We start from the raw sequence: 68,393 nt of genomic DNA, 5'->3' as shown, positions 1-68,393 counted from the left end.
AGTCCATAAACATTATTAGCATACCAACCTATCTGAGTAATGTCACAGGTCGGATGAATTGACCAGACTTGCTGATGAGCTTTTTCGGAATAATACTTCAATTCTACCTTCCAGTGTAGATTTTAATGACACCATTGTTGACTCATCAGGCCCATGGCGACACGCACACACACAAGTGGTCTTGTAAAATTCCCTTCAGCCATCTGTCGGGCCTCGGGAAGCAAAACTATAAAGCAGGTCACTGCAGGAAGCGCTTGCCCTTCTGCTTCCTGTTCAGCCTTAGTCGCAGTCTAGACGGGCAAGCGAATAATAAAACATTGTCGCTGAAGTGTGCAAAAAGTCAGGGAATTGCCGCTGAGCATTAAAGGTCATATGTGCAGTTTTCCAATGCCGGGAGCAGACATTACCTAAGCTGTTGTCCTCTCTGAGACGTCACAAGCGGAGAAAAAGAAGTGATGGCGATTCTGCAGTAGTCAGCAAAGTGCCTAATTATACATTTTGAGTCATTTGACACAGAAAGTTTTGTCATTCGTAGGAATGACAAAACTTGCTGTGAAATAGAGTCGGGGACACCGGAATGTGATTATGTGCGATTATCACAACAAATAGGCATTTTTTTTTCATTTGGGGTGACATTTGAGCACACATACTGTATGCTACTTTAGCTCACTTCTGATGACGCAATGCTAAGCTGCAATGAAGAGTGCTAAACGTTTAAACAGCACATAATAACCTTGCCATTTTTTTTTAATGAATTTACGCTGAGTTGACATTTGACTAAGCGTTTCATTCTGTGTAGGCGTGCTATTACTTTCCATATGACAAACACTTTTAGTTGAGCAATACAGTATTATGCTAGGCTCACACAGAAGGTGAAACGACTTATTTTTCATATGAATTTGACCGTGGAATACTATCAAGGTAGCTGCTTCATTCACGACACACCAAAACAGAAAGAACAATGTACGAATATCGCTAGTCAATCAGGCTACTGCTGTTTGTGCTAAAACCTTGGCTAATGCTAACTGCTATTGCTATCATGGTTCACAGTCCAACTCTATGAACACTTTCCGAAACATGCTGTCTGAGAAGTGTAGTATAACTCTACCTCTAACTCAGATTAATGTCCACAGATGAATCCATCCAGGCAGGTTAATATTTGTTTTTTTAAATTTCATCACTCACTACTTTTGGGGGGAAGAGTTTGTGAAGGTAATGTAACCACAGTCATTTACGTTGACTATTAGAGCCTTTAATTTTGTAGTGGTCGTTGGATCCATCAATAAACATGTCAATCCCACACATCTCGGCTCCAAACCCTCGGAAAAGACCGGCACCACATTGCTCCTGAGGGCTCATTGACGTGTTGAATCTGAAATTTGATGATCTCATAATCCACGTGTCCTAATTTTATTTCTAAGATCCTCCACTCAGGTCCAGTATCATCTTGGGCATGAGAAAAAATGTGTCTCTTTATATTACTACCTACGAAGTCTGACCAAGTAGGAGAACCGTGACACAAAGTTGGATGTGGCGGCGGGACGTTTGTGGTGCAGACGCTGGAATAAACTGGGAATAATCCAAAAGAAACAAACTGATTGACTGCTGAGCGCTGAGAAATCCAGATGTACACCATCAGGCCTAATGAGTAAAAAATACTACAGCGGCAACAGAACTGAACGTGGAATACCGGCAGAATACTGTTTTCACACACAAAAGTCTAACATGTGAAAAAGTGAACTCACTTGTGATGAAACTCGATTTACAGCCTTGTGGCGAGGCGCCGTCGACGACCAGTCCACATCCGTGTCGCAGCTTTAAATGGATCGGCGTACGGTGTCATTACTTTGATTGCAGTACACTAGAGGAGACAACAGAGCCGTCGAGACTGAATGCTATTGCACGTCTTTGTCACTTGCAAACTTAGAACAGCAGGAACAAGAACGCTTGGGAGCAAATGCTCATTTTAGCGTAGCTATACCTGACAGTCTTGTTGATTGAAGAGTCATGAGGTCGTGTCCAATCAGAAAGAGCCACTAAATAATCTGAATGATTCTTTTGAGTAGTGGAATTGCTATAAAACATAATTCCTGCTTGTATTTGTCAACATCCATCATGCAGCATGAACATCCTGTTCCAGAACAACACAACTGTGTCCAATCAAGATAAGACCCAGATTCCAATCCCGAGACAAATGCACTCTCGTGGGTGTGGACACTATAAAACCATCGAGTTTAGCGAACAAACCATTAGAAATATGTCATCACATCACATCCTGCGGCAATATCCTGTTCCAGAACAACCAGCCTACCACTGTGTTCAATAAAGATGAGCCCCAAAGACCAATCTAGAGACAAATTAGTTGACTTGGCTGTAAATGCAACAAAACTGCATGCCTTTGTCACACAGGTCAACACTGAAGCAATCAAAAAAAATGAAGAATTTGTAAGCTATTTGTACTGGAAGGAGATCCTGTTCCAGAGCAACCAGCATGACTGCAAGATTAGTTCCAGAGACCAATCCAGCCTATGTAGAAGACATTATGACACTGCATGGCTTTGTCTCACAGTCATTACTTGCACAAAAAACAAGACCACCACAAAATCAAGTTTGGCTTGACAGTGAAGCTCGTTTTTTGTGAAAATGTGTTCTGCCGGGGACACCCTGTTCCAGAATGGGTTCTGACCACAAGACTAAAGAAATAAAGAAAAACTAGACATTGACTGATCAATGCGGTCAGTGAAGGGGGACCGTTTGTCAGTTTCCGTCTGTCTCGTCCTGTCTAGTCAGAATCAAGAAGTTTCTTGTGTAGTGAGCGGAATAACCAGCATCATTGTGTTCAGTCAGGATGAGCCCCGGAGACCAATTGGGCCTGCCAAAGGGTGTGGATGATGATGGACTCAACCATCTGCACGCCAAATCCCTGATTTCTGCAATGGACAAGTCCAGACGGGAGCTTCCAGTAAAAGCAGCGGGAAAACGTTATAAGTTGTTTCATCAGGCGGAGTGCTGATGTCGGCTGATTTGTTCCTGCTCTGGGTACGGATACCAAACCCTTGAATACCGCCCAACCCCCTAACCCACCACCCCCCCGACCCACCACCACCATCCCCACCAACTCTACTGGCAACATTTTCCATGTTGTTGTCGAACGTTTCAAGATGTTTGGTAGGAAATTTCCATCAGATCCACAGCTACTTTTTGCCAAACATGGCCAAGATTTTTCCAAGAAGAATCAATGGAGCGGACGCTGCTGGTCTGCTTGCAATAAGCACACGCATGCATGCATGCACGCATGCCTGTGCGCACACACACACACACACACACACACACACACACACGCACACACACGCTCGCAAAACACACACACTCACAAAACACATACATATTCACACACATTTTATAGTCCAGATCAAATAAACTGAGGTCTCGACAACATTCCTGACGACTGGGAAACGGTCGTCGTTGTGGTTCTACGCTTCAGGGAGAAAGACAACACAAGGGATCCGGAATCAAAATGACATGAATGGATATTCTATTAAAATGAATAATATTAATAATAATAAAATCTGAAAAAAGACAAGTATATTATCCTAAAAATATTGAATAATAACATGGGACCTTGTAAAAGAATGGTTTATTAAATGTTATTGTATTTTTTATTTGTCATGGTATTTTTCTACTTGTTGATTTTATTAGTACAGGTAGAACTGTTTGATTTAAATCAAAATTCGGTGGTGTCAGTTGAAGAAATAATGTGAAAAAATAAACAAGATATGAATTAAATATCAAATATAATCACATGGGGATGGGTTAAATGCAGAGGACAAATTTCACCACACCCAGATGTATGTGTGACGATGATCATTGGGACTTTAACTTGGGACTTTAACTTTAAAATATATTTAAATTAGGCGGTTACTAAGTTTTATTGAAAATAATAAATATATTGATCCAAAATGACAAGACAGTAAAAATGAATGGACAATATTTAGAAATACATATCAATGCAAAAAACTTTTTAAAAAATGGATTGTTTCTTTTTATTTTCAACACAGAATTTAAACAACTCTCATATTAGAGCTAAATATAAGACCGAAGTACAAAACATTATTTATGAAAAAATACCTAAATATTCTGGAGATACACTTCATTCATATAATAATAATAATAATAATAATAATAATAATAATAACAACAACAGGAACACCTTATTCATATAATAATAATAATAATAATAATAATAAGTTATTAATGCATAAACCGTATTGCCCCTCAAAGTGCATGTGATTAAAACTTTACTCGAGCCTTTTTGAGTGACATACACGATCCTTGAAGGCAAATTAAAAGAAAGAAAAAAATCACTGACTGGCTCTGAATGTGTCCTGTCATGTTATTGTCCAGATTCCACGAATGCAACGTCTGAACACGCACAAGTTATGCATACAAAAATAATTATTGAACATACCAAAAGAAAACCAAGAAAGTCATGTCTAATTCCGCCGTGGGTGTCGTTTGGTGTAATTTCAAGGCAGGACATGCTAAACTAACAAACCTTTTGACACCACGATTATAATCAATCTCAATTAAATGTAATTTAAAAACACACAAAAGTAATCTTGAATGCCTAAACACGCAGACAGCACATATTATATCAACTCAGTATGCCCTGCCCCTTGGAAAATGTGAGTGGCAACGCTTTGCAGAAATCTGATTTGATGCAGATGCGATACACTGTCATTGCCTTCACATTGTCGATTTTCTTCCACATTATGAGAACTGTTTGCTTTGGGACTGAGAAAGCTATATTGTCTCGAACAAGATGTTCGCTTTTGCTATTAAAAGCTTTTGAATCGGTTGAGTTAGGGCAATGTTATAACAAGACGTTTGTTGAGGTCGTACGTGGTTTTACTCTCTCTGAGATTCATTTTGTTGGGAAGACATTTACCGAGAAGATGGAGGGGAAAAATGTCCATATGACTTTCAAAGCATTTTATTTTCATTTCAAATCTTGGCGCATGAAATACAAAAAGAATTCTGGGAGAGAGTTGCGCTTAGTTGGCAAAACCTCTTGGCCATTCAACTTGCTAGTGAGCCAATCAAAAGTGAAGTCCGTCACGATGGAAACATAGGAAAGCCCGGCCAATCAGAAAGATATGTGGGACCCATTACAGGTCCTTGGTAGCCATAAAACACTTGTTGCAAATGCAGATTTGTGGCAGACGATTCTGGAAAAGAGAAAGGAATGATGGATGGGATAAAAATGAGCTCGCACACAGTGATTTTGTTCAGTGTACTTTGGCATATTAAAAAATATGTATGGAGACATCCATCCATCTATCCATCCATCCATCCATCCATCCATCCATCCATCCATCCATCCATCCATCCATCCATCCATCCATCCATCCATCCATCCATTTCATCCGCTTATCCAGGGTCGGGTCGCGGGGGCAGCAGCTTTAGGTGGGACTCCCAGACTTCCCCTTCCCCAGCCACTTCACCCAGCTCATCCCGGGGGATCCCAAGGCATTCCCAGGCCATGTGAGAGATAGTCTCTCCAGTGTGTCCTGGGTCGTCCACGGGGTCTCCTACCGGTGGGACATGCCCGGAACACCTCCCCAGGGAGGCGTCCAGGAGGCATCCTGGTGAGATGCCCGAGCCATCTCATCTGGCTCCTCTCAACGTGGAGGAGCAGCGGCTCTACTCCGAGTCTCTCCCGGATGACCGAGCTTCTCACCTTATCTCTAAGGGAGAGCCCGGACACCCTGCGGAGGGAACTCATTTTAGCCGCCTGTATCCGGGATCTTGTTCTATACTCATTAAATATTAATCAAACACTCACATTAAATTAATGACTTATTCAATTGTAATCATAATTCATTTTAATAATTACGTAATCATAATTAATGATATGAATGATTTAATTAAGAAAGTGAAATATTTAAAAATATTAAATAGACATCATTGTGATGCTATATACTTGTTTCTCTGCATTCATTAAAGTGTATTTAAAAAAACAGTTTCCAAAATATTATATTGTTAAAGTAATGCATATTATTGCATTAATATTTTAGTTTTATTTTTGTTATGTTTTTAAATCAATAAAATACATGTTTATTTTATTCATAAATGTTATTATATAAACATTCCATGATAAAGAAACAAAAATCGATAACTACTAGGTTACCAAATATAGTATATTAAATTAGTATTGTTTATGTCATTAGAAATAAACGCAAACAATAATGTAATCTAAGAAATTATCTTAAATGAAATTGAATTCCTTAATTAAAAAAAACATTCATTCCTATTTTGGTGTAAGCATATAGAAGCTAGTTGTCTTTGGCACCTAGTTTAATCACTTCATGTGGTTGTGGTCACATATAGTAGACACATGTAAAGTAATTTGTGAGGCCTCTAATTCAAAATAAAACGTTTTTGAAGAAAAGCCACTGTTGTGACGTGGAGTTTATCCAATCACTTTACCACCACACGTCATTATTTCAATGCTTCCCTCTGGAAAGGATCGATGCATCTATCAAATCAACACGGATCTCGTTCACTGAAATAGCTACAAAATGGATTTCCAAAGGCTCCATTTTACCTGCCTTATTTCTAAACACAAAGTGCCGACTTCATTACGTATACTTGTTCCATCCACTCTGAATCGCCACCTTTCTTCTAATCAAGAGCTTGAACCCGCTTCCCAGTTGGAAAAAAATGCGTCGTTATAGTATTAAAATGGCACTGCAACGCTCGTAATATTAGCTTGTTTGGCCTGCGATTTGATTCTTCTATTATTCCGCTGAAGCTCTTTGGTGTATTAACTTGTAAATCCAGCAAATCACAATTAATTGAGTCGTCGGGCAAGCTGGCAGGCTGGCAGGCAGCTGTGTTTGCCAACATTAACATATTCCGGCTCTTGTGCCACGACGGAAATGTTCCTGAGGCCTGTTACCCAGGAGACGGCACAGACTTGGAAGCTAGAGTCCCCCACAGTGAGTGTAAACTGAAGCACAATGGAAACAAATACAAAATCTGATGAGAATATCTTGGTGAAGCAGCATATGGCTCAGCATCTATTTGCTCCAATTGAATGAAGTCAGCCAACTTCGAAACAAGCAACAGATAGCAAAACAAAAAACCACATAACTTACGAAAGCCCACTAGCTTAATGCTAACACTCAATGTCAAATGTCATTGGCTGGCTAACGAAACTAGCATTGTTGTGGAAAATAACACAAGACAGACACTATAAGAGTACTCACAGGAATGACTTTTTTTTTAATATATATTACTGCATCATACCGAGTCACTTAAATGTGAAATTCTTCTGTCATTTATGATTTTGTTATACTACCCCATAGTGGCCAATGAAGCATGAAGCTCGCCAGAAGAAGCATATCTACAGTTTTCTGTCATGACATTTTAAATAGAATCAGTAGTTCTACTTTTAACTCAAGTCAAGTATCTGTACGTCTACTCAAGTGCAGAGTAACAACTTTTTCTACCTTGTCTTAGTCAGAAATTCAAATGGGAGTAAAATGGCTTTAAATGAGCCACTAATTGCAGTGAATGGACGTTACTTTGCCCTAATGAGAGACCAGTGGGAGAGTGTTTGTGTGTGTTCTCACGCATGCGTGCGTGTGTTACGAAAGACATTGAAGCAAACTTCCTCCGGTGAAGCATCATTATCACATGAATACGCGTCAACGGCCAGATTCGTTTGCTCGGCCCACAGAGGTCATTTCCCACAGGGCCCCGTGCAAGTGTGTACACCCATGCATGTGTGTGTGTGTGTGTGTGTTTGACTGATCTGTTTATTCCATTAGCCAAGATACAGCCGGTCAGAAAATGGGGACAACTTTGTTCCCGCTCCTGCAAAAGAACTTAAGTCTGGGATTTACTTGCACACCCCCAACTCTAATTCTTGAAATATTTCCGCTAGTATGAATATAAAAAAAAATAGGCGGAGATCTGGCCTGTGGAGGAATAATGGTGGAAACAGTGACCAAAGTAAACAATTTAATTTTCAAACCGGCGGTTTATTGTCAATTCAGGTGCGATCCGCAATGTATTGAAGAGAAAATGCGTGAGTCAACACATCAATATGGCTTATGTGCTCGAATACAAGACAAAATCCGCTGTGATTTGTGGAAAAATTGAGCTTCTGGTGACCTTTCTCCTCAATCGAAAAACATTTCTGAGCAGATAAGCTCTCATAGCCTCCATTTCTTATTTCTTTCTAGCCTAAAATGGCCGCTTCAAAGCAAATTGGTAGGCTTACTGAGACTTTTTTGAGACGGGTCGAATATCATGTTATGTGAAATTTGCTTCCAAGGTTGAAATCCAAACTCTGGTCAAACTCTGACCTTATGAAGCAGACGTACTTTTATGGTGAGTCACAAAACTTTGACGCCACGCTCCACCCGCACTCGATGACAAAATCTGGAATGATTCAGAATTTTGTGACGCATGTCCATTTGATATAAGGTGGTTCAAATTTTGTAGCAATGGAACAAAAGAGGAATTTGTTTTAGCAGAAATCCCGGAAATGATTAAATTGATTGATTCTAACCCAAATGACAGACTTACTGTATTTTTGTGGGCGTGGCATTCTTCAGAATTTTGTGTTGGTCAAATGTCCACCAAATTTCAGGTTGCTCAGTGAAGCTGATTAGGAGATGAATTTAAAAATATAGTAATCCCTCGTTTATCGGTTCCAAAAAACACCCGCGATAAGAGAAATCCGCCAAGTACGGTCACCAACAAGTCAAGTCAAGTTTATTTGTATAGCCCTAAATCACAAGCAGTCTCAAAGGGCTTCACATAGACAAACAATTGACAATTATTCTCAAAGCATCCCCTGATCTTGAACTCCCAAAAGGGCAAGGAAAAACAAAAACAAAAAAACTACCAGGGGAAAAATGAGAAACCTTGAGAAGGGACCACAGATGGAAGGAACCCCCTTTCAGGATCACCAGGCTGCAATGGATGCAAAGAGGGGACATAAAATACATAATATGGAAATCAAAAAGTGGATGTCCAGGCCAAAGCAAGAAGTACAAGGCAGGCTACCGAGTTAGCGGAAAGATGCTAATTCGCGATCGCGCTAACACGCGAAAACGGACTTCTAAAGGAATGTAAACGAACATTTGGAGCAATACTACATTGTCCTAAAGGTTAGACACGTTTACTCAATTTAGAAGTTTTATTTTGACTTTTAAATGTTTTTTTTTTTATTTGGAACAAAAACCCGCGATGTAGTGAAGCCGCGATAAACGAAACGGGAAGTAGCGAGGGATCACTGTATTCTCAAGGGTACCCCTGAGTCAAAATGGCAACTGCAATCCAAAATGGAAGCCTTCCTTTGTCTTTTCAGGCCTTGGCTCTCTAGATTTTTTGTGGGGTGTTTACCAAAAGTCATGTCGCTAAGTGAAACTCGCTTTGTGGGTTAAATTTATCGTGAATTTGGCGAAAGCCTGGTTATGTCCTACATGTGGAAACAATCTCCCGTATACTTTATAGTCAGGGCAGTATGGCCAACAAAAGCACTCTAAACATATTAGACAGAAGAAAAAATAACAACGACAAAAAGCATTCCCTCATCATTGTCTGATCCACCTTCCGTTATGTGCCACGGATTGACAGATAAAAACAAAACCTTCCTTACTTGATATTATTATTTCTCAAACAATCTTGTTCCAATACTTCATTTCCTTCCACCAGTGGGCTCAAACTGAACTTTAAAGCTAAAAATTCAGCCCCAGGCGACGAACTGGGCTTTGATTCAGTTATTGTCTCGTGTCAAATGAACAAAGATGGATCCTTTCAACACATTTGGGACTACGATGTGTGTGTGGTCTGCCCTTTGCCTTGTGTCTGTGTGTCTGTGTGCACGCGTGTATATCTGATGCTGTTAAGCCTTGGAATCCACTTTTGAAGACTCCCAGAAATGACAAAAAGATCCTAAAATAGTCGCTGTAGCCAAAATGGGAGACTTCTTGTGTGTTTTCGCTTATGACTTATCGAGACCTTTTTATGATCAGTACAGTAATTTCACATTACTATGTGTTACTGGCTTTAAGGGCTGAATAAAAAAAAAGACTAGTATGTGCTGCTGAGCTGAAGTGGCTGTTTAAAAGACTTCTTGCGCCATTTCAAGCATTGCTACTTGTGGATTTTTTTTGTGGGTCTACTCATGATAGACACAGCTGCCAAATTTCAAATTATGTGAAACTGGCTTCGGGGGCTAAATTTTGAGTTCTAGAAGATGGTACCAACCCTGTTGAAAAAAAACCCCCACTAGCATAGTTTTGTTGGTTTTTTGTTCTAGTCTTGTGGGTGTCACTTGCAAAACTAGCAAAAAACAAGTCGCTCTTTGAACTAAGCCACAGCTACCCAGTAGGTCCAGCATGTTGGGGTCTTGACAGGATCTGGTGACACGAGTCTTACTGGTCTCACCAGCAACCAGGTTGGTGGTCTTGCTGTGGCTCAGGTTGCCTAGTAACCAAAACGTCTTTTTAAATCTCGGCTGCTTTTGTTGTTCTTTTGCTGGTAGTCTTGTTAGTGACACCAACAAAACTAGTATTTGATGAATCAAGTCATTGGAGATGGAGAACAGGACATCTCCTTCTTGATTTCTGTGGATCGTAACCCTGATGATGGTTGTTCTAAATAAGTTGTATAATGGGAATAAATTAGGCAGGAGTGTGTTAATGAGAATGAAGCAAAGGAGTTTTTCAAGTCCTCCCTATCATTACCAGATGTTTCAGTGGCTGCCAGCTGAATCACTGCTCAACTCTCCCTTTCTTCCCCTCCTTCCTCTCCTTCGTCTTCCCTTTCCAGCTGTTTTCACTGCCCGGCCTCCACCAATTGTTTCGGGTCTTTGCCCTCCCCTCTTCTTGCTTTCTCCTCTCTCTCTCTCTCTCCGTGTCTCTCTCCCCTCCCCTTGTTGTGACAGAGCACACCTGCTTGATCTCCACTGTCGAGCGCTCCCGAGTCCAATTACCCCAAAGGCCCGAGCAGCCGCTTTTTCGCTGTCTCATCCCCCCCCACCCCCGAAAAAACAAACTCGCCTGGATTTTTTTTTTTTTTGGGGAGTTCCAGCCTCTGCTCTTTGCCTTCTGCTTCTCCCGGTAACAGGTTGGTTGTGGCATCCTTTTTACTTTTTAAGGAGAATGATGGGGATCGTATGACGGGTGGGGGGGAAAAGTGTTGAAAAGTAATCGGGAAGTTTTATTGGATTATGTTATTTTATGTCGAGTTTTCGTCTATGTCTTTGCAAGCTTTTCTGAATCCCACTTGAAATTCCACTCAGGCACGCTTTTGACGGGTAAAGGGGGTGTGGTAGGTGCCTGTTGATGCTGGCCCCTCACTCTCCCCCCTTTTGGCCTATTATTCCATCCAATTCATCCTTTCTCATAGCCAAGTGGACTGTTTTGACACTTGGCCGATTGATTGTTTAGATGGAGCCCGTGTGGAACCTCCTGCATTCCTGGGTGGCGACGACTTGAAAATCCAATTTTTCTGTGTTTACACAGAAAGAACTGGACTCCGGGGGAAGGGCGCCTGTTGTCATTAGTGTTGGAAAAATGTTTGGATTTGCTGCATAAATGAGGAAAAGCATTTCTCACTGATGATTCACTCCATTAATATTAATAATGGCTTGTTTTTCCACCAGCAAACCTTTTATCTGTCCAAAAAAAAAAAAAAAAAATGCTCCTCCAACCCACTGCTTCTCTGTAGAAGCCAAATTGCTCCAGGGCCAGTTTAAAGGCTTTGATGAGAAAAAATAAATAAATTGTACCTGCCATTAATTCTGTAATTGTACAGCTTCCATCCTCTATCATTGCGAGGGCTCAGCGAACTCATTACATCTTCTTTGCCAGCAGCAAAAGAACTAATAGGACTCAGCTGCAATGGAGGAAAAAAAAAAAACAGACAAAAGTGATGAAAATCTGGGCTTGGAAGACAATCAGCATGGAGCCAAACAGATGTTTAACATTAAAAGCAGACGAGTGAATGGAAGGTTTTTTTGCAGACGAGATCTTGCGCTCTTCTTTTCCATCTGGAATCCAAAAGTTAAAGAACAATGTGAGTGGCACATGTCTTTCTGCTTAGGAGGATCAAAGAGAGAAGAGGAACATACCAAAAGCGACGGGTGGATGGAATTGGGTGGGGGCAGAAACCTGGTCGAAAAAAAATCCTAATAATGGTTCGATCTATTGTCCTATAAGCGGAGTCTTGTTTCACCATTCTTGAGTGTTTGCACATGTTCTCTCTTGTCAAATCCCCCCGATAAGTCAGAAATCCGTCGTCGAGAACATTTCCAGAAACTTTCATCACAACCATGTGGGAGGAGAATGAGGAGGCTTGGGGCTTGAAAGTGGGGGATAAAAGGGACAGAATGGCAGGGACAGCAGGGACAGAATGGCCTCCTTCAGTCTAGTCAAAAGTCGAATGTAAACTGGGAAAATGACACAAAAGTGAATGAAGGGGAAAATCACGTGAGCCAGCTCTGCTTCCTGTCTGGGATTCATTAGGAGTGCTGGGGCCACATTTTCTGCCATGAAGGGGGGATGGGACTGACTTGAAGGACGCCTCAGTTTGTTGGTCACGTTAAAATATCAATTATGTAGAACATATAGATAATTTCCAATATAGATGCCAAATTCAGAAATATCACCACTCCAGGTACCTGAACATCGGTATTGATCGATACCAGTTGAAATTCACTTTGATTTCACCAATTGATGGTGTGTTGACCTTATTTATTCAAAAGAATATTGGCATTTACTTCTTATGGTAACCATACCAAATCATGCAGTATCCTTAAGATAACGAATGGCTTGGTTTTATCACCCCTTAATCGTCTTTTATGTACTCAGGATTGAATCAATATAATTGTTTTAATACCTCAGAAGCACCCTGAAGACAAAAGTCGACATTGAGTATCAAGACAATCAATATTGGTACCAGTATCGCCGATACTGGCTCTGTATGTACTTTGTGTTGGATATATATCAAATAATGTAGTATAATGTTTTTTAAGCGAGAAAAAAAATATTTCACGATGCTTTTAAACTGGTTGTTGGATTTTTTTTTTTTTTTAGTTACATATAGGTTTGAGGGGCAGTGCCAGTTTTTTAAGGGGGTGCATAACACAGTATGGTTTGGGCTTAGCTAATAGCGAACCACTTGAAAGATTAGGTGGACATTTTAGAACTTGTGATGACTCAAACAAAAAGCATGTTTAAAAAAAAGCTAAATCCTCCCAATGGTAAGTCCCTGCAGTACCTGCCACACACACACACACACACACACACACACACACACACACACACACACACACACACACACACACACACACACACACACACACACACACACACACACACACACACACACACACACATAAAGCCACAGCTGGGATATGTCCTATTTGGGATAGACCCTATTTAAAAAGGAATGCCGTGAAAAATGATCAGCAATCATCTCTGTGAAAATATCCTTGCTCACTGGCTGAGAGACAAAACATAAACAGTTTTTTTTTTAAAGCAGGGGAGAAAACAACATTTTTCTTTGAGGTCCCGATAAGAAGTGTTTGGGGTGGAGGCATGTTGCGGCACGTTTTGAGACGTGTCCTGCTATCAGCGGATTCTCCACAAGACTGAGCAGTCGCGGACCTAGCAGGTCGTTTCATGTTGTTCTAGCTCATTCAAGGCAAGAAAGGGGACACATTATACAGTGCAAATGGAAAATGCAGCATTCAAGGTCTGCTGAGTATCATGGTAGCATTTAACGTAAAGATGGAGTGACGCTAAAAAATAATGATAAGCCACATGCTGCTTCACAAAGTGTAACATTGCGATATTATGACTCCTGACAGCCTGTTTTGATACATTTGAAGCCATCCTGACAGAGATGGCGTACCCCTCTCTATTTTTTTGCAGGATTACTTGTAGGAAAAAAAACCCACCATGGAAATGTGTGTCCGCAGTTACACTTTGTAATCCGGTGCACCACCATCACACAGTACAATTTGGAACACATAAAGGCGGCGGACCTAAAAAATGGGATTCCCAGACTGTAATCCTTGGGGGTGGGTGCACACATTCTAGGTGGGTGCATCAGATGAAAAATACAATTTTTAGTAAATTCATCTCTGTTTTGTTTCCATAATCAAACATGATAAGTTTTACGAGGTGGTGCGCCTTCTCTGTTATTATATTAGATGGCGCCAGATATTTATCAGCATAACCACAAACAATCGTTTAAAACCTCTATATGATTGGGAGTGTTAAGTACTCGCTTCAAAATCGTGACCGAATTGGTGCACCCCCCACCCTCATTTTTTAAGAAATGTTTATGGGGTGGGGGGTATCAAATTATAACACCTGCAGCATGTGGAGTTACGAAGCCATTAACTCAATAAAGGCCTCATGTCTAGCCACACAAACCTAAATAAACTGAGCTACTGCCAATGATGATAGTTTTTGGGAGAATCAGGGGTGCGGAGGTGCACGTTCAAATATTATCATTTCATAAAAGCAAAACAAGTACAATTGAAACAAACTAAACAATGTTTTATATGAATAAAATTGTTAAGCAACCCTTTTCACGCTGTTAGATTTTCTTGGGAGGGGATGCACCATTTCTGTTTTTGAACTTGGTTGCCCCATCCCACACGCACAAAAAAAGCATGATTTGAAAAAGCTAGTTGAACTTGAGATCAATGAAAATGTAAAGAGCACATTTTGACCAACATTCTGACAATTGACGCACCCCACACTCCTCTGCTGAAAAAGACTCCATGTTTTATCAAATCAAATAGAAACATCAAACAAAATAGCTCTGTGAATTTTTGGGGGAGATGGTGCGTGGCCTAAAAAGATCAACGAACCAAGTGTCAGATCCTGCAGCACTCTTGTTTTACAGTCGGGATTAGCTGCAATGGAAAACTGGTTGTCTGGCAGAAGGGTGACGAAAACTATACGGGGACAAAATGGTGGACGGGTGTGCGCGGACGTCACGGGTCAGAAGCGATAGACACGGTTGACTAATTAACGGTGAAAGCTGTTATTCCACGTGCATCGGCAGAAATCCTCGGGGTCGTTGCGTGCTGCCAGATGTGCGTCCAATCCCAACAATGAACATTTCCAATGAAGTACCTCACCCTAAACAAACAACCTAAAGGCATTTGTAGAGAACTTGGCCCACCATGTGTGCAGACAAGATGTCTTTCGTTTTTCTGCTGAATATGTGCTTCTTTTGAGATAAGACCACTTGACATGGCCAAGATGACTCAGCCTGTGAGGAAAGTGGAACAACATGTACTCTGGATCTCTTGAAGCACAAACAAGTAGCCTTTGTTTCAACTAACATTAGAAAACAAGCAAAGCAATTTAAACCGATGTGGCTTTTTCTTTAAAAATATTACTAATCTAATGCTGGTCCTTTACAGTTTCATGGAAGTGGTTGGAGACCGGGATTGCGGCATTTTTTGCTGGACGAAGGTTATCATTATGGCTCGGGTCAAACGGTCATCCCTGCGGCCCCACGTAACCTGGTCTCGAATTGACAAAATTCACACTTTCACCCGCCGTAAAGATGCCGTCGGATTATACGAGCGCATAAACAGTCAATCGGTGGCAAACGCGTCGGTTTCTGCGTCCCGCTTTCGATTTCCAAACAGTTGCGCCAAATCATTTGTTAGCCGCATGTGGCTCATGTGTGCCCTTTCATTAGGGAGCTTACAGAGGCTACAAAGCATGGAAGGAAGACTGGCAGGGTCACTGCGTTGCGAAAGGTCAGCGAGTGTGTGTTGGGGTTGGAAACAGGAAAATTGTAAAAAAATGGCAGCAATTGAGTTCACATTTTTATGACCTCATCAGTTGTATTATTGTATGAATTGTTACAATTTTAGATAAGCCAATTATGACATAACTATGCATTATTGATTGTTGGTGAAAATCGAAGTATTGCACAAAATATACCAGAAAGTCTTACTATATGTAACATTTTTAATTATGAAAGTATTACAATTCATCATGTCATTTTTTACTGCAATATGATTCATTATGTCATATTCATAAATCATGTTATAATCCCCCTGGGGTCATATTCATCACATCAAAGCTATATAAGATCACCAAAAATGTCTTAATGCTGCACATCACATCATATTGACTGGAAAGCATTTAACAAACTTTGCTTATGCATGTATTGGAATTTTTTATCACTTACCGGGTTCACATGTATTCTGCTTTGAATGAAACCGAATGCCTAAACAGAATGAAAAAGCTCCATATAAATACCTCAATGGACATCACAACTACTGTGCTGAATAAATGAATCAACTTCTTATGACTCATATATGTCATGTTTACTGAATCGAATCATTCGACACACTGTCCTTGAATCGGTTCGCACCCCACATCTTGAAAACCGTATTTAATTGTCTTGTATAAAAATGAATAGAATGAATGACATCACAAATAAACAGTAGACAAAGAATCTTCAGTCGAAATCATTTCCATCACAATGACAAAAAGTCTTCATGACACATCTTGTCTGCTCCTCGAGTGACAAGCAGGTCGTGTATGTCCTATGACAGCCAAGCTTTTAACCCGCTATGGCCTTCAAACAGTACCTGTCACCTTTAACCTTCAACATCACCATCATCACCTCCCTTCACCTTTTATATTTACTGGACAACTACAGTATAATCCAATTTCATTTCCAAGGTGAAGAAATCCATTGACATTTGTCCCTTTTTCTGCAGGTTCCACTCCACGAGCAGCACCATGAGGTCAGCCTGTCTCTCCCTACTCTTGGTCACCGCCTGTTGGGCGCTTCCCTTCCGCCAATCTGGCTTCCTAGACTTCATGATGGAGGATGAACCCGGCTCCGGTTTGACCGAGCCGTTCACAGAGGTGGAAGAAACCCAGATGACACTATCAGGACCAAAGTGCCCATTCCGCTGCCAGTGCCACCTGCGTGTGATCCAGTGTTCCGACCTCGGTAAGACCACTAGGTTGGGTAAAATTTCCTGGTGTTGGGGTTATTGATCCATCCACCCGACACCGCAAGGGATTTTCAGTTCTGAAACAGCAGCATTTCACAGTCTAAATCCGATGAGAGGAAATTGCGTTATTGATAGTCCTGGAAATAGATGAACAATCCAATGTTAATGAAGTCTAAATGTTCTACTAAGAGACCACTTAAAGACCACATTCACATTCCACAGTCACAACAGTTTACCCCAACGTTATCTTCCATGTTTGTTGAAGCTGACGTACAGCATATACAAGAAAAAGCGCTCCTTCCGCTTTCAGGGTAAAGCGAAGAGTCATGGAAAAACTTGGGTGGGTGATTGTAAAACACCAAGTGCAGAACAACTATCTTTACCGAGATGTTCTGATAATGGGCAAACAGCGTTCCATTGTATCAGTACTCCCTGGAGACAAAACTCCATGGCTGGATTCTTTAAAGTCACGCAGGCGACCGACATACTCAACATAAACATTACATATGAAGTCCACGGTAGCAGTACCCAGTTGGGTTCAAATGACACTTAGCAAGGGTTAGGAAAACACTGTGGTTGTCGTCGTGGCGATGGGAATAACAAGAAGTGGAGAGCCACCAGGAGGTTTCGTCCGTGTACGTTGATTAGAAACATGTGACTGTTAAAAGTGGTACACCAAACACGAGAATGACAGGTGACTTTAATTATGACCAAATTAGTGGAATGACGCAAGTGGTTTTCCTTGGGGGCGGTCACTCGAGTTAAAGGTCTTTATGTTGTCTCGTACATGCTGTGGAAAGATTTTCACTCTACATTCAACCCATCCCTGTGAAACATTTTCTGATTGACAAATTCCAAATCTTGTCACTATCTTGACAAGGAAATTACTCAATTTGCAAACTATACATTCTTATTTTTTCATTCTCTTTGTGTGTTTTTTTTTTTTTGTTTTTTGTTTTTTACAAGTCTTTAGGACGGAATGCGAGTACTGAGCCGCCTCTAACGCAAAGGTGTTAAATCCAGGTCCAGAAACCCTGCCAGTTTAGCTTTAGCCACTAGTACTTCTAATCAACGGGCAGGTAAACAGGCTAACACACAGGAGCTCGCATGCTTTCTGGTAGGTAAACAAACTAACTCCCAGGAGCTAGTTTGCCTCCCACCTGGGTTGGTTAGAAGCACCTGTGGCAAAAACTAAACTTTGACAGGGTTTCAACTTTCTTGACCTGGATTTAATTGTTTAATGTCAAACAATCCAGAGCCATTATTTGCTGAGTGCACATTTTGTACCCGACTAAATAGTCATCAATCAGAAACTGCACATTGTCGTGATCCACTGTCACAGACTTGGTGAGGAAATCTGCGTATTGGAAGTGATTCAAACATGGCTTCGCTATCAAGTGTGATTCATGGTGATGGAAAACTATGGGGGCGAGTCTTACGGTACTTCTCTTATCCATTTCCTGGACGTCAATCGCCTACTGATTTGTCATACTCGACACAATAATTGGCCGCTAGATTTCAAGTGTTGCGTAAAGTTTACTATATCCAGTTGGGCCACACCTTTTCTTTTACGACAATATATTTTTTAAGTTTAATGTGAAATAAATCAGTTTGGGCTGAGGAGCTCAAACCTCAAACCAGACCTGGAAAACATTAACAGTTTATTCACCCCTCAAATGTAAATGAACCCGTTGCGTGTTGCCACAGATGGCAAAACGCTGTAACCGCCAGATGCCTCCCTTTCAAAACATCTCTCGTCTTGAGCGCAGGTGTCGGTTTCGCGAGGCGTCCGCTGTGACACTAAAACTTGAGATTGGCATGCAGGTATGTCGCTCAGGAAATTTGTTTTCCAGTTCCATTTCCTGCCATGTGTGCCTCGGAGAACATTGAATGTTATTTGGTCACTTGGGACTGAGCCTTTTGGACCTTATGTGGACTCGAAACATTGATCTAAAAAGTGATTGGGGGGGTGTAGGAATTTTGAATCCTGGTGAGCATCCAAATGCAGTAATATTTTGAGTTATTTTACTTGATGTGTCCGGATTTTTTTTTTTTTCCAGGTCTAAAGGAGGTTCCCAAGGACATCCCAGACGACACCACCCTTCTCGACCTGCAGAATAACAAAATCACTGAGATTAAGGAGAATGACTTCAAGAACCTCAAAGGGCTACACGTAAGGGAGCTTGGATCTGTGTTTCGGTTTCCATACGCCTACCGACTAACGAATTCCCCAGTTCCAATGAAAGTGGTGAATCCTCTAATACTACCACTCCCTCAGCCGCCAGGTGCACAGAAACAATTCACGTGCCAATTTCTGAGATCTGGTTTTCCTGTCTGAATGTGCCACATTCCTCACATCGTCTGTTGTCTGTTTACACGAGCGTGGAACAGCAGAAGACAACCCCCCCCCCCTCCCTCCTTTGTGCTGACGACTGATAAGCTCCCTGTATGTCATGGAAATGTTTACAGTGACCTTGGAGGAATACGATATTTTTGAGAAACTTAATAAGAAAATGTCAGAATTCTGGAAAGACTTTAACTTGCTTATTTTGTGTTTACAAGACCAAACATTGAGTCGGATGGTGCAGGGCGGTACCTGCCTTGGAAAATATTTTTTTTATGATGTGTGAACACATGGTTATAGGCTTGGCAAAACATTGTGGTCTGGCTTGATTCATGTCCTCTGGTTATGTCATCGCTCCAAATTACAATGCAGAAGTATTGTGCTGATTGGAAACAGAGCACTCGTTGAAGTTTCCAATTTTCTTCCATTCGCAGGCGTTGATCTTGGTGAACAATAAGATCAGCAGCATCCACGCCAAGGCCCTCAACCCACTGACTAAACTGCAGCGCCTCTACCTGTCCAAGAATAATCTGAAGGAGATACCAGCTAACATGCCCAAGAGTCTGCAGGAGCTACGCATCCATGAGAATGAAATCACCAAGATCAAGAAGGCCTCCTTTCAGGGAATGTCCCAGGTCATCGTCATGGGTAAATGAAATTCAGCAAACGTCCGTTGTGTATTCCACAGAGAATATATCTTGTCTGCGTACTTCTCATGATTAAATTCTCATCTCAGAGCTGGGATCCAACCCGCTGAAGAGCCCAGGGATCGAGTCCGGTGCTTTCGCTGATCTCAAGAGAGTCTCCTATATTCGCATTGCGGACACTGAGATTACGGAGATGCCCAAAGGTACTCTGTTGATTTAACACGATTTTTTTTCAGCTTCAGCAATTATGTCTCCACGGTGTTGTTGTTTTTTCCGCAAAGGTTTGCCGAGCTCACTCTCGGAACTTCACCTGGATGGAAACAAAATTTCCAAGCTCACCGCTGAGAGTTTGAAGGGACTCAAGCAGCTGGCCAAGTATTAAAACATTTTTGTTTCTCTCGTTTAAACATCAATCCGGTCTGCCAGAATGGATGGACTTTCTTTTTAGTTTATAGTCTATATTTGGGCCTCACTTCCTTCAAGATTGACACTTTTGTTACAATAGATTTGGATTTCTCATCCTTTTCAAATCTCTTCATCTCCTTGGATACAATTTGGCAAAGCAAACGATAGTTGTGGGATTGTCGAAATGACTGGTTCGGACATAAAATAGCCTGTGGAAAATTGGGAAAGAACAAAGAGAGCTTTGATTCAGCACCAGTAGAATGTGTTTCACTTTCCATTTTGTCATACTTAAATTGGAATGGGACAACGACAGGTGCAAGAAGACTGTTTCCATATTCTAATCTCACTGGCTACTACTTCTGTACGATAGTAATACAATAAGATAAGTGCTGATGTCACTTGTTCCCAACAGGCTGGGTCTGAGCCATAATGAGATCAGCTTGGTGGAGAACGGCACCTTTGTGAACGTCCCCCACCTGCAGGAGCTCCATCTCGACAACAACGCCCTGACCGCTGTGCCCCCCGGCCTGCCCGACCACAAATACATCAAGGTTAGACTCGTGATTAGTATGATTGGGTTCCAGCTAATTAGCAACTACACATGGCTTGTTTGTTCTGATCAAAGCTGCACCGCAAACCATCGTCACACGGATTCAGTTAGGACCGTTAACGTTTTTTCAAATGTGTTGTTTCTCTTTTAAAAGTTTCATGTTCTGAAAAGACAATCATAGCATGTTTCACCCCATTTGCGCAAGAATTTGCGAGACCCCAAAAGGCTGGCTCTCGTGAGAAACTGTTTCTTTGTGGGATTCATTGGAAATGAGTCGGAATATTTCGCAACCATCCACTTTGTGAGATTGCTCATTATATTTTACTATTGTTATATAATTGTGCGGGTCTCAATACCTCTGTGAGTTTTAATTGAGTTATGTGCTCATACAGCAAGATTTCGGAGTTGTCAGGATTTGGCAAAAACAACTTGACTGATCACCATGAAACTTGGTCAGCATTTTCTTTTTCAGGGAATCCAAATTTGGATTGCTTGGCCTCAGTTTTCTTGACTATCCTGGCAGTTTACATGTATAACCGGTACCTGGTTTCCAGTGTAGCATTCTGATCAGATTAACTAGAGTGATTATTATAGACTGGAAACAATGGTTGTACACTGTAATTAATTAACTCGAGTGCTGTCACTATCGAATATTTCTAGAATAGATTATGCCATCGACTACTGCATTGATTAATCGGATGTTTTTTATTTTGCTCCAGTGTATTACAAAACAAATTTCCCATTTACTATTGTTTATTAGGTATTGTTTATCAATAAAAGCAACTAAATAATCATTAAACATACCAAAGAAAATAAATTATCTTGTACGCAGCAAACTAATTCAGTTACTGGTGCGGTTATTGTTTAGAGAAGTAAAAGCAGACATTTAGAAATGTCATGTTTTAACTAAAACAAAAAGTTTTTTTCCATGAATGACTACAAAAGTGAATAAATAATTACTGTTCGAGGATATGGACAATTCTAAATGATTACTCAATGATTAAAATAGTTGATTGATATGCTAATCGATTATTTGACAATTAATTATTAAATTTGAAAGCCCTAATTCACTCCCTTCGCGCAGGTGGTCTACCTCCATGCCAACAAGATAGGTGCGGTGGGAGTAGAGGATTTCTGCCCTCCCGGCTTCAATACAAAGAAGGCCATGTACTCGGGCATCAGCCTCTTCAGCAATCCTGTTCCCTACTGGGAAGTGCAGCCCATCACCTTCCGTTGTGTCTTTGACCGCTCCGCCATCCAGCTGGGCAACTACAGGAAGAAGTAGAGAGGGCTCTGTCCCCAACACTCGCTATTCTTCACCACCACAACTACCACAGAGGAAGTGTGCATTTGTAAATGAGCGTATGAAAGTGTGTGTGTGTCATCACTCTGACCCAACTCCCTCCTGATGGTGATCATGGACCTCAAGCACATTTTTTGTTCTATTACATTGTTGTTTTTATTTTACCGTTAATCAGCTCAGCTTCAGTTGGCAGTAAAAATGGTTTGCAGAAAACACACACTGCAGAGCTGCATTATATTCTCACACACATACTGTAGCATAGTCACGTGCATCCTACGGGACAGTTATTAATTTTTTTTTTGTAGACGAGGCCTGTGGAACAGGCGGCAAAGCCGAGTAAGTTTTCAGTCATTTCTGTGTTGAAGAAAGCGTGACTTCCATCACTTCCTTACGCTCAAAACTCGTCTCTCCTTTTATGTTTTTGCTGTCCAGTGAGAAATAAGATTCCTTTTCGAAATTTAGAATAAACCATATATGTTTTAAATGTCATGCCCAAAAATTTATATGCATGCTTTTATTCTGGATTCACCTCCTAATTTGCTTTCCCCTACTTTGTTTGTTTCAAGAAGAGGGTGCACCGCAACACCCCTAAGTTGGTGTGGAAATGTATGTATAGACACTGTATATAAATACTGTATAAAACCTCTCATGGCATACAAAAGGCACAAGCACTTATCATAGCTTAAGCTTTTAATTAATATATCAGCAACATCTCCAGAGCAGGGAGCTCCCGCTAAAGGTGTCCTGAAAGAATAAAAATACTCATGGAAAACCTTTGCGATGGTTGTAATGACACAAACTGTGCATTGTCATCAAACACTTCCTGGGAAACAAAGCCAAGAGGTAAGTTGGTCGTAGAAAAGGACTCCAGAATGATACCACATCCTGGTCCACTAGCGAGCAGGAAACGCCACCTTTGCAGCGCCTAACTTTACGTGACCACTTTTATGGTCCGAGACAAAAAAATATTGACACAAGGAGCACATTCGGCCTCTGTGATATAGAGCTCTCGAGAGACTGTGGGAATATTTACGTTAATGAAATGGAGCGGGACGCAGTGGGTGAGACAAAGCGTTTAGCTTCAAATAAGCCCTTTGCGGTTGAAAACCGACATCGATCTTCTGCCGCAACATCTGTGAAAACAGTAGCCCTGAAAAACGGGCTGCTGGGATCAAACGTACCTTTTTCCAGGACTTCAACTTGAGGACCAAGCCTGGAATGGTGGCTCCATCTAGAGATGGTAGAAAACCAAGAAGTGCTTTCTGATGGTGACGATGACAAGGTGAAAGGGTTGCCAGGGGGGGGAGCGGAGTCCATTTCAGATATTTACATTGTCGTTATGTTGGTTTCCATGTCAAAGCGTGGAATCAAACCAGCTCGAGATGGTTTACAAGAAACCAAACCAGAAATGACAGTCCACATAGTGAATCTCAGCCACCAGATGGCATTTGTCACTATTGACTCCTTTGGCCTTTTTGTTGATACCAAACAAATATTCACATTGTGTGACGCACGTTTTCTGTATCATTAAAAAAATAAGTAACGAGTATTGACAATTTTATGTAAAACTCAATGAAGCCTGACAGAAACCACAGAAGATAATGGGGATGGTGAATATTTTGGTGTGGACTAGATTTTATCATGCATCAGTCTGTTGCCCCCATGTGGAAGTTAGGAACATTGCTGCTATTCTCTGACTCGCACACAAATGCCTACACAAAAACACACACTCAATTTGTCTGTCGTCAAATCCTGTAAGCCTAATTGCCTCCGCAAGGCTCATTACCCATAATTCAGCATGTGGCTCTAAAGTCACTTTCATTCACGTGTCATGCAGACTAAAGGCGGGTGAGGGGTGGTAATCATTTTTCCATTTGTTTTGGTCACACGCTCAATCGCAATCCTCGCAGACAGTTTCAAACGTAATCTGAACTCCAGCAGATGCGTCACTGATTCATGGCGTTTGATTGTTAAAATCTTTCATCTGACACCAAATCCCATTAGAATGATCTAAACCAACCCCTCTTATCACTAGTGGAGGTTCTCTTCTGGGCTTGTGCAGCACATGTGGCCCCACGAGGGCTTTGCAGTGACCACATGGCCGCACGGCAGGGACAGAAGGTGGCGTCTGGCTGCTTGTCTGAGAGTTTATTAGAGGACTCAGTGTATCAGTGCCAAGGCGTCCCAGAATATCCGTGTTTGCTAATGCTGCGTGTGCTTGGCTCTGTGAACAGCTCCATCAGAGCATGTCCGTCCCATTGGAGCGTTTCTGTGCACTTATTCACTCAGTGAGCATGCCGGTTAGGTCTGGGAAGCATTCTTTGCCCAGTGTTACAACAATAAAACAAATTTGCATAAAATGAATCTTATTATTGCTAGGTCTAACGCACACACAGAAATGAAATAATCAGATTGGCCCGAATATAAGACGACCCCAATTATAAGACGACCCCCCTTCTTTTTCAAGACTCAAGTTTGAAAAACGACTTTGAACACCCCAAATTTAATTTTTACACAGAAAATAATTACATCTGAAACAAATGATTATACTAATATATTTGAGAGAAAAAGCATGTTATTTTGCCTCATTCAAATTGTGCAAAAACTGTCTATCACATCTTAATACCTGAACATTTAAATATGCAAACCAAAGTTGAATCACATTGGTAAATGAATGGCTTCTGGTTTTTGAAATGTAAATAAACCAATCTATTGTGATAAAACAACAAAATTGCAATAACTGCAATAACCATCAACGTGAAGTCCAACTGTAGTCTTGAAACAAATCTGAATCAGGAAAAACACAGGACACAGGAGGAAAGCCGTGGTTCAGTTTTGATTGCTTTACTGAATTATTGGCAAATGAAATACTCTCGGCAACACACCAAACATAAGTCATCAATCGAGACAACAAAATACATTTGTTGGCGATCGTTAGTCGCCGTGCCGCTGCGTAACGGCCACTCGTACGATGCGAGGCAAACTTAAAGGCCGCAGCTGTCAATCAAACGGCGTGCGCACGAAGCAAACAGCGATCGGACAAATGGCACAACAGTGCACAGTAGCAACAATGAAATGTATATACTCACTTTGTGTAAAAGACGCACACGATCACAGCAACATACTCAGTCGATACTAGCAACCTTTAACTTACCGCTGCGCACAAGTGAAAATGGGTGTAATGTCTAGACCCCGAATATACTATTTCAGTTTTATTTCAATGCAAAAAAAATCTCGTCTTATATTCGGGCCAATACGGTAATAATGGAGATGGATTTATGTGAATAGCTACACCATTTATTTTGTATTGCATTGGCTGTTAGCCTTTGGATATTTTCTGTGGTTAGCATTAACGTAACACTATTAGCTAAAAATGCAACCTTTTTACAGTCTATGAAGAAAGAACATTTGTTCATATGCCAAAGGTTTTCAAAAAGACTGAAAGTGTTTTTGACCATAAGGGACGAATCACATCAGCTGGTACCAAACACACGAAGTTTTTTTTGTATATTTCCAAGGAAAATCAGACAGTTTTCACCATAAAGTGTCTGCCCAGGATTGTTACTTCAGTTCGCAATCCATTCGCTTTTTTTCTCCACTTTGTCTGCCTTGGGCAAGGGTAGACTCCCAAGTTAAGTTAGTTGTTATGAAAAACTATATCTCAAACTAGAATGACAGTTGGTAGAACATAAACCTCATCCAAAGCAAAAGAATCCTAAAGTGAGCCAACCTGTACGATGCGAAGTCTGCTAAGTCAACCAAATGGTGGTGAAACCTAATCTCCCTGGTGGAGGTAATGCTTAGAACATGTGTGTAATCAAACACACTGGATTCTCCGTCTGGTGGAGCAACAGAGCAGAGTGCGACCAATCAAAAGCAGCCGCTGTGACATCCTGCCGTGTTTTGACAGGGTGATGAACGTCCTCCAACAAATGGGGGAGGCGTTTGGCTCATCTTCCCTCCTGTGCCCCAAAATTTTCCTCCAAGAAGGTAAAGCCCCCCAGATTCCGTTCTCAATAGAGAGGGTCTAGTCGGACAATTGTTGGCCTTCCAAATCTAAATGTGCTGAGAGGAAAGAATGCAGTGTTTTGTGTAAAAACATTCCAAAAAACATGAGATGGATGCGATCTGCATCTAGTTCCTTTCTAAAAGTACTTGGTATTGCAGTTTCTATCTTATGTAAGATTTTTCCGTCCGTCTCGTGGCAGCGTTTTGTCAGGCTTTCCAAAACTGAGAATTTATTCCTACTCATAAGACTTTGGGTTTTCAGATTTTTCCTCAATCTACTTGGCACACACACATATAAGAAAAACCACATTTACCAAGGTGATCACCAGGATGCTTCCAAAAAAGATGACACCCATCAATCTGGTCGCACCTGTTGTTGGTTTTGGACACTTGCGTCCATCCTTATGACATTTTTGGTTTCCTACAGCCTGAATTTGCAGGAAAATTCCTCAATCACTGCCATAAAAAAAAATACCCCTTCTCCTCCTCCCGTTTTCCAGCCGCCATCCTCCTCTCCTCCTCCTTTTTCCCCTCTGTCTTTCTCGCTCTCTCTCCTCCCTCTCTGTCTTTCTCGCCTGTATTTTTCTCCAGAGACGTCTACTTTTTTTGAACACTAAAGTGTTCTACCACCATTGGCCCGCTAACCCCACACAGACAGTACGGCGTGAGAGGAGCGCAGGTAAGCAAGTATGTTCCAGGGACAGAGTGACTGATCGATTTGCCCATTTGATTGTTTTGCGGATGTGAGCTTTTGAATTCCTCTGGACTGGTGTTGCGATGAAGATAATGCATGGAACAAAAGGGTAGCAAGGAATTCTTGAGTGTTGAGGTTGTTGCATTTATGGAGATAATTTTGGAAAATGCAATGGTTTAGGAGCAAGTTTGAAATGACTGTGCTTGTCCATCCTTCTGCAGGACTGCCATTAATGGTAGGACTAAATGCTAAGTGACGACCCTAGGCACTTAGCACTCAGGCACCTTCGTGGATTTTTGGGACATCTGTATTGCATTACATCTGCCGGTATCTCTGTAGGCACAGGAGGGTTTAAATTGCTCCTTTGGGTTTCCCAGTCTTGAACTCTTCAATGATTATATAATGCTTCAGGGGAGTGGGTGTGTCTCCTTCGTTGATTTTTTTTTGTTTTGGTTCTTGAAGCTCTGTTGATCTCCATCTCACATCTTCTCTGCTTCTCATTGCTTTTGCAGAAGCCATGTTTCTTCTCCGTGTACACCTGTTGGCAGCGCTTGTGTACCTGGCGCTAGGCCAGTATGACGACGGCGATGTGCCACCCAGGTTCATGGGACCCTCAACTTTAAACTGCGACCGCGAGTGCGAATGTCCCGTCAGTTTCCCGACCGCCATGTATTGTGACAGCCGCAGACTCAAAGCTGTGCCGATGGTGCCTTCAGGAATCAAGTATCTGTACCTCCATAATAACGAGATCGAAGAAATAAAGTCTGGAGTGTTTGATAATGTCACCTCCGAGTTGCGGTGGCTGGTTCTCGATAACAACCAGATAACCAACGCGAAGATTGCAGCAGGTACCATCGACAAACTGACCGCCCTGGAGAAACTCTTATTCAGCCACAACCTTCTCACTGAGCCAGTGATCCCTGCTTCCAAGGCTCTCGAAGAGATCAAGTTTATGCACAACAAGTTGAACAAGTTCCCCTCTGGTCTCCTGAACGACAAGGAAAATCTGACCTCTGTACACTTACAACACAATGAGCTCACCTCTGACGCCATCGCCGGCGTGTTCAAAGGGTCCAAGAGACTGCTGTCCCTTGACGTGAGCCACAACAAGTTGAAGAAGTTGCCCGCTGGTATGCCAGCCTCACTGGAGATCCTATATGCTGACAACAACGATATTGACAGCATTAGCTCAGGCTTCCTGGGTAAGGTGCCGAGTCTGCGTTCCTTGAGGGTGTCTCACAACAAGCTGGTTGACTCTGGAATCCCAGCGGGAGTGTTCAACGTGACATCACTGTTGGAGCTAGACCTGTCTTTCAATAAGCTGCAGAGCATTCCTGATATCAACGAACAGCTGGAGGAACTGTACCTCCAAGCTAATCAGATCAACAGTGAGTGGACACTGGCTCATTATCTTCCCTCCCTCAAATTTATTGTGTTAACATCACAATTTTTAACCAAACCCTCTCTTTTCTCACAGAGTTTGACTTGTCAAGTTTCTGCAAATACGTGACCACCATCAATTATTCCCACCTGAAGCATCTGCGCCTGGATGCCAACAACATCACAGCCCATAGCATGCCCCCTGAAACCTCCAACTGCTTGCGCGTGGCCTCCGACATCGTGTTTGAATAAGAAACTTACTTCCACCTGCCCTCCGTCATTTGTACTCAACTTTAGTTGAAATAATCCTCAACAATCACACAATCACTAACAAGAAAAAAAGTAGCAGTATAATTTTCAATGAAAATCTAAAAACAAAAGTATGACAGTATATAATGGCAGGGCATGTTAAAGTTACAATCCATCCCAAGTATTTGTAGATACAAAAAAACCTAATTTGAAAAAAAATCCCAAAAAAAATTAATCGAAATAAAGCTTTGTAACGGCAAAAAGAGGTGATGTAGCTATGTTTGCTCACCAGCCAACGTCTTGAATGCTCATTGTTGTAGATCTAAATGATGACGCTCGTCACCAACTTGCTCACATATAACTTTGATTTAAAAAACAAAAAAAAAAAACAAAAAAAACACACACACGTCAAACATTCCCATTGGACACATTAGCTTGTCAAACAGAGACAATACGGAGTAAACAATGACGTTAGCATCTCCAAAGTCTCTATAGTAGCTACATTTTGTCTTTGTATTGTTTGTTCCGTGTTTAGCATGTATAGTATCGTCTTTAATAAACCGTTGCTGTGCAAGGGGCCAGCAAAAAAAGTCTGCGTATTCAGCGTAATCATGAATAAGATTTTAAATGTACTTTCTTCACTTTTGAAAAATCAAACAACAGCTCATCAAGCTAAGTCGTCACATATTTGTTTGTTATGCACATTGCTGATGTGTATTCTTTCCATTTCATGCATGAATTCAAATGGTATCATTGGTTTGATAATAAACTACAGCTTTTGCAGTTCTGGAAGTTGTCTATCATGGCTTAACCTGACATTGTCACAAATCATATCTTGTCTGGTTCATTTCCATTTCTTTGTTTTGGAGCCACTTTGGAACGGGCAATGCTCATGAATTCACTGTGAGGAACTCAGTTCGAATAAACCATTTTCCCAATACATTTGTATGAATGGAGCTTTTTGATATAAAGTGTGGTTGCATTGAAACACGTCAGAAAAAACACATCAGAGTCAAGTAAAGTTGTTTGTGGATTTTTTTTTCATGTTATAATAGTCTTCAGTGCTAGCTTTATGTTAACATAGCTTGCTGGGAGCATGTATGAGTTTCTAGAATTATTTGGATGGGCGCCAATAGAGATATCGTTTATTTAAAAAAATTAAAAAAGCGTTGTGCTTACTAACAGAGCTTGCCACTACCATCAGTATCAAAGCTCTCAGCTAGTTGGCTAGCCAGCTAGGCAATTTTGATAGTTATAAGAGGTAATTGTGACTCAAATACAGTTTTGTGGGCATGTATCAATTTTCATGTGGACAATAGAGTGCAAACGGAACTAGCTAGGCTAACTGGCTCGGTACATGGCAATCTGCATGTTTGGCTTTTAGCCTTGTCTGTTGTGTACTCGTTGACACCAGTTGCGGTCGGCCTGCCAAATGTCTTTCAGAGCTCTTGGCTTGTGTGTACAAAATACATGCAAACAGTCATATACAGAACACTGGCAGCTATATTTTTACATAATACATCCAAGAACACATTGTCCAATGCTCTTTTGTTAAGGAGTTTGGGGTTTTGTGCTTTTTCACATTGCGGTGCATGGACAATGTTGAGAATGTTAAGTGGTGTACTTGAGGGGGGAAACAAAAGAAGGAAGATATTCTTGTGGTTTCTGTTCCATTTTGCAATATGCTTCACCATTTTGACAAGATATAATCAGAGGAGACTTTCGTCACAAAAAACAGCAACATGACAATAAAAGATTTTGAAGACAAAGGTTTCATAGATTCTGACTAAAAACAAGAGACAGCTGGGTAAGATACAACGCCAGCAAACTGATTGGCTGACACGTGGGTGCATAAAAGATTAGGGGAAACTTAGAACAGGCGGACACAAAGCAAAAAGCATTCAAAAGATCATTTTACACCAGCAAATTATAACCCAGTCTCCTCTTACATAGAATGTTTTTGTCTGAGCTACAGCAGAAGTGCATTAGGGTCTACTACTAACCAGAAATCTGTTATTATACCAGATATTGTGTTAAGCATGTACACGTGTTAGCTATTATTGAAATGGCTTCCGAACTGGTGTTTCTTTAAGTCACTCAAAACTAGGATAATTTGTATGGTATTAGCACATTTGCTCGTGGGTTTTCAAGAAGAGAATAGATTGATTCTCCACTCCCTCATTGATATTGTACTTCTGGACAATGTTTTACTTTATGAAGCGTTGATCCTCCTGCTAGCTCCAGACATTTTACAATTGAATCTCCTTCTAAATCCCAAAATATTCCCAGCTGTGTTAGACTTGAGCCATGCATTTAAAAAAATCAAACAAGGGGGTTTGGGTTCTTCTATTAACTCACCTAAGACAGTTTTGAGGCCCTTGAGTGGTGAACATTAATAATACACATTGACAGGTAAAAAGTAAGTCCACATAGGGTAGGTCGGATGAAGACCAGATGTGTATCCTCCTTCACACCAAAAACAGTATGAGGTTTCCTGGACCAAGTGCTGGACCAAGGACATCCCAATTATCATCCTCAACACTGTAAGCTTTTTGGGGAATCCAAATCACAACTGGAAAATCAATGTAGCTGCTAACTGTAGACTTTACAGGAACTGTTTACTGATCGGACTTTGCCTTCGTACAGGGAGGGGAGGTAACATTAATGTTTCTAAAAGTCTTAAATGGGACATTACGGCCTGGAATTTTAGTTCATGTAAGATTAGAGATTGATTATATCCTGTTAGAGGTGTCTTTGGCTAAGTCTTAGGGCGTGTCTAGGCCGAATGTCTGAATCCATCTGACATACTAACGTTGGGATTCACAAGCGTGCAAACGTGCTTAGAAGCTGTAGTGTGGTCTACTGCCTATGCCCTCGCACAAATCGCTAGGGATTATCCTGTTGCATCGCGGCCTCTGCCGTCATCGCTGGAAAGGAGTGCTTGTTTAAGAAGTAATTGACCTAACGAGCCTGCGTTAAATTAAGTCCCCTCAGATTAAAGATGACATCACGCCAGTGGGGCCCATGTCTTCAAATGACAGGTAAAAGAGCTTCCTGGTGCTGTGTGTCAATTACGCAGCAGAAATGCAAAGACAAAAATCCAAATTGTTGTCTGCATGTCAAAGAGAAGACAATTAATCCTGGCTACACCGCAGATGTTGGTAGCACAGAATTAACGCAAAGGTTGGCAGTGACCCTGAGGGATTTGTTAGTTCAAAAGAGATCAAGTGCAGCACAGCGGAATTAAGCAAGACTAATGTACTGGACATGAGGATTCAAGCAGACAAGGTAGAACAGGTAGCGGTGCGGTGACCTCTTTCTATGTGGGCCATGTCCCGAGTCTTATTAAGGCTTAGCGCATGAGTCCTCATTGGTCAGTCTTCGAGTGACAAGCTGGCATAATTTGAATGAAAAAAAAAAAAAAGTTGTACAAATACTAGGAAGTGCATGCTACAGCTTCATCACTTGGATAGCTTAGGAGAAATCTTGACAACTCCAGGGTGGACGTGTCTTTTGACAACACTTGAGGTAGGTTTCTTGAGTAGTTTTTGTCCTCTGTCCTTACTTTATGCAGAACAGTATGAAATAAGTTTTAGTGACAAAACTTTGACGGCTGAAGAACGGAGAGCACATCAAGTACGCCGCTTTTGGCTTTTAAGAGTGTCTATCTATGGAAAAGGTATACCTGATCAAATTTGTTCTGCACAAACTATTGAGGGTATTGAGAATTCAAACCAGATGTCCAACCAACCATATCTGCAAAGACTCAAGTAGACGGTTCAGAGAAATACAGAAAAAGCTAACCTTGATTTTTTTTTGTACATCAGAACCCCATCCTTAAATCTGACCTTTATAACTGTCTTATGAAAGTTGACCCTGATCTATGTCCACCAAGGGTTGACCCAGAAAAATCTTTCTCTTCAGTATGTGTCTTGATATTGACATTAGTGGTAGACAAGCAGCAGTACAGGTCACTAGTCTTCATCATATTTCTCAATGTCTTTTTATGTCTCTTGCATCATAGTCCTTCAAAATGGAACTCTTTCTGAGGCGTCTCTGTGCCGTGTGCCTGCTTGGGACAGTCCTGAGCCAGGACATGCCTTACGAGGACCAAATGGCCCAGATTCAAGCGTGCCCTCGAGAGTGCCGCTGCCCTTCCAACTTTCCCCGTGCCGTCTACTGTGACAATAAAGGTCTGACGAGCATCCCCCCAATCCCTCCATTCACCTGGTACCTCTACCTGCAGAATAATCAAATTCAAGCGGTTACAGCCGACGCCCTTCGCAATGCTACCCAGCTGCGTTGGGTGAATCTGAGTCGCAACAAAATAACCAACGAGGGTGTGGAAAAAGACACCCTGGATGCAATGACACACCTAGAACACCTTTACATGGATGACAATCTCTTATCCTGGGTGCCGTTTCCTCTTCCGGCCAGCCTGGAGCACTTAAGTCTTTCTCGCAATCGGATCTCCAAGATCCCTGACGGGGTCTTCTTTGGCTTGGATAAGCTGACCCTCTTAGACCTGCAGGGGAATAAGCTGATGGATGATGCCGTGACTGAAGTCAGCCTGAAGGGTCTTAACAACCTGGTGCAGATCAACCTTGCCAAGAACCAGTTGAGCAGTATGCCTCTTGGCCTTCCGCCCACCACCACTCAGCTCTTCCTTGACGGCAACAACATCGACAAAATCCCCATAGGCTACTTCAAAGGTTTGCCCAAGGTGGCTTTCCTGAGGCTAAACCACAACAAGCTTGGCAGTAGTGGTGTTCCTAACAACGTGTTCAACATCTCCAGCATCCTGGACCTGCAGCTGTCGCACAACCTGCTCACTGAGGTTCCCCTGATCCCCCCAGGCCTTGAACAGCTCTACCTGGACCACAACAACATTAAAAGTAGGTTTCTCATGAACACACTTGTATTAACTGGTGGGAAAAAAAAAAAGAGTGATTGTAATTGTTTCCTGTTTCATTTCAGCCGTGAGTGGCTCCAACATCTGCCCCATGGACATTGATACCGTGGATGCTAATGACAGCGTGCCACGACTGCGCTACCTCCGACTGGATGGCAACAATATCGAACCGCCGATCCCCAGGGATGTCATTCTCTGCTTTCGTCTCCTTAGGTCCATTGTCATCTAAATAAGCAAACATGTTCTATGGTCTGAACGTCGGACACGTGTGGCAAGACATAAGATTCCTTTTCTCATTTACATTTTCAGGGATTTTATTCAACTCAGTTTAATGGAATACTAGCTGTGCCTTCAATGTTCAAATCTGCTGATAATTTAGATGATGACATCAGAAGACCTTGGACTGAAACCCCAATCTTTTGACTTTTGCTTGTTTTCTATTGTTTGAAGTTGTTAGTCTTGAGAAATAGTCATTGATTTTCTATCCATTGTTCCTTTTTGGATTCTGGTCTCTGTGTAAAGATTTATTCTTCTGTTTTAATAAAAGTATCTAACAACACAGGATGTCCTGTATTTGCCAGATTCATTCCGACTGTGTCAGGTCAAGAGTTCTTGTTGCCTCTTGCGTTCTGATTCTAGATCAGATCTTTTTCCTCCAAGTTAACACTTGCGTTGTTTGCGACTGAACTGAGATCAGCTTTGAGCACATCTGAGATCGGCCTGAAAAAGGAGGGCCTTCCTCAAGAAGCAGGGGGACTTCCTCTCAGCTCTGTGCTAACAGAGGCTCTTCACAGAGGTCCCATTGTGTGCACAGGCCTCTGAATCGTACATGCATGCACACACACACACATACACAAAGATGAAACATCAAGTTTCAACTTCAGGAAGTGAAATATTTTAGGTTGATTGAAATACACAGAGCAAAATAAGGCCTACTTTTGTAAAGGATAAAAATCTACAAGGGGGGTAGGGGGTGCTGCTTGCTCTCCTGTCTTGTTCTTTGTATTTGATGTCTGGGTGTGTATGTGTGTGTAGTGATGTACTCTTATTTGAGATGGTGTGGGTTGCAGTCCACCTCCCCTACCCCAAACTGAGTGTCCAAAAGCAACCTGCTCTGGTCCAATCAGCCTCAGTGCCTACCTTCACACGTAAGCGGCAGGGGCACTCAGGTCTGTCAGACCCTACACATGCAAACGCTACATACACACTCGTGACACCCGGACACACACGTTGGTACACACCCGGCCCCCCCTTGCCACCCGTCCCCGCCCTCGTCGAGACACCTCTGCACGACCCTTCCGCCATTGGCCGAGTTGCGGAGCCCTCAGCATCTCCATCGTGGCTGAAGGGAGCATTCAGGAGAGCGGGAGACACAGGTAAGCGTCCTTGCAAACGCTATCTTTACGATAAGGAGAGGGGGGGGGGCACAGGGGGTTCCTTATTGACTCATGGATTGAGTTTGGGGGCACTAAAGGTGACAGATTATTTCCCTTGATCATTTGGATGCTTTAGATGGTGGTTTTATGACCGTCGAGATGGATGTTTAAGAATGCTTTTTGCCTTGGGTATTGACTGATTCCTTTGGAAAAAAACGATTTTACCATTGCTCAACTGTCTAAGCTATTTTGCATTTAGGCTGTTGGCTTGACTTTGGGAAAGCTATAGGTGGCATATTGTTATACTTGATAGGAATGCACTAAATGGTGTTTTTATGGCCTTCATCATAGATGTATGAAGGTTGCTTAAGGTTGCTCATTCCGTGTGGTTTTGAGATTCTGGTTTGGTGGCAAAAACTTACCATTGCTGCTTTTTCTTTCAAGCTAAGATATTTTCATTTTATTCTCACGATATCTATGCTTATTATCATTGATGCATTGTTACATATATTGATCATGCTTTTGGGCTTACCATTGCTCAGCTGTCTTTAAAGCCAAGCCTTGGTTGTACTTGATAAGAAAACTACAGGTGAATGATTGTTATGATTAATGACTTGGATGCATTGAGTGGTGATTTTCTGACCTTTATGATGGCCGTGTAAAGATGTTTAATTATTCTTGTTGATGTTTCTTTGGGATCCTGATTGTATTTACTTTTGCTCAATTGTTTTTAAGGCTATGGCATAGTTCCACTTTAGCGAGTTTGGGCGACATCATTGCTTTTCTTGATGATCAAATGGTAGTTTTATGGCTTTCACGATGAATCTATCTCGATGTTTTTGTAATTCTGATTAAACTGTTATTTTTCTGCATTATAGGATCTTCGAAGGGCTTACCAGTCATTAAAGGGCTTTGGGTTTTAAGACCTCCCTGATGGAAGTGCACTTGATTTGATTGTGGTTGGCTTTTTGGGAATCTGTGATACTGATTTGGATCAAAAATAATTTAGCCTGGCTACACCGATAGTTTTTTTTGCAATCTGCAAACTTGTATGTAGTGTGGGTATTAAGGTAAAATGGGAATGTCCAGTGTGGGGTCAAGGACACTTCTGTCTTTATTCTTATCATGTAAGAATTTGTAGATTCTTACGTTTTTGTTCTGGGTGTACAACACTTGAGGCATCTCTCTCTTTCTCTCTCTCTCTCTCTCTCTCTCTCTCTCTCTCTCTCTCTCTCTCTCTCTCTCTCTCTCTCTCTCTCTCTCTCTCTCTCTCTCTCTCTCTCTCTCTCTCTCTGCTTCTCTCTATTTATCTGAGACAGTGTGCATTTGTGAGTCTTTCCAAGTGTATGTGTGTGTGGTTGTGTGTGTGCGCGTGTTTCCTCACAGCCTGAAAAGCTGACTGCCATTCTGTCCACAAACCTCGGTGGAATTTGGAGTTTGAGTGCTGAGACAGGCAGTGACCAGGCCCTCATAAAGGCCCTCTGTGAAGGGCCAAGGGGTCGAGCAAGTCTTGAACCGGACCCCTCCTCCCTCTCGTCCCTCCTTTTTGCACTTTCTCCAGCTAACCCTGAGGACCAACATCTTGTCCACGTCCCTCTCTCTCTCTCTCTCTCTCTCTCTCTCTCTCTCTCTCTCTCTCTCTCTCTCTTCTTCTTCTTTCTCCCCCGCTCTCCGTTTCTCTACCCCGGCCTGGAGGACTCCTGGATGTTTTTTGTTTTTTTTTCCTCAAATGTGCTGAGACTTGAACTTGGCTGCACCTGTCACACCAATAAATCCCTGTTCTATGTCTATGTCTATGCAAGATAAATAATATATAGCCTCTTATAATATTCTAATCTTCTAATAATCCCAAATATGTCACCTCAGATTAAACTGGGATACAAACGAGAATGAATTGAGGAATCCAAAATAAATAGAAGTAAAAAATGGTGCTCTTCAGTGGATTCTAAGCCAAACCTAATATTACCACCCAAAAAAAATATATATACAGTTTTTCCCCTATGTTAGTGGTATTTGCTCCCTAAAATTTAATAAGCACTGACTTGGCTTACCTGTTTGACTAGTTCATGTAAAAGTTGGCCCTGCACACACGAAACAGAAGCTCCTCGCACTGGGATAATTGGGTGGACCCTGACTCGTGAATTATAACACAGTAGTGGTTGTGGAACAAAAAATACTAATCCAAACAGGGTCTTTCAACGAGGTTATAGATAATCACGATAGATGTATCGAGATTTTGTGAACCACAAACAGGTAGTGATTTGCGGCAGTAGTTTTTTGCCGCATGGTCAAAATGACTGGAGACATTTGGTTTCTTTTCCAACTGCATATACGTTTATGCTCTGCGTCCCAAAAGGTGAATGATGAAGACGCTCGTACGATTGGTAGTGGGACTGCTCGTCCTCGAAGCGGTGGCGGCCAATCCCCGGTTCTCTCGGCAAGCCGACCTGGACTCATACGACGACGGCAACTACGATGTGGACGACGTTAACTCGGAAAACCAGGAGTATGACTATGAGGACGGGCCGACCATCGAGGATCCCGAGGTGAGTTGAAAAGGGGACCCCGACGGTACCGTAAATTTGTTGGAATGGAGAATTCCTGTTTAGCCAGCTGCAAAACGGTTTCTTCCGATGTCAACAAATCACATTAACAGTGCGATTGATTTTTTTTTTTTTGGAACAGGTCAGCAGGATAAAACTCATTCCAAAGACTGAATACTTCTCCAACTCGGAAGACTAACAATGACTCTATATGAAATAATTCAAGAGCGCGATTGACAGTTGTTATATGAAACAATGATGGCTGCTTCTTCCAAATCTTGTGCAGTTTTTTTTCCTCCCAAAACACGGAATTCCACAACTGGTTTAGCTCAACTCCAGACGTCTGATGTGGCGGGCCTGTGAAGCATGTGTTTCCATCTATCATGTGAATGTAGGCCGCAGAGTGACAAGGTTCAAGGCAAATGGGGAGTCGAAGAGGGGCTGACTTTAAACCCGTAGACTGACTACTATGTCAACAAGTTTAAACATGACTTTTAAGCCTAAGCACACCTAACATGTATCACGGAAACCCATGACTATGACACCATTGTAATCAATCAGAAAACCCCCAAAAACTCATTTAAGGAAAAGGTGCAATAATGAATCAAGGAAAATGGACTTGTACGTATGGATTGATAGGAAAACTGATTAATCCTTGGTGACTTTATTGGGAGAAAATAACCCAAAAAAATCAGCTCTTGGTTGAAGCTAATCATATCGTAAAGCTAATTACATTTGGCCATGCATGGAAAAGTATACAAACAGGTAAAGGGATCTAGATTGGATTTGTTTTCGACAGATTTGGTCCATGTGCATTAATTGTCGAGGGGACAATGAAGCATGAGGATGAGGATGAGCTCCATGCCTCTGGAATGCTGAGTCTTGACTTTCCACTTCCAAACTTTTGTGTGTGTGTGAGTTGCAATTTATCTTCTCTCGTCTTCTCATGGGGGAGTTAAGGCTCATTGAGAATGAAACTAGAGTGAATCTCCAGCTTTTAATAACCAATTTGGAGGTTTCTTTCACTCTCTACCATGACATATTTGGACTCAATTATTTTACTGGTTCGTGTATCACAAACAAGATATTTAGGTTGAATTACCTGACGTGAAAACAAGCGAAAACAAAATGAACATAGTACAATTATATTTGGACTCTATGCAGCTTTTGCACAGGGAAGGCCTGGAATATCAGCAAAAGAAGCACAGCGGTGGTCATATTGTGCCATATCGCTTGAATTGTGATATGCAAAAATATGCGTTGTTGTACTTTCTCTGAGAGAAAAATACACATTTTTGCGGGATTCAAAAATTGCAGAGACAAACCCTGAGTATCAGTCTTATGTTTGTCTTGTTGATATGCCCATGCAAACTTTATTTTGGAAACCTCAGCAATTTTGTCTGCTGTAGAAGCCACAAATATTCTGACAGCGCAGAACACTGCATATGCATGATATTAAGTATTTTTAAAAACTATTTCAGCTTCTGCCCGGCTGAATTCTTCCACTTACTGTTAAACTATGAAGTGGGGCAGCGACATACTGTTTGGCTTTGACTCCACGCTTACATTGAGCGTCAGTATTCCCATACTGTTTTTTCTGCCCGTCTGCTTGCCAGCTTTTCGCCTCTTCTTCCCCCATGGGTGAATATGTTTGTTTTGGGGAAAGGGTGGTGGGTGAAGGGTGGGGGTGGGGGGGGGGGGGGAGTCAGTGCTTTCAAAGGCCTGCCTTGTTGCATCCCGCACTGTCATCAGCCCAAATCTCTAAAACATTAGGACATCGCTTAATTACTCCCATGCATGACTTAGCTTCTGAAAAGATCTCCTCATGGTTCCTACATACAGTAGCTTCTTGCTGTTGAATTGTCATAGACTTACTATGACATAGTTTTAAATGCATTGCAAAATAAAGATTCATCCAGCTACCATGTGTGTCTTGGTTCCACAAGGACCATTGAGTGGTCCTTTTAGTGGCGTGTTTAAATGTCAGGTCTTACCTGTGCTGTGTGGTGTGTGGGAGTTCATTGCCACCAACTGGAGGAGGCTTGAATTGCAGCGTTGTGCTGACTAATACTGTGAATTATCATGTGTTTACATAAAATTACATATAGAGCTTATTTTTATCCAAATGTCATGGTCTTTTGTTCTTTTTGCAGATATTAGGTGCATGAAATCATCATTAGTGCTATGTAGGTTAATGAAAATTGTGGTGGATTTTGAGTGTAGGCAGCATAGGGAGTCTCTGCTGCTATCTGGTGGTGGAGCCCGAGCCCACATGCAATTTTGATGAGCTACTTGCACATGATTTAGTGTTGATTCTGTAAAAGGATAGGGCAGGGCAGGACAGGACAGGATGGGACATCATAGGATAGGATGGGACATCATAGAACATCATAGGATAGGATAGGATAGGATAGGATAGGATAGGATAGGATAGGATAGGATAGGATAGGACAGGACGGGACGGGACGGGACGGGACAGGATAGGAAAGGAATGGATATTGGCTGGCATTCTGTTCTCAGGCCTGTTGTCTTCTCCTCAGATAGAGATTGGCACCCTGGCTCCACCTGACTACAACTACCCAATGCCCGAGGCTTCGTTGGAGGAGGAGGAGGAGGAGGAGTTACCCATAAAGCCCCAGCTCATCCCTCAGGGCTCAGGGGGGTCCGGTGTTCTCATGGGCCCAGACACACAGAAAGGTCTGAAACAGGTCAATCCTGTCATAAATAGGAAGTTATTTGAAATCGTAGGTTTTTGGAGGGTCTTGGAGTTGTGCAAGCAGCATTGCCCTTGATCAGTAACAACTAATCTGTTGTGGTTTTCTGCATCTTTTCTTTGTGCATGTGTTCCATTTAACTAGCTGTTAATGGTTAAATGTGTCATGTTTGTTGTGTCTCCATTAATAACTAATCTTGTCTCTAACAAGAGGTGGAGCTGCGTCTGACGGCCAATGACATCCTTCATGTCTCCGGGGATTTTGGGGGCTCAGTGGGGTCCGGTGCCTTGGGAGCCTCTGGGGTTTCTGGGTCAGGAGGCTCAGGAGACCCACTGGTCTCTGGTGCCTCCGGGGGTTCCGGCGATATTATCTTCATCTCTGGGGCTTCTGAGAAGATTCTCAGCAGCTCTGGAGGATCAGGGGAGTTCTTGGTGTCCGGGGATGTGGATTTCTTGATATCAGGGGATCTCTATGGATCTGGGGAGGTCTCCGGATCTGGAGACCTCCTGATTTCTGGGGAGATCCTCGGATCAGGGGATTTCCTCATATCCGGTCATCTTTCTGGGTCTGGGGATACCATGGGATCCACAGCTTCTGGAGCCTCTGGGGACTTTGTCTCTGGAGATTCTGGAATTCTAATAGAATTGGGATCAAGCGGGTCTGGGCTTGAACTCCCTCCGGGCTCTGGAGGGTCTGGGGACCAAATTGGTTCTGGGTTCTCGGGAGATCTCCTGACTTCAGGTGCCTCTGGAGGCTCTGGGGTTTCTGGGGACACAGATGAGTCTGGGGAGTCAGGGATAACATTATTGCCTGGAGGTTAGTACTTTTGAAACTCGTCACTCCATTATTCGTAACCTTTGTCACCCTAACCTGCTGTTTAGTCTTAAGTGTGAGAACGAATGGTTAACAAGTTGATTGAATGTCCATGCCACATCTCGTCCTCCCCAATGTGTCTCCTTATCACTCCACCTTGGCTCAAACAAGAGGTGGAACTGCCTCTCATTCCTACAACTATCCCACAAGAGGCATCGGGTACTTCCGGAGATTTCTCAGGAGTTTCAGGAACCTCAGGGGACCTTGGAGTCTCTGGAGACATAGATGTCTCTGGAACTTCTGGTGTCTCTGCCTCTGGAGAACCCAAGGAGCCTGATATAATTCTGATTCCTGACATTGATAAAGGTCAGTATTTAATCTAGATTCAAGACATGTGCCAAAGGCTATTTTGATTTTTAAACCATGGTACCAGTGGAGTATGTGTGCTTACTAACACTCAAAAGTGATTTCCATTTAACTATTGTTAAATGCAATGAACACATTCTTGGTAACACCGCTAACTACTGCGGCAAACAGTTTCCCACTGATTGCCAGACTTGTGGTTCACGTCCATGCTCATCTAACCTGTTTCCTCAACGCCTAATCTTGTCTCTAACAAGAGGAGGGGCTGCTTCCGACACAAGAGACCCCTCAGGAGGGTACTGGTGGTGTAGAAACAACACTGGGCTCTGGGCTACCAGAGCCAGAGGAACCCGAAGAACCTGAGGTTGACACGAAAGGTGAGCAAGTAAAGGAGAATAGAAAAGGAAACCAAGTTCCACATGCATTCAACGTCAAACCATGGTCACAAAGTTAATCCAGAAGGCGCAACACAGCTCTTACTATTATGTTCTTTTGCTCTTCCCCTGGTTCCTCTCTCTCCTTGTGTCCTTCAGGTATGCCCACTTGCTTGCTGTGCACATGCCTTGGTGGTTCAGTCTACTGTGATGACTTGAAACTGGATAGCGTACCACCTCTGCCCAAAGACACAACTCATTTCTATGCCCGCTACAACAGGATCACCAAGATCAACAAGTCTGACTTTGCCTCCATGAGTATGTTTTACACCCGCGGCTGGTGCGATCTGCTAATGCAAAGAGCTGACAGTGTGGGTCTCCCTGCATTCCAGACAAGCTGAAGAGGATCGACTTGACAGCCAATGCCATTTCGTCCATTGAAAGCAGGGCGTTTATGGGTCTGCCGGAGCTTGAGGAGCTGGTGATTCGAGAAAATCACATTTCACAGATGCCCGTCCTGCCGGAGACCATGACTCTGATTGACGCTAGCCACAATAACATTGAGTCCAAGGGTATTCCCAAGGAGGCTTTTAAGGTTTGTCGATCAGAATATGAAAATGATTGGTATCAACTTGTCCTCTGTAATTCAATCGTCAAATATGACTTGTAAAATCTAGGACATGACCGGCTTGCTCTACTTGTACCTGACGGACAACGAAATAGACTACATCCCTGTGCCTCTTCCAGACAGTCTGCGATCCCTACATCTACAGGCAAGTCCTGCTCAGATTTTGAAAGCACCTGTTCTCTGGTTCTGCGGCTCATCCTTTCGATAACCAACGTGGTAGAATGAAGTACTGTTGTGGGAACAGTGGGAATCGTTGGGTTGAGGATTCAAATCTGGTTTAAAGGAACATTTATTTTTGCTGAATCAAAAACATGACCGGTCATACCAGTGAAAGTACTTGACCAGTGAGATCTTAATCATATACATGGGCCTAGTTCGCAAGCAGCTGTTAGTAGAATGGCGGACTCAGGTGAATTATTTTAGGTCAATGTTTCAAATGGGGTTTGAAATAAATGTGGCTTTCATTGTGGTTTACTCACGTGACTTCCACAAAAGCAGTGTTGATTCAGTTCCCATTTGGTGACGTGGATGGCTACTGAGTGTCCATCTGGCAATCAGATGAAAGTCAGATGGGGTAGGTTCCCACTCCGTGTGACCCTGAACAGGATGAACAATACAGAAAATGGATGAGATGATAACTTGGAATATTGCAAGGTCAACAAAAAAAAAAATCACCATTTTTTTATGTGATGTGTTTTCACAAAATCAAGTGTATGTTGTGGAAATTAGTTTTGAGTTGGTTAAAACTTGACATTTTGAGATTTCTCTACAAATAACCGCCTTACTGTCTCTATTTTCATTTCCCATAAGCCAAAAGATTAAAATCTTTGTCCAGATTTATGAAAATAAGTTTTGTGTACACTTGCACCTTGTGCAAGTATATACTCGGTTTGGTCAGCTCCAAACCATAGTTAGGGCAAACTGACTACAGCGTCGTGCCACTAATTCCATGTTTCGTTGTTATTTCTAACACAGCAAGGGCAATACATGTGTACGTCATATATATATATATATATATATATATATATATATATATATATATATATATATATATATATATATATATATATATATATATATATTATATATATATAATATATATATAAGTATATATTTTTTTTTTTTTTTTTATTTTTTTTTATGAATATATTCTGGATGAGCTTTGTGCGACATTTCTGTTAGGGGTTTATACACCCCCCCAGCTGTGTGTCGCGCCATCCCAGTATAACACTCATATTTTATTAATCCTTCCACAGCGTAACAACATTCAATCAATGCACGAGGACACCTTCTGCAACCTGCACGACTTCAATTACATCCGCAATGCGCTGGAGGACATCCGCCTTGACGGCAACCCCATCAACCTCAGCCGAACTCCGCAGGCATACGTTTGCCTGCCCCGCATACCGGTTGGCGACCTGATCTAAAATTCAAACACACCCAAACAAAGCGACCGCCGCCACGCGTCCCCTGTAAATAACAACCGAACAAGTGCACGGGGGGGAGGGGGGGGGGGGGCGTGCGGATGATACTCATCTTTTGGCGGCTTTCCACACGCCGATGGATACAGTATTTTTGCGAAGAGGTACCACTCTGCGTGGATATCCACGATTCCATAAATGCGTGAGATGTGACTGACAATGCACATACACACCGATGTAGCACACTTTCAGAACGGGTGCACACATACATACTTATATAAATAACATAAGCCAAACTATTTCACAACTTGATTTAGGAGTTAAAGTCAACGCTCAACTGAATGTTTCTGTCTGCTCACAACTGGTCTTTTTTTTTTGTTTGTTTGTTTGTTTAAAAGATGTTTGTTTTGTAAAGATGAAATATAAATATGAAATAAATCCTTTGGAAATGTAAACTTATTGAAGGCCGGAGCTCAATGAAAGGTGAGATTTTGAGTACCTAATGCAATAAAAGACGCATTTTAAACACAAGCATTTGTTGTAAAGTCTGTATTGTAATATAAAAATAGTGACTGTGCACAACATCTTATTCCAAAGACTATTGCTCATGATTTGGGAGGAGGGTTGTGGCTAAGGACAATGCTAATAGCTTGATATTATGTGCTCTGTATGGAATAACCACATGAGTGAATAAAGTTGTTTTGATGACCTCTTCCAAAACAAAAAGCTTTTTTTTCAAATGTTTTTGATTGTTTAAAAAAAAAGTTGTGACCACATCGAATACAACAAGAAAGTTCAAGGTTTATTTCCTATCAAAAACTATCGATGAGTTTTTCAAACAAGTCCAGGAAACGTTCTGTCCTGTTCTTTGAGTCTGTGGTTGTTTCCTGTTCAGCAGAAGGTTCCAATGCGGCTTTCTGTCTCTCCAAAACCAGCCGCTCCCTGTTGATGGCATCTCGGTCCTTGGCCACAATTTCTTTTTCCCGCTCTAAAAGCAGCCTTTCCCGCTCCATCAGGGCTCTGTCCCGCTCGACGATGGCTATCTCCCGCTCCAGCAATGCCCTGTCTCGTTGCAGGGCCATTCGCTCGAGCTCCATAGTTTGTTTTTCCCTTTCTGTGGCATCATCTAGCAGCATAAACTCCTGGCAGCCTTCCACCACGTCCTCATCACCACCGTCCTCCTCCTCTTCTGATTTATTCTCTCCATTCAAAATCACCTCAATTTCTGGGACTACGTTTGTTACTTTCACCGGAGAGATGCTAGGCAGGGTTCTCTTTCTCTTTTTACCTCTGGATGAGATACACAACTTGTCATCGGTGCAGATTCCTATAATGGGAGCGCTTCCTTCTAGTCTGCCTTCCATGGCGTCGTCCATCACAGTGAAGAGAGGCCACATATAACAATGACTTTTGTCCTTAAGATCCTAAGGAGAAACATTCATGTGTCAGCAAAATTGCATTGGATATTAATATAAATGTAAAGTTCAAAAAATTACCTTGTATCGTTGTTTTAGGTTTTCCCATTTTTTCTTGGCCTGACGGTGGTTCAGTTTGTGTTGCAAGCCCATATGTCTGAGGATGGCCATCCATGCCCTCGCAGCTGTATTTCTCTTTCCGGAGAAGAGATAACTATTTGACATCCTTAGCTTAACAAGCTCTTCTGCTTCCTTTAGGCTCCCTAAAAGATCAAATAAATAATATAATAACGCAGTAGGTATTAACCCAGGGTATATAATAATGCACTTTTAGCCAGTCAGATTTACGAGAGGCAGTGAACGCAGCATAATACAAAACCAGGAACTTGCCGCATAACAGCGGGAATTACAACAGCATTTGCAAAGTTGCAAATGAACCAACCCTTTATTTTATATGGCTTATTAAAATGAGTAGTTTAGAAAGCAAGTAGTAATTGCAAAGTCCACGCGTGCGCACGCAGGGCACTTCGTAGGTCGCCATTTTCACAACAGCACCCAGCCTTTTTTCTTTTCCAATTTTGGTTTACGAATTGAACTTACAATTATAAACCGGCTCCACGGGGTTTACTGTATCACATGGCGTACTCGTGTACACGTGATCTAAGAACGCCATTTCGAGTCGAGTTAGAAGACCTTCAATCGAGTGCACTTCGTAGGGTAGACGCTGTTTTCTTCGGAGCAGTTGGGAGGCTGCTTGTGTCACTTCCGCTTATGGTGCCAAATGTCGTGAGCTGCGTCATTTCCCCCTTCATTTTATTTAATTTTACAATTCCATAACATTTCCTCTTTCTTAATATAACAACTGGGAACAAACCAAATAAATATATACAATCAAATATTCCAGTTCCCTTACAAAATCATAAATAGACAAATTACTGTTGGTAGAAATGGTTTTTGCCGTTTCTTTTTTTTTTTTTTTTTTTTTTTTTTTTTTTACAAATTTTAGAAACTCTGCAAAAATTAATATCAATCAAAAAATATCTTAATACAAACAAAAAATTACGTCGTGGTTTCCTATTTCTTTATTGGATTTTAATTTACTGGCCAATTACGTCTCGTTGGTACTTCCTGCTATCGACCGTTCATAAATTGCAAAAGGACAATGCAATACTGTAATTGTTTAATGACTGGAAAGACGGGAAAAATAAAAAAAAGTACTTGAGAAGGGTGTAACGTCATTTTGAGAGTATAGTGTTTGTACACGATTGCTCAAACGCAGTATAATTGGTACATATGAAATAACCTTCCGACACTTACTTCCGGTTCGGGGACGGAAACGCAAAGCTGCTGCGTAATCTTACAATTTAGCCAGTACAGCAGCTCTGTCTGATCGTTATAAACAATAAAAATCCTGACGAATAAAAATGCCGGACTATTTAGGAGATGACCAGAGGAAGACAAAGGAGGAGGATAAGGATGACTCACCAATCAGAGGTATATTGTTAAAAAAAAGCAACGGTCTTCATTTTCAGACATTAGCTGCTTAGCTAAAGTTAGCTTCCATCGGTAACAGGGTAGTATTTGTATTGTGCAGAAAAAAATCAAACCAAACGTAGCTAAACATGCAATTTATGAAGAAATTGTGTGTCGCTGCTAATTTAAAAAAAAAAAAGTGAAATATGTAGAATAATGTAAGAGCTAACATTTTTGGGAATGTTGAAAATTGTTCCTAAAGTGAACAAAAGAGCTAATAATTTGACTTAAGTCATTATCTTCTAAATGTCTCTTTTTGTACGTGTCAATACAAACCCAGTAGCCATAATCCCAATTTATTGACGTTGCGTTCATGTTGTGTACAGCTTTGGATGAAGGAGACATTGCTCTCCTGAAAACTTACGTGAGTGTCCTCCCAGACGTGATAGAAGTAGTAGTCATTAAATATATTGTATATTTTAATTCATATCCCCTAACTGTCTTGCATCACCAGGGTCAAAGCACATACTCCCGACAGATAAAACAAGTGGAAGATGACATCCAACAGCTGCTTAAGAAAATCAATGAACTCACAGGTGAATTCAACATATTCCTTGAAAAGATGGAACATTTTTAAATATAAATCATAAGCTTTAATGTAAACAGTTTAGTGATTGAAAAATGAATTTTCAAATTTGCTTCATGAACCAGTTTTATTTATTTGTTTGTTTGTTTTTTTTTTTACTCCTGTTCAACATTGGGCTGAAAATACAAAAAAAAAAAAAAACTTATTTAAACCACCAGTGCCGTCTAGAGGAGTCAAAAAATACAACTGGTTCATGAAGCAAATTTTAAGCTTCATTTTTTCCCATCACAAGTTCATACTGTATCAATACACCATAGTGTTTTGTGGTTGTGACAGGTATTAAAGAATCAGACACGGGGCTGGCGTCACCCGCTTTGTGGGATCTGGCTGCTGACAAGCAGACCCTTCAAAGTGAACAACCACTGCAAGTTGCAAGGTAAATGTAGTATCATGAGTATTTGGTCTGGGTTTTCGAAATATTGTGAAAACCTTTTGAAATCTACAAATCGTTCACTGTCAAATTGATGTGGATTTAAAGCTCCACATAAGCAAGAAGTTCCCTAGTTCTGTATTTTGAAGCCTTTTCATTTGATTTCAACAGATGCACAAAGATCATTAACGCAGACTCCGAGGACCCTAAATACATCATCAATGTCAAGCAGTTTGCCAAGTTTGTGGTGGACCTGAGTGATCAGGTGGCCCCGACTGACATAGAAGAAGGCATGAGAGTTGGGTAAGAAGAAAAAAAAAAAAATAATAATAATAATCAATGAAGATTTTAAACACTGACAACTTCATGTTTGTTGTCGCAGTGTTGACAGAAACAAGTATCAGATCCATATCCCTCTGCCACCTAAAATTGATCCGACTGTCACCATGATGCAGGTACGGACACACCCGCCAATATTTCATTAATTTGGTTACCAATTGACACAAGTAACACATTACGTTGTCATGTAGGTGGAGGAGAAACCTGACGTTACCTACAGTGATGTCGGTGGCTGTAAGGAGCAGATTGAAAAGCTGAGGGAAGTCGTTGAGACCCCCTTGCTCCATGTGAGTTTGTTTACTTAATGCTGATTTTAGTACAGCCACAAGAGGTCGCTCTAAGTATCAAAACTTGCCCCATCATTATAAGTCAAATAATAACTATGGTAGCTAATCATTTGACATGAGAGCTATTTGTGTTTTCTCTCACCAGCCCGAACGGTTCGTCAACTTGGGCATCGAGCCTCCGAAAGGTGTGCTGCTGTTTGGACCACCCGGTACCGGTAAGACCTTGTGCGCCCGTGCCGTGGCCAATCGGACGGACGCCTGCTTCATCAGAGTCATTGGCTCGGAATTGGTGCAGAAGTATGTGGGAGAGGTAAAAACATTCAGACTGAATCAAATAATGTGAAATGTTAATTTTTATTATTTTTTTTCAATAAAAACAGTAAATAAACTTGTTTTCTTTAGGGAGCCCGCATGGTGAGAGAACTTTTTGAGATGGCCAGGACCAAGAAAGCATGTCTTATCTTTTTTGATGAAATAGACGCTATTGGAGGTAAGGTGTCCTGGTCGAGTTCTAATGTTGGGTGTTTTTTTTTTTTTTTTTCCTCTTCATGAAATGTTACATTAAATGTTATTTTTGAACCAAATAGGCGCACGTTTCGACGACGGTGCCGGCGGAGACAACGAGGTGCAGAGGACCATGCTGGAGCTCATCAACCAACTGGATGGTTTCGACCCGCGCGGAAACATCAAAGTGCTGATGGCCACCAACAGGCCTGACACTTTGGATCCAGCCCTGATGAGACCGGGACGTCTGGATAGGAAGATTGAGTTCAGCTTGCCTGATCTAGAGGTGCAGCAAACACTGACAAAAAAAAATCTCGTGGTGAAATCAGGATCAGTCAGGGCATAAAAAATATTTTTTTGGGGGGGGCTTTCAGGGTCGGACGCATATCTTCAAGATTCATGCTCGTTCCATGAGTGTGGAGAGAGACATTCGCTTTGAGCTGCTGGCTCGCCTCTGTCCCAACAGCACAGGTAACACTACTCAAATGTAATTGAAACTAGAGAAAACGCACCGACGTTTGGATCTTCTCGCCAGGTGCCGAGATTCGCAGCGTGTGCACCGAAGCCGGTATGTTTGCAATCAGAGCTCGCAGGAAGATTGCCACTGAGAAGGACTTCCTGGAGGCTGTTAACAAGGTCATCAAGTCCTATGCCAAGTTCAGCGCCACGCCCAGATACATGACTTACAATTAAGGGTGTGTGTGAGTGTGTGTACACTTTGTTTTCCACATCCTCTAGGAGGCAAAGTGGGGAAAAAAAAAGTCATTTTTGTTGTCAAATGTTAAAAATAAAAGTTTATTCCACATGGGTCTCAAGATTTATTTTTAAAAATAATTCCACAGTAAGCATCTGTCATTTGGTAATGTCTCTGAAAATACTTCATGTTTTTCAAAATAGTTACACAGCAGAAATGCTTTTTAGGAAGCAACTAATCTCCCTATCTAATGTGCAACTGAAGCTGTTTAACATTTTACACAGCACACACGCATATCCAGCGCAAGGCAACATTGCTATAACCAGTAACAACAAATCCTAGGCATTTAAACAATCTCTTGAGTGCTTCAAAAGGGTGCAAAAAATATTCTTCACAGTCATATCAGCATCTTGAATTGGGTTTGGGATTTTGACAGTGTAACACAGCATCATGAACGGTGGGGAACACCATGTTGGTGCTTATGATTCCAGAGAAGAACTGCAGCTGGTCCAGCTCAGTCAGCAGACTTCCTAGTTGAGTCCCAAAGCAAAATGTGTCAGATCAGAATTAAAGAACTTAGTGGAAGAGTGGCACACAGGTAAGCTTTTTACGCATTCACTACCATCGACAACTAAACTTGTCTATTACGTTTATTTTGGGTTTTTACGAGAAAGGTCAGGCGAGCATGTGAATTACTTCTCCGCAGTAAAGTTGAAATTTGGAAACTTTACAAACCAATGCTTGACATCACATTTCAGATATTGCAATTGGCACACTTTTGGAATCCACTGGGAGAAAAAAGGGCATTTTGCACAAACTACATTTGTCTACTAATTTCCAGAATGAACTCAGGATTAATCGCAGATTTTATATCGAACCTACATATACAATATTTTTCCCAAAATGTTTCATACCCTTAATAAAACAGTGGAGAGATGTTTCATGCTTGTGTCTTTTAGTTCACTGAGTGTAATTTCATGGTCATAGTTAGTCATTTTAAATTAAAGATAATTTACGTTAGAAGGGGTGTGAAACACCAAGTTCAGGTAACTTTCCTGCCACTAGGGGGCGATGTTTGATGTTAGTAAGAGGACCAGTTCGATTTTCAAATTGAGAACTAATGAATTGCAACATGTCTCAACTTGTGGATTCTGCCCATTTTCACCATAATTTACAAGTCCAGGTAGAGTGACTCTTTTGCACGTTTCTGTCTTTAAATAGTTAAGTTTGATACTTACTATTGCACCCCGCTATGATGACTTGAACATCTACTGCTGCATACTCCTTAATGACCTGCAGAGATACTCAGGGTTATACATCATCAATAAATTGGATCAAATGGTTATTATTGAGGAATACTTTCTTCTCTACATGTTGCACATTTCACTCTTGTTGTAAAATAAATAACCTGTTTGATGGCTTTGGCTCCCACAGAGTCAATAAAGCCCACGTGAGTCCAGTCCAGGACGATGGAGTGGACGGAGCCGAGCGACTGAAGGAAGGTGAGCTCCTCGATATCCGTCGATCTATGATCCTCTCCTAGGCGGCCGTTTGTCTGATCTCCAGCCATTTTATTGAACGACAAATCCTTCTGAGTCATAGCTCCTTCCTTCTCCTGATAAAAAAAAAAAAGCTGAGTGAATCGTTTCAGACTTCCAGTCTTATACAAACTCACTAAACTAAATTGGTTTTAAGTTATTGGAATTTCAAGGTTACTATATTACGTTTAGATTTCTACCCATTATAATTATTATTCGTAGTATTATTCGTAAGTAACTGTTAAGTATTTATTTCATTATTGAAGTAACTTTTGAAAAGTTGATACTAGTACACAATATGATTATTATTATTATGTTAAATTGCCATGTACAGTATATAGCACAGTAACTATTGCACAAGCAAATAGACAGCTAAATACATATTTAACCATTGCAAACATGTTGGGGGACACAAAAAGTAGGAGGAGGAAAAAAAAAATGAGGTCAGTCAAGCTACCTCGGCATTTGTCTTTGGAGAACACGTCAGAGAGCTGTTGGCCTTTTGTTTTTTCTGAGCTTTTCTGGCAGTGTGGATGTGTTCCGGGTTTACACCGGTCTGTAAAATAAAATGAATGCTAAAAATAAGAGCTGGATACAGCACCGAAGCAGGTGATTAGATAATAATGTCTTGGGCAACTGGCTTTTTATTTCAACAAAAAAAGTGAGGTTGTACAATCTTTTAAGGTTGAAGCATTTTAGCTTTCAAAATGGTGGTTGATTTTCTGGAGCGACCTAACCAAGAGAGGAGTTGAAAAAGTGTTCACATGCCAGTGTTACAATCCCAAGGTAACAAGGATTACCTTTTCTTTGAGGGCGCTCACATAAAGGTCATTGTTGGCAAAGTAGATTGACGAGTTGTAATGGAAAATCTTAATCCCCTCGCATTCCACCGCCTTGGAAGAAGACAAATCAAAAATGGTGCACTGTTGAGGGTGTTGGTGGCAACTTGGCCAATATGCTCTCTCCTAACAACGAACCTCTTCATATTCATCCACTTCATAATATAGTCCCGTGCTGGAAACCTGCCCGAGGACGGCCGTTTTCGGGCTGCAAGACAAAACAGAGTTTAGCCTTGAACCCGAATTTTGTCAAATGGGGACTACAGAAAGTAATGATAGTATATTGGCAAATTAAATAGACTGACCTCTGTGTTCTATAGATGACTGTCAGTAAAGCAAATGCAATGGCGGAGAGAAGGCCATAATCCAAGCCCAATAGCACGGATGCAACAAAAGTCACCAGCCAGATGGCCTGATAAAGGAAAACATTCGATTCATTCAAAAGCTGCTCAGCTTTTATTTTCTTTTGAGGGTTTTTATTGATTAGTATTGATTATTTTCTGAGTACATTTGTTTGTTTTTACAGATTTTTTTATTCTACTTTTAGTATCACATTTTTTTTTAAATCCGAGTCAGTCTGTAAACTAGCTTGCTAGCTAGCTAGTTAGCGAGGCAACTCGATAGATAAACTTCAAGTCATTTAAACCCAGTAGTATTGTGTAGCTTTTATTTTCTTTTGAGGGTTTTTATTGATTAGTATTGATTATTTTCTGAGTACATTTGTTTGTTTTTACAGATTTTTTTATTCTACTTTTAGTATCACTTTTTTTTTTTATCCGAGTCAGTCTGTAAACTAGCTTGCTAGCTAGCTAGTTAGCGAGGCAACTCGATAGATAAGCTTCAAGTCATTTAAACCCAGTAGTATTTGTTTTTGTATATGTTCTACATATATGAACCGAAAAAGAAGAGCGCTTGTTAACTCGAGTTATGTTTTTGTTTTGCTAGTTTTGTAAACGTAAACTGTAGTTTAAGTCAGAGTTGTTTTTAAAGCATTTTTGTTTTTAATTTTATTTCCTAAAAATGTTCCTAAATTTTTGTTCTATCATTGTTTTATGTTAACTACAACAATCTTAGCCCCATCTCTCAACAAATTTGATTTGGTATTTTCTCGTGCAGCAGTTAACTGTATCTGTCCTCCTATTCTCTCTGTGTCAACACAACCGCTGTGACAAATGTAGACCTTTGCACTGTACATCTATGTATCCATCCATTTTCAATTGTCGCTTGTTCTCAATGTTAAGATGGAGCCAATCGAAATCATTTCATTCACAGCATTCAATTGGCTCATGCAAAACAATGTTACCGCACTTCTTTTTGTTCGCTTTCTTTGACTGACCAGTTCAATCTTGCTAGTTTTCCATAGAGTTGGGATGTCTCTGAATTGTTTGAACATCCCCAGCAGGTTGACCATGATGATGGCTGCCAACGCAGTCTGAGAGACAGAAAAGACAAAACATGCTGTGAAAATGGAATTTCTTTTGAGCTTTTTTTTTTTTTTAACTTTATGGATGCGGCTAACATTGAGATGTGCCAAATAATCTGGAACTCTGACTATACTCTATTATCAGACTTTTAATCACTACAGACAGCAACTGGTTTGCAGGAGACACTTGGGAGTTCTGCAGTGTTTAATCAATGCTAAAAGAGAATGTATCATGACATCACCTCCATGGCCTCAGCTCACCTGTGGGAGCGGCTCAAAGACAAAACCAATGGCGATGATCACCAGTAACACCAAGAGAGAGCCGAGCAAGCCCGCAATCTGAACCACGTGCACAAGAATCTCAATCAGTCAACATAATGTTATCATTCTCGTTTCATAACGTTTCATCTTTTACCTGAGTTTTCCCCCCTGTGCTTTCCTGCACCAGGCTCCTTGACATGGAGCAAGTGATGGTGAATGTTTGGAAGAAAGAGCTGATGAAGTTACACAGGCCAAGGGCTATCAGCTCCTGTAAAGCAAGCTAGGTTTAGTATTTGAGGATGGTTTTGATTCAATACATTTCTTGAGATGGCTGAATTTTGATAGTTTACAAATGCAAACACACTGCATACATTGCATTTTTGACTAGCAGTGAGAAAAATGGTGGGAGATTTGTCAGGGACTGACAACAACAAAAATCAACACCCCAGATATTACGTTTTTGTATTGCATGGGATCATAATTTTATAATTTCTTGGAGTAAATGTATTCACTGCTTTGATGATCACAATAGGAGAATCAAGGTGATTGTAGTTCACAAAAACGAACAGAATTAGCAAACTAAAATTGTACAAACATTTTTGTTAACAAATTAAAATTTGTATTCAAAAAATGACAACTAAAAATAATAAAAGCTAAACTAAAATGACACGGTTTTGATTCAAGTAATTGAAACTACCTGAATTAAAAAACAAAATAGAAACTAAGTATAATGAAAAATACAAAACTATTCAAATCTGGCAATAATTCAGTCCTCCAAAGTATTTTTGTTATTAAAGAATGCACGGACTCGCTAAATTATCCAGACGGCCAAACATACGTCACAGAGACCTGTCTGACAAGTCTTTGTTCGTAGAACCAATCCACTGAATTTCTTTGTTGACCACTTTTCTTTGGCACCTACACTCAAGACAAGACTTTCTAAACCCAGCCAACACTTCACTTCGCATCAAATTCTTACATGGAGCGTTTTGAAATCTGGTATTTTCGGATGTACCAAACAATGCGTTTTCCGCACCTGATTACCATCCACACTGTAGTTGTGCTTCAAAGCAAAGATTTTGGCAAGTGAGATTCCCATGGAGAAGCCTACAATCGCAATAGCGAAGGCGTCGGTGACCAAAGTGCGTAACAGAGAGAAGTCCGGAACCACAGGTGGGAGAAGCCTGAGAACACACAGGAGGACGATTGAAGCACATTCACACGGGTTATATGTGATATCCTGTATTTTTCAGACTACAAGGCACATTTTGAATTTTTTTTCAAGAATGGACAACGGGCCTTATAATCAGGTCCATATGATAACATCTTCATATCAAATCTTATCTTTGGTCAGCCCTTAGAAAACTGCTGTCAATCGAACGACATGTAATCTATCAAGAAGATAGCTCATAACTAGATCATATTCAACATTGAAGCACGATTATACACACACACACACACACACACACACACATTGAAGCACGATTATATACACACACACACACACACACACACACACACACACACACACACACACACACACACACACACACACACACACACACACACACACACACACACACACACACACACACACACACACACACACACACACACACACACACACACACACACACACACACACACACACACACACACACACACACACACACACACACACACACACACACACACACACAAAAGAAGCGTGAACTCTTACCCAGTTGGTATCTCCCCAACTACATCGACATTATAGTTTCCAGCCAATGCCATGCCATAGGAGACGCCGGTTGATATAATGACGATGATTATCTCCCCAGGTATAGGGATGGGCAGTTTTTTTTTGAAGCGCTCATTTAGGTCTTTGATTACATAGAGAAAGACCAGACACACAAGGCCCAGGATGAGAGTGGTGACATTTGTACTTGTAATGTGACTAAGTACTGCCTTGACACTCTGCAAAGATAAAGCACAAAAGCTTTTTGATTTATTTTGAGGGGAAAGAAAACACATTCCATGTAAAAAAAATGTATGTTGTTTTGATCTCACATATATAACAGAGAGGGCTCCGCTGAAGCGCTTTGTTTTCACTCCGAGCAGGTATTTTAATTGAGAAACCACAACATGTACAGCAGCTGCTGTAGTGAAGCCTCGCACCAGCGGCTCCGTGAGGTAAATCGCCACAAAGCCAAACCTGAGAAGACCGAAAACAACCTAAAGAGAAAAGGGCAACGAAATTATTTTTTTTATTTCTGATGAAACCAAAATGGAGCTTTGAGTTGGAAATACTGGACTGCACTGACTTGAATGATTCCCACGAGGGTTGTCAGCACCACAGCCACCTGGACCCTCTTGGCGTCACGTTCCACCACATCAAAGATGGCGGACACGTTGGTCCCATTGGTGGCTTGCATGTAAGAGTCTGGAACCTCCCTAACTGCAACGCTTCCAATCATCAGGCTTATTACTGCAAAGGTGCCTGTAAATCACACCCACAGACAGACTTAATGAAGAAATATTTTTCAAATTCACCATATCTTTAGTCGTACCATCTTTTTGGGACTACCCATTCATTGCCATTGACAGAGTATATGTCAATTTTTACTGGGCTGGCAGCGAATGAGATGATCTGGTAATATAGTCCAAAAAATAGCTCATAACAATTTTGTCCAAATGATTAGCATGGGAATCAAAACCTGAATCTCCTTTTGCCCTACTGCCTCTGCCAAAAAGTGAAAAGGTTATTTTCTCCTAGAATTGCATTCTCAGGCAATAATTAAAAGTCAAGGAAACACAGTAAAAGCTTCAGTTCTTTGTTTAAAAGTTAAACAGGTTTGGTTTATTATCCTGATTGTATTAAGTGATGGGAACTAGTTTATTGTGTGTGTGTGTGTGTGTGTGTGTGTGTGTGTGTGTGTGTGTGTGTGTGTGTGTGTGTGTGTGTGTGTGTGTGTGTGTGTGTGTGTCAAGTCAAGTCAAGTCAAGTCAAGTCAAGTCAAGTTTTTATATATGTGTGTGACATTTCTCTCCGTCCAAGGTTAGAACATCTCAACATTCCCAGGAAGCAAGTTTGGTCTTGAACCAGTACAAAACTTAATTTTTGTAAACTTCTCCACGGGAATTTTTCAAACAAAAATGATTTTTGCTCACCTATGGATATGTGCCTGGATGTGCCAAAGAAAACATACAGCAGAACAGGATAGAACGACGAGTACAGACCATAAACTGGAGGCACAGCAGCTAGCATAGCATAGGCAAGACCTATGGTACAAAAGAAAGAGTTTAAATAAACTGTCAAACCCCGAAACAAAACTTGTCCTCCCAACCTCAGAGCTACAGAGATACCAAAACCAAAGCAGCGGGTTGTAACAAGAAGCACCTCGGGAGTTGGCTAGGCGCCTCCAAACATTCATTGTTTTTCCACATGATTCATTCTCATGTCTACTGAATCCTGCTAAATGAGCCGAGAAGCTGCTCACCTTGGGGGAGTTGCACAACTCCGGTGCTAAGACCTGACACCACGTCGTGAAACAGGTATTCCCTGACTGGGTACTTTGGCAGCCATGCGAAAATAGGCAGGAAGCTTAGAACCACTGCCTTTGCCCGCTGCGTCGAGCACCTACGTAAAGCGAAAACATCATTTATCAGGCATTTGTTTCAGATATGAACATTATATAGTATTACTTTTTAACAATAAGGTACTTGACTTAACTTCATAAAACATTTCATTTTGCATCATAGTTATCATACCATAATAGGATGTTCTTTGAGAGCACTTCTTATTTTAAACAACTTCATAAAACAGTCAGTAGTTTCATTTTGCATCACAGTTACCATATCATAAAAAGATGTTCTTTGAGAGCACTCAGTAAACAGTGAACAGAGGATGAAGAACAAATGCCCGTTTTGTTATGTTTTTAATTCTTGCTTTTCAATTTTGTACTTTTAATGAATTGAAGCACATTGAGTTACCTAATGTGTGAAAGGCGCTTGATAACAAAAATTGCCTTGTCTACGTGTGTTGCGCCACTGATTGTGTTAAAAAAATCTGTTGCTTTCAAGCCCGCAATTAGCGATGGCATGGTAAAGGGTATTTTGCATTTTTTATGTTTACTTTGAAATTAAACTTGAACTGGAAGTGGTATTAAACAGCCAATATTAGCATTTCAATATTTGTCAAGCTGCTGGGAATGCTCTCACTAAAACAAATTAAAATTTTTATTTTTTTAATTAGGATGGAAAATAAGGTTGGCTAGGTACAAATTGTTGTCAAAATTGGACTTCCACTGCACATACTTGCCATAATAACACAAACATTTTCTTCTTTCAACATACCGACAGTACTGTGCAAGCTTCTGACGAAGGGTGGTGGTTTTCTCTTTGCGGTGGAGAAGCTCTGATCTAAGATGTGCCTCGTCGTGAACGGGACGCTCAATCTTGTACATCAGCAACTTCTCTGCATCCTCCACTTGTATTGTTGCCACCGCTGCTGCTTCTTCTTCTTCATTTGGCTCCATCAATATAATTTTCTGTCTGTTGTTATTCCTTTACATGTAAGCCACACTTGCTCTCTGATAGTCACAAAACAAAATCATCTCAGGTTGTTTTGTTGGCTTGTTGTGAAATGAATTTAAGTTTCTTCTGATAAGGAAGATTGCTTGAAGAGATAACATGTCAATAATTTTCACAAAAGATGACACCATACGTGTGTCTGCCTTTGAATGGTTGTAAATGTGAGTGAGTGACTCAATGAGTCACACTCATGACCTCTCATTTTAAATGATAGAAACCACGAGCAATCAGCCTCTGAAGTTAGTAGAATGATTACTGCCCCCAATATTGTAGATTTTATGGAAGTTTAAAGTATTCCTCAATAAGGGACACTCGCTTCTGTAGTGAACACCAATGAAGAGGAAGACATTAAATGTCTCCCCCCAAAAAATCAAAAATATTGGCGCAATTGTTCTATTTGCAGTGGTTGAAGCGGGCATAAATAGAGATGTCTACATCATTTTTGGCGATCAAGTGAAGCTTTCTCTATGAAAAAGAAAACACTAAATGTCAATAAAATTCAAAATATTGGGGAGATCGTTTCAATTAGGTCTGGAAAGATATGGATATTTTGCGGCTGATGTTGACGACAATATTTGGCAAAATAAAATTCTGATAACCGATTAATTCATTCCAATATTTGGCATAATACAATTCAATACAAAAAAAAATCATGATAATCTAGTCAGTGGCGAGGTTATCATGTTGGCTTGGCAAACAGTTTTGTTTTTTACCTGTTTTTTTTTTTTTTGCAATAAAAATGACCCACATCTGATGCAAATCAATAAATGTTACATTTGACGGACATGCCAACATTGTGTGAGTTATTTCTCAGAGCCTCTTACAGTAAAAATGTGATGTGGTACGTGGATTTTGTAAGGTTAAAGATAGTTTGAAGCATTTCTGTCACTTCGTTAGCTAGCTAACATTGAATGAACGGAATTAGTAGTATTACAATGGATATTTATTTTTATTTATTTTATTTAGTAGGCAAGCCGTCTTTCATGATACCAATTAAAGAATCTCTGTCACTTGACCGGAAGACTTTTCTCTTCCTTTCGTAATGTCAGCTAATACAAGGGTGTTATTTAAAAGCCAGGGTTCTTACCTGCTTCTCCGGCTCCGGCTCTCGTTAGGATGCTACGGGTTGAACGTGAACTTTAAGGGAATGACCTTCTGAGCTAAAGTTTAACAGAAGCACGGTGATCCGGTGACAGTGAACGCTGTCACGACCGTTTGCAAAATTACAAAGAAAGATCGCATCCAAACAAGTTGATGTGCTGCTCGGGTGATATTTATCGCTTACTTCCGGTCTACGCGAGGAGTGTTGCTCATAGTGGGTTTGAATCTCGTGGGGTTTGAATCGGGTTCATCAAAACAAAGCTGTTACATAAACACTCTGTTTTCATGGCTGAAATGATTGGTCCATAAAACGTGTTCAGAAGAAGACTATCTGTCCCTTACGTTTCGGTGCTGCAAATTCGAGTTCATGTATGAGGTCTTCACGTTGACGTCTTTGTTACTTGGCGATCGAATGATGAAATTAATAACAACAATAATAATAATCATCATAATCATTTTGAAAATGCAAATCAATTTTCGGCTCAGTGGGGCACTGGGTAGCACGTCCGCCTCACAGTTAGGAGGGTGCAGGTTCGATTCCACCTCCGGCCCTCCCTGTGTGGAGTTTGCATGTTCTCTCCATGCCCACGTGGATTTTCTCAGGGCACTTCGGTTTCCTCCCACATCCCAAAAAGCTCACAATCAGGATGTGATTGTGAATCCTGGAATCCCCCAGGATGAGCTGGACGAAGTGGCTAGGGAGAGGGAAGTCTGGGAGTCCCTCCTAAAGCTGCTGCCCTCATGACCAGACCACGGATAAGTGGAAGAAGATGGATGGATGGACATTTAATTCTGCATTAAATGAGGTTCTCATTAGTACATTTAACCTGTGACCCTTACCTTTGTGATGTAAGGTGGTTGATTGTGTATGCTATTTTATCTTTGTACGGCGTCCTTGAGTGCCTTGAAAGGCGCCTCACAAATAAAATGTATTATTATTATTATTATTATTATTATTATTATTATTATTATGTGCTAGAGTGTGGTTTTAGCAAGTCATACTTATGTTAACCCTAAATACACCTTTTGAGGTTAAAATGAACCAAAACTACAATTGAACCTCATTCATACATTATCCAACCATCACAAATATAAAAGTGCAATGTTTTTCATCATATCATGTTTAAGAAAATGAAAAAATATACATACAATATTTAAAAAATGGGGGCTATTTTAATAGAACAAAACTACTCAGTTGCAATATACCGTGTTGGCCCGAATATAAGACAGTGGTTTTTGCATTGAAATAAGACTGAAAAAATGGGGGTTGTCTTACATTCGGGGTGTAGAAACTATACCCATTCACAAATGGCGCCAGATATCTTTAAAGCGAATGCTGAACTTAACTCCCCAGGCCAAAGTGAACTGTCACAAAGAAGAAAAATAAAAATAGCGGTAGCACGAAGAAGAAAAATAAAAAATAGAGCTAAGAAAAAAAAAAAGAAAATAAGAGAAGCGATAACAGAAAATGGAGAAATGTAGCGACAATCTGGAGAAAAGTGGTCGAAGATCGGCCAGGTTGACTGGGGGCAGCTGAGGAGATGTTATGATGCGAACTTCAAGATGATGGTGATAAATGAGACAGAGTTTTCAAACAGTTGCAAAGTGGCTGTGAAATATGGTCTCACAGTGTAATGTACGGAGTTGGAGAGGTCAAAAAGATCGCCTAAAAAAAAGCTCACAATCAGAGAGAAGGGCGAACATTTTGAGCTAAGAAGGGGGGAGCGGTCCAACTGTTGCAACGTGTTACATTCGATTGAGTTGCGTTGTGCTTTAGCACCCTCCAGCGGTGAAACCTGGGATGACCTGATTTGAGCTTACGTCATTGGTCATCGATATGCCACACGTGCGTAACTGGTGGGTGGGGTAATTGCTGAGGGTGAAGATGATGATGATGTGTTGTGTACCATCACTGTGAGTTCAAATGTACCTATGATGAGAATTATAGGCATCTTTTAGGTGGGAGAACTTGCACAATTGGTGGCTGACTACATACTTTGTTTGCCCCACTGTACATCTGAAGCTTAATATCATCACTTGGGGGCAATTGTGTGCAATCCTTGGCAGTGGGACAGGTTGTTTTTGGGGGGGTTCTCAGAAATACGACGAGGTCTGGTGTCGCTTTGAAGGCGGGAGCCAGAAGCTGACCTGCTCCAATGGCCAGACAACAACACATCGCAACTGGGCCTCAAATCTACTCGAGAGGTAAGACGTAACAACTTTGCATGCTGTTGTCAGGCGGACACGCGTAAAGGTTCTGGAACCAATTTTGAGAACAAGCACTCAAAGAAAACTAGGAAAAAATGTCTTCTTTTTTTTTGCACTTTAAGCACCTCGTCATGGTTTCCTCCTCAATTTTTTTCTTTGTGGCCTCAGCTTCCTTTATCTTTTTGACACGACGCCTAGATATTGGGAGGCTGCCGAGAAGTTTTATCTCGCCCGGCGAGGCCACCTGGCTAGCAGCCGCTCTGCACAAGAGGCCCGAGTCATTGCTGGTGAGCACCAAGAAGAACCGCCACAGTCGTCATTTGGCTGAAGCTCTTCTTGCCCTGAAGCTCTTGTTCTCCTTCCTTTCCTCAAGATCACATTCAACGCGGATTATATCCTTGGGTGGAACTCAAGAAGAAGATGGAACAGCTTCTGTGAGTGGATTGCTGAAGGCCTTTCTTTGTGATGAATTTAAATTGATCGTCGCTTTTTTTGTGGCAGAGGAACAATCCCATTGGACAAACAAAAAAAGGTTTGCATGTCACACATGATTGAGGTGGTGTTGATATCCTATTCTGACATAAAAAAAACCACAAGTTGTTGCTGTTAAAAAACATACAAAATTTTTTGCCAGTCCACTGTATTTTGATCTTTTCAAAGCCTTACTGACGAGAAAACGCGGGAAAATGGTCACCAGCATTCTTTTAAAAATATTTTTCAAGTAATTTCTTCATCGCAATATGTTCTTTCTAATCTCTTTAGTCTAAGTCTTAGGTTGTCAGCTGCACTTTGGAGGAACGGATGAGCACTCAGATCTTGTTTACCTCCCTCCAGGTGTCGCTGAAGTGGGGAAATGTCTTTTCTTGCTCACTGGCAGCGGCGACTGGAAGCGTGACGAGTGCGACAACAAGAAAGGCTACGTCTGCAAGAAAAGAGGAAAAGGTAAGTGAGATGTGACGCCCCACAGTGGACGTGTCGACATCCAGCTTCTGGTTCGCGCTTCTAGGAAAGACAGCAAAACCTCAGCTGCCACAGACACGGAGAGAAGTCAACGGTTGTGCTCTCACAGGCTACAAGAAGGAGCTTCTCTGCGGAGAGGATTGGAAAACCCTTGAACGTCCTGATGAAAGAGTCGTCCGCATACGCTCGGCTTTCTATGGACGGAAGCGTGGCGAGGTCTGTCCGAGTGGCGGTGGATTACCCGGTAAGAATCCTCCAGTGCCATCGTTGTTTTTGGCACGAGGTTTTTCAGACGCCGTCAGCGTTGGAGGTAACTCGTTTGTAACATATAAGTCAATATCCATGGGCATTGAGGTGTGAGCGAGCGATGGCAATAGAAAATGTTGATTTGACTTTTTCTTTGAATAAAAATAGAAAATGATGACAAAGAGCTAAGCCGGGCGCTTTTCTGATTCCTCTTTTTCGAATAGTCATTAACCATTAGAATTCCCTACGTCCTGAAACAAGTTGAAGTCAGTATGTAAGTGTGTGAATAAAATGCGCATAAAATGGTGGTGTGTTGTCACTTGCAGATGACTGCAGGGTGGAAGGGGCTCTCCGTCACTTGAGAGGATTGTCTGACCACCATCAGATTGGCCACATTTACCTTACGGATACGGACTCCTGCCCTGGTGTCTCCAAATACTTCCACCTCGTCTACAGCTGTGAGAAGAAAGGTGGGCTTCACATCCTGACACTTACCGATGATGTGCCAAGGAAAGAATCCAACGGATCCCCAGATAGAGCGTCGGCTAGGAACGGGTGACCAGACAGCGAGCGTTTCTTCTACGTTGTCTTTCCTCAGTGTGTCTTGATCGTCTGGGCATCGCTGACGGGAGAATCCCAGACTCTTCCTTTTCAGCCTCTTCCTCTGCGATCAATGCCAAACCTCACAAAGCGCGTCTGGGGGGGCAGCAGTTGCTGGGTAGCACGCCCGCCTCACAGTTAGGAGGGTGCGGGGTCGACTCCACCTCCGGCCCTCCCTGTGTGGAGTTTGCATGTTCTCCCCGGGCCCGCGTGGGTTTTCTCCGAGCACTCCGGTTTCCTCCCACATTCCAAAAACAGGCTTGATAGGCCGATTGAGCACTCCAAATTGTCCCTATGTTTGAGTGCGAGTGCGGATGGTTGTTCGTCTCTGTGTGCCCTGCGATTGGCTGGCAACCGGTTCAGGGTGTCCCCCGCCTACTGCAACCCATCCATCCATTTTCTGAACCGCTTAGTCCCTAAGCGTGCTGGAGCCTATCCCAGCCGTCATCGGGCAGTAGGCGGGGGACACCCAGTCCAACCCAGTGCGCCGCCGAGCTGCCCGATTGCATAATTTTGCTGGGAAAAAAATAATTTGGTTTATTTTCCCCCTTAATTTGTCGTTATTGGTGATTGGATATTACACGGCGAAGACAGAGAGACAGAGCGGACAGGAACACAAGGATTGAAAAAAGAAATAGTTTAATTTTCTGGTGACAACTAGTCAAGGGCGCACACGTTATATACAACTCACTGTGTTTAAAGAGATTTACTTTTGTGTTGTTTGACTAAAGTTGTGAACGTAGCGCCTACTGTGCAATATCAATGTGTACCTGAAACGTATTGGAGAAGTCACATTGTGTTGTATCTGAATGTTGGTTGATGCCAAGTGTTAATTTATGTTTTATTTCATTTCTTTCGTTTTCACGGTGTTCATTGACTATATATTTTAAACTGTAAGAATAATAAAAATAAAAAACATCAATACGAGGCGTGGATCATTGACCAGTAGTAGCGTTGCTCCTTCCAAGATCGGGATGGGCTCCTCAAGGGTATTCCAGAAAGAAGGTTCCTCACACAGAAGCTAAGCCAGAGCTGTTGAGTTGGTTTCAGCTGTCGTGTGCATCACCTGAGAGTTTTCAGGTCAGCTGCTTTCTGGAACACCCCCACAGTTGGCGTGCGGCGGCTTCACCTTACCTTTGATTTGCGCCAAGTCGCTGCGCAGCTTCTGGGCGAGGTTGTAGTCGTTGATCTTCTCCAGAATCTTGATGGTCTCCTCTACAGCCTTCTTGCCGTGCTTCTTCGCCAGCTGTTTGACGATGTCCATCTGGTCTGCATTTGCGGAGATGCTCCCGGGCAGGTGCATATAGAACTTGAAGGCCTTGAAGTCTTCCTGCCCCAGCTCGCACAGCGTTCTCCACAGCAGCTCCATGCTCTCGGTATCCAGAGCCATCTTTCTCGCATCGAGAATCCGCTCACTTCTCCGTCTGTAAGCAGGTGTGTCGCTGTTTTACGACTTCTTTTATGGCCTTACTGGAACTCTGCCTCGTAAAGTCATTTGGCTGGCGTGACGCAGATTTATCAGGAAGTGTCACGGCGTCCTTGTTCTCACCTCCTCGATTGGGGTGCTCTCGTCTGTGAGTTCACTTTTAATCAAGAGGAAACCTGAAAGGGATAACCTTGATTTTCTCACACAACAGACGGCGTGACGGCCACAATTGCATTCCACATCCAAACACAGAAGATGACCCGAATTCTGATAAGATGCCAGCGGAGGCCAAAGTCTGCTCTTTTTATGACTCCTTCCTGGTCCTCAAGGGTGCTTGACAATGACTTTGCTGCTGGATTGTCTTCCTTGTCATTACGTTTCTTAAAGAAGTAACCAACTGACAACGTATCGAGAAACCGACCAACCTAAAGCTGAATAACCGACAAGCAGACCCAGTGAACTGTCTGACCAATCACCAATCAGTTGTTTAGACTAGCCGAGCGACTCGCTCGCTCGCTCGCTAACTAACCGACTGACCATCCATCTCACAAGTTATCTCACATGTTATTACATGACAACCAGTCCTTTGCGTCGATTCGTGCGTGCCAAACAAACAAAAAAAAACTCACATCAACTTCACGTTCTCGTTCACGTCGTCTCGTCTCACCGTGTGAGGGAGCGCCTTCCAGACGTAGTCGAGGCAAAGTCCTCGTCGCCGTGGCAACCAGAGGTCAGACCATCTGTACAGGTCCGCCCAATTCATAGACAGACTGATACTTTATGGATCCCTAGGGGAAATTCAGTTTCCAGCAGCATAAATTGATTATTAAATACATCAAGGAACAGATAGATAATATAAACATCGAACACGACAAAAAAGAGAGGAAAATAAACCCGCAGTTGATGCAAAATACATTAACCCTTGATCAAATGAATAAACCATTAACCGTGTCAAGATATAGTGATGAGAAGGTGTCGCCTCCCTCTTTACCTCCCAGAGGTTGCACTCTTGCTCTGCTGAACTTCAACCCGTCCGGAGGAGAAGGAAGCCATTGTGGTGAATTGTTTTCGGTGCTCAGCTAGTCTTCAAAAGCACGTGGCGGAAGGAAAACTTCAGTAACACGGACTAATTGTGAAAAGATTTCATTTCACCGATTTCAGAATTAAGTGCCTTACTGTGGGGCCCAGTTTTTTTGGGACATTTGAATGGACATTCATACTCACCCGCCATTATTTTTTTAATTACTTTGTGAATATGTTTCTGAACACATTATATGCTGACACTGATAAAGTGAAGCAGCTCCAAGCTGAACTGGCATCACTACAGCCATTTTAAATTTCAAAATTAAATCAAAAGAAAATATTATCCATCCATTGATTTTCTGAACCGCTTAGTCCCCACGGAGGTCGCGGGTGTGCTGGAGCCTATCCCAGCCATCATCGGGCAGTAGGCGGGGGACACCCTGAACCGGTTGCCAGCCAATCGCTGGGCACTCAGAGACAAACAACCATCCGCACTCGCACTCACACCTAGGGACAATTTGGAGTGCTCAATCGGCCTATCAAACATGTTTTTGGGATGTGGGAAGAAACCGGAGTGCCCGGAGAAAACCCACGCGGACACGGGGAGAACATGCAAACTCCACACAGGGAGGGCCGGAGGTGGAATCGAACCCACAACCTCCTAACTGTGAGGCGGACATGCTACCCAGTGCGCCACCGAGCGGCCTGCGACCTGCATCCACAAAAGATTTTTTTTGTTTTTATTATTATTTTCTTTCAAAGTTCTAATTTATGTAAATGCATATTTTGATTTCATTCATAAAAGGCGCCCTCCATTTTGCAGGGTTTAACAATTGTATGTTTGGGGCATCACAACTAACACCCTCCAGCTGACTTACTGTCTTTTGGCACACCATGACCACGGCCAGGGGGCTCCAGGGAAAATCTTGCCTCGGGCACCAAATTGCTCAGGGCCGCCACTGTTGACAATGACAAACTATCAATTGACCAAACCTATGGAGGGTTGTTCTTTGTTAAACTATTTCCTTGGCGGCTATAATGAATGATAGTTAACTAACATTGGCAATGACTAACTATCAAGTACGGAGGGTTTTGGTGCCCTCTGGTGGGGACATCCTGTACTGCACCCAGTTATTTCCCTTCTTTCCGCGAGGAGGATGTCCTTTGCGCTCAACGTTTAAACCCAATGGCCGAGAAATGACCATTTTGCCAATAAAAAACCTACTCGACATCTTTGTTTGATGCAACATTGCCACGAAGAACTAACTGAGCGTCGAGGATGTTGGATGTGACCTCGTCAAATGGACGGGTCAGCTTTGCCTTTGTCCTCTGATGCAAAGTTCTTCATCCACTGCATGGACTTTGTTTTGGGGTCTGATTTCTGCAGCACAGAGCGTAATGGTTATTTTTATTACAATTGTTGCACGTTTTGCCATAAGCCGGACATTTTTTAGGAGGTTGTTGTGTTCCACAACGACCGCAAGTTTTTTCTTTACTATCTGTGTTACCTGGTGACTTTGATTTCAGTTTAGTCTCGGAGGTCGCATTCTTTTGATTGCCTCTGTATGACTGAATGACCGTGACCTTTGATCCGTCAGACGGCACTGCCTTAAAAAAAAACAACAACACTGTCAGTAAATACAGTTTGTCACTATATCAGTATGTGCGGGTTAAAACCCTACCCATGCAAAGCAAAAGCTGTTTATGAACAACATCCAGACGCCGGGTTCTCTGGGCCTGAGCTCATGTAAAATGGACTGATGGAAAATGGAAAAGTGTTTTGTAGTCTGATGAGTCCACTTTTCAAATTGTTTTTGGAAACACTGAACTTCGTGTCCTCCGGACCAAAGAGGAAGCGGACCATCCGAACGGTTATCAACGGGAAGTTCAAAAGCCAGCATCTGTGATGGTATGGGGGTGCATTAGTTCCCATGGCATGGGTGACTTGCATTTCTGTGAAGGCAACATAAATGCTGAAAAGTACATACAGATTTTGGAGCAACATATGCTGCCATCCAAGCGACGTCTTTTTTATGGACTTGCTTATTTAAGCAAGATAATCCCAGGCCACATTCCGCACGTGTTACAACAGCGTGGCTTGGAAGTAAAAGAGTCCAGGTTCTCCAATGGCCCGCTTGCAGTCCAGACCTGTCTCCCATTGAAAATGTATGGCGCAATATGAAGCGTAAAATATGACAGGGAAGACCCCAGACTGTTGAACAACTGAAGCGGTTCATCAAGCAAGAATGGGAAAGAAAAAAAAAAAAGAAAGAATGAGAAGCTAAGAGAATTAGTCTCCTCTCTTCCAAAACGTTTATTGAGTGTTATCAAAAGGAAAAGTGATGTAACGAAGTGGTAAACATATCCTTTCCCAACTTCTACTGCACGTGTTGCAACCATGAAATTCTAAATTAATTATTTGAAAAATAAAATAAAGTTTATGAGTTTGAGCATTAAATATGTTGTCTTTGTTGTGTATTCAATTGAATATAGGTTGAAAAGGTTTTTATTTACATTTTACACAATTTCCCAACTTCAACCGAATCCGGTTTGTACAATTTATTCAGGTTTGTCAACTCTGCCTGTGAATCGGAACAAAACAAATGACTATACTTGCTGGAGAGCAGGGGTCAGCACGTTTGGATGTTGAGTGTGAATTGGCCTTAACCGATTTTAGAGGAACACCCAAAATTCAGATTCATTGCTTGGTTA

General features: G+C 41.7%; 8 protein-coding genes and 1 long non-coding RNA gene across 12 annotated transcripts; 6 read left to right on the top strand and 3 right to left on the bottom strand.

The window, feature by feature from the left end:
• The first annotated feature begins 10,983 nt into the window (after window positions 1-10,983).
• On the top strand, window positions 10,984-23,053 carry dcn (decorin). Its single transcript, XM_085902433.1, has 8 exons — window positions 10,984-11,148; window positions 16,790-17,028; window positions 19,093-19,205; window positions 19,811-20,024; window positions 20,113-20,226; window positions 20,305-20,398; window positions 20,841-20,979; window positions 22,063-23,053. Exons 2-8 carry the CDS (start codon window positions 16,812-16,814, stop codon window positions 22,261-22,263), a joined length of 1,092 nt encoding a protein of 363 aa, XP_085758559.1. The 5' UTR covers window positions 10,984-11,148; window positions 16,790-16,811; the 3' UTR covers window positions 22,264-23,053.
• Window positions 23,054-26,678: 3,625 nt separating this feature from the next.
• lum (lumican) lies at window positions 26,679-29,567 on the top strand. Its single transcript, XM_085902842.1, has 3 exons — window positions 26,679-26,968; window positions 27,496-28,371; window positions 28,461-29,567. Exons 2-3 carry the CDS (start codon window positions 27,501-27,503, stop codon window positions 28,613-28,615), a joined length of 1,026 nt encoding a protein of 341 aa, XP_085758968.1. The 5' UTR covers window positions 26,679-26,968; window positions 27,496-27,500; the 3' UTR covers window positions 28,616-29,567.
• Window positions 29,568-31,107: 1,540 nt separating this feature from the next.
• On the top strand, window positions 31,108-34,083 carry kera (keratocan). 2 transcript variants are annotated; one of them, XM_085902567.1, is made up of 3 exons: window positions 31,108-31,155; window positions 32,637-33,507; window positions 33,590-34,083. In XM_085902567.1, exons 2-3 carry the CDS (start codon window positions 32,646-32,648, stop codon window positions 33,751-33,753), a joined length of 1,026 nt encoding a protein of 341 aa, XP_085758693.1. In that variant the 5' UTR covers window positions 31,108-31,155; window positions 32,637-32,645; the 3' UTR covers window positions 33,754-34,083. The 2 variants fall into 2 exon arrangements, with proteins under 2 accessions (XP_085758693.1, XP_085758691.1); XM_085902565.1 differs by lacking the exon at window positions 31,108-31,155 and adding an exon at window positions 32,052-32,140.
• A 3,177-nt stretch (window positions 34,084-37,260) lies between these two features.
• On the top strand, window positions 37,261-44,093 carry epyc (epiphycan). Its single transcript, XM_085902501.1, has 9 exons — window positions 37,261-37,446; window positions 39,984-40,140; window positions 40,368-40,973; window positions 41,142-41,336; window positions 41,591-41,710; window positions 41,867-42,025; window positions 42,100-42,302; window positions 42,385-42,480; window positions 43,592-44,093. Exons 1-9 carry the CDS (start codon window positions 37,261-37,263, stop codon window positions 43,760-43,762), a joined length of 1,893 nt encoding a protein of 630 aa, XP_085758627.1. The 3' UTR covers window positions 43,763-44,093.
• Window positions 44,094-44,320: 227 nt separating this feature from the next.
• LOC147040026 (uncharacterized) lies at window positions 44,321-45,943 on the bottom strand. Its single transcript, XM_085902550.1, has 3 exons — window positions 45,772-45,943; window positions 45,253-45,434; window positions 44,321-45,180 (listed from the first exon to the last, which is right to left on the bottom strand). Exons 1-3 carry the CDS (start codon window positions 45,842-45,844, stop codon window positions 44,569-44,571), a joined length of 867 nt encoding a protein of 288 aa, XP_085758676.1. The 5' UTR covers window positions 45,845-45,943; the 3' UTR covers window positions 44,321-44,568.
• Window positions 45,944-46,447: 504 nt separating this feature from the next.
• psmc2 (proteasome 26S subunit, ATPase 2) lies at window positions 46,448-49,616 on the top strand. The gene is made up of 12 exons (XM_085902206.1): window positions 46,448-46,665; window positions 47,031-47,068; window positions 47,159-47,240; window positions 47,567-47,666; window positions 47,832-47,963; window positions 48,043-48,115; window positions 48,191-48,286; window positions 48,432-48,596; window positions 48,689-48,776; window positions 48,874-49,076; window positions 49,165-49,261; window positions 49,326-49,616. Exons 1-12 carry the CDS (start codon window positions 46,596-46,598, stop codon window positions 49,481-49,483), a joined length of 1,302 nt encoding a protein of 433 aa, XP_085758332.1. The 5' UTR covers window positions 46,448-46,595; the 3' UTR covers window positions 49,484-49,616.
• slc26a5 (solute carrier family 26 member 5) lies at window positions 49,556-59,387 on the bottom strand. Its single transcript, XM_085902205.1, has 18 exons — window positions 59,205-59,387; window positions 57,881-58,116; window positions 57,025-57,164; window positions 56,696-56,806; window positions 55,849-56,024; window positions 55,595-55,759; window positions 55,266-55,501; window positions 54,582-54,729; window positions 53,700-53,813; window positions 53,546-53,623; window positions 53,198-53,293; window positions 52,167-52,273; window positions 52,000-52,069; window positions 51,823-51,915; window positions 51,480-51,578; window positions 50,893-51,099; window positions 50,723-50,777; window positions 49,556-50,014 (listed from the first exon to the last, which is right to left on the bottom strand). The coding sequence occupies exons 2-18, from the start codon at window positions 58,060-58,062 to the stop codon at window positions 49,887-49,889; spliced, it is 2,205 nt and encodes a 734-aa protein (XP_085758331.1). The 5' UTR covers window positions 58,063-58,116; window positions 59,205-59,387; the 3' UTR covers window positions 49,556-49,886.
• Window positions 59,388-60,541: 1,154 nt separating this feature from the next.
• On the top strand, window positions 60,542-64,154 carry LOC147040023 (uncharacterized). 2 transcript variants are annotated; one of them, XM_085902502.1, is made up of 7 exons: window positions 60,542-60,787; window positions 61,286-61,423; window positions 61,595-61,713; window positions 61,800-61,860; window positions 62,261-62,368; window positions 62,496-62,630; window positions 62,959-64,154. In XM_085902502.1, exons 2-7 carry the CDS (start codon window positions 61,375-61,377, stop codon window positions 63,189-63,191), a joined length of 705 nt encoding a protein of 234 aa, XP_085758628.1. In that variant the 5' UTR covers window positions 60,542-60,787; window positions 61,286-61,374; the 3' UTR covers window positions 63,192-64,154. The 2 variants fall into 2 exon arrangements, with proteins under 2 accessions (XP_085758628.1, XP_085758629.1); XM_085902503.1 differs by having other exon boundaries at window positions 60,546-61,423; window positions 61,625-61,713.
• LOC147040022 (uncharacterized) lies at window positions 63,886-64,723 on the bottom strand. Of its 2 annotated transcripts, none has more exons than XR_015063141.1 (2): window positions 64,367-64,723; window positions 63,886-64,298 (listed from the first exon to the last, which is right to left on the bottom strand). It is a non-coding gene; the product is annotated as an uncharacterized LOC147040022 (long non-coding RNA). The 2 variants fall into 2 exon arrangements; XR_015063140.1 differs by having other exon boundaries at window positions 64,204-64,282.
• Between the last annotated feature and the right edge of the window lie 3,670 nt (window positions 64,724-68,393).

Source organism: Syngnathus leptorhynchus, chromosome 21 (genome assembly GCF_054491065.1).
Source record: "Syngnathus leptorhynchus isolate UIUO chromosome 21, UIUO_Slep, whole genome shotgun sequence".
NCBI lineage: Eukaryota > Metazoa > Chordata > Actinopteri > Syngnathiformes > Syngnathidae > Syngnathus > Syngnathus leptorhynchus.
Note: the sequence above shows the minus strand (reverse complement) of the source record. Positions and strands in the feature narration are given on the sequence as shown.

Excerpts from the sequence above, each read along its gene's own strand:
- epyc (XM_085902501.1), top strand. The coding sequence starts at position 37,261 with ATGATGAAGACGCTCGTACGATTGGTAGTGGGACTGCTCGTCCTCGAA. Across the intron at positions 37,447-39,983 it reads CGACCATCGAGGATCCCGAG|ATAGAGATTGGCACCCTGGC; the intron begins GTGAGTTGAAAA and ends TCTTCTCCTCAG. Across the intron at positions 41,711-41,866 it reads ACCTGAGGTTGACACGAAAG|GTATGCCCACTTGCTTGCTG; the intron begins GTGAGCAAGTAA and ends TGTGTCCTTCAG.
- kera (XM_085902565.1), top strand. The coding sequence starts at position 32,060 with ATGCTACAGCTTCATCACTTGGATAGCTTAGGAGAAATCTTGACAACT. Across the intron at positions 32,141-32,636 it reads GTCTTTTGACAACACTTGAG|TCCTTCAAAATGGAACTCTT; the intron begins GTAGGTTTCTTG and ends CTTGCATCATAG. Across the intron at positions 33,508-33,589 it reads GGACCACAACAACATTAAAA|CCGTGAGTGGCTCCAACATC; the intron begins GTAGGTTTCTCA and ends GTTTCATTTCAG.
- LOC147040026 (XM_085902550.1), bottom strand. The coding sequence starts at position 45,844 with ATGGCGTTCTTAGATCACGTGTACACGAGTACGCCATGTGATACAGTA. Across the intron at positions 45,435-45,771 it reads CGTGGAGCCGGTTTATAATT|GGAGCCTAAAGGAAGCAGAA; the intron begins GTAAGTTCAATT and ends TTGATCTTTTAG. Across the intron at positions 45,181-45,252 it reads ACCTAAAACAACGATACAAG|GATCTTAAGGACAAAAGTCA; the intron begins GTAATTTTTTGA and ends GTTTCTCCTTAG.
- psmc2 (XM_085902206.1), top strand. The coding sequence starts at position 46,596 with ATGCCGGACTATTTAGGAGATGACCAGAGGAAGACAAAGGAGGAGGAT. Across the intron at positions 46,666-47,030 it reads GGATGACTCACCAATCAGAG|CTTTGGATGAAGGAGACATT; the intron begins GTATATTGTTAA and ends TGTTGTGTACAG. Across the intron at positions 47,241-47,566 it reads GAAAATCAATGAACTCACAG|GTATTAAAGAATCAGACACG; the intron begins GTGAATTCAACA and ends TGGTTGTGACAG.
- dcn (XM_085902433.1), top strand. The coding sequence starts at position 16,812 with ATGAGGTCAGCCTGTCTCTCCCTACTCTTGGTCACCGCCTGTTGGGCG. Across the intron at positions 20,227-20,304 it reads GATTACGGAGATGCCCAAAG|GTTTGCCGAGCTCACTCTCG; the intron begins GTACTCTGTTGA and ends TTTTCCGCAAAG. Across the intron at positions 20,399-20,840 it reads GGACTCAAGCAGCTGGCCAA|GCTGGGTCTGAGCCATAATG; the intron begins GTATTAAAACAT and ends TGTTCCCAACAG.
- lum (XM_085902842.1), top strand. The coding sequence starts at position 27,501 with ATGTTTCTTCTCCGTGTACACCTGTTGGCAGCGCTTGTGTACCTGGCG. Across the intron at positions 28,372-28,460 it reads CCAAGCTAATCAGATCAACA|AGTTTGACTTGTCAAGTTTC; the intron begins GTGAGTGGACAC and ends CTTTTCTCACAG.
- slc26a5 (XM_085902205.1), bottom strand. The coding sequence starts at position 58,062 with ATGGAGCCAAATGAAGAAGAAGAAGCAGCAGCGGTGGCAACAATACAA. Across the intron at positions 53,294-53,545 it reads TCTTTGAGCCGCTCCCACAG|ACTGCGTTGGCAGCCATCAT; the intron begins GTGAGCTGAGGC and ends TCTGTCTCTCAG. Across the intron at positions 50,015-50,722 it reads CATCATAGCGGGGTGCAATA|GAAGTCTGCTGACTGAGCTG; the intron begins GTAAGTATCAAA and ends GGACTCAACTAG.
- LOC147040023 (XM_085902502.1), top strand. The coding sequence starts at position 61,375 with ATGGCCAGACAACAACACATCGCAACTGGGCCTCAAATCTACTCGAGA. Across the intron at positions 61,861-62,260 it reads AAGAAGATGGAACAGCTTCT|GTGTCGCTGAAGTGGGGAAA; the intron begins GTGAGTGGATTG and ends ACCTCCCTCCAG. Across the intron at positions 62,369-62,495 it reads CTGCAAGAAAAGAGGAAAAG|GCTACAAGAAGGAGCTTCTC; the intron begins GTAAGTGAGATG and ends GTGCTCTCACAG.